Source organism: Acomys minous (assembly GCF_964271855.1).
Source record: "Acomys minous genome assembly, chromosome: 9".
NCBI classification, from domain to species: Eukaryota; Metazoa; Chordata; class Mammalia; order Rodentia; family Muridae; genus Acomys; species Acomys minous.
The window spans coordinates 38,731,842-38,802,592 of record NC_140490.1 but is presented as its reverse complement, the minus strand read 5'-3'; the positions used below and the strand labels follow the sequence as shown (position 1 = coordinate 38,802,592).

At 49.1% G+C, this 70,751-nt stretch overlaps 2 protein-coding genes across 2 annotated transcripts; one reads left to right on the top strand and one right to left on the bottom strand.

Moving 5' to 3' along the window:
• Positions 1-15,957: 15,957 nt before the first annotated feature.
• Positions 15,958-45,912, top strand: TGFBI (transforming growth factor beta induced). The gene is made up of 17 exons (XM_084796894.1): positions 15,958-16,177; positions 20,654-20,752; positions 28,697-28,761; positions 30,109-30,269; positions 30,556-30,720; positions 30,977-31,123; positions 33,649-33,790; positions 36,400-36,612; positions 37,333-37,470; positions 38,011-38,156; positions 38,800-38,936; positions 39,633-39,763; positions 41,996-42,120; positions 43,091-43,193; positions 43,550-43,629; positions 44,484-44,508; positions 45,260-45,912. The coding sequence occupies exons 1-17, from the start codon at positions 16,044-16,046 to the stop codon at positions 45,298-45,300; spliced, it is 2,052 nt and encodes a 683-aa protein (XP_084653020.1). The 5' UTR covers positions 15,958-16,043; the 3' UTR covers positions 45,301-45,912.
• An 11,134-nt stretch (positions 45,913-57,046) lies between these two features.
• Positions 57,047-57,283, bottom strand: LOC311605064 (protein crumbs homolog 3-like; the record flags this gene model as incomplete). The annotated part of the gene is made up of 1 exon (XM_084795354.1): positions 57,047-57,283. The coding sequence occupies one exon, from the start codon at positions 57,281-57,283 to the stop codon at positions 57,047-57,049; it is 237 nt and encodes a 78-aa protein (XP_084651480.1).
• Between the last annotated feature and the right edge of the window lie 13,468 nt (positions 57,284-70,751).

The window sequence follows — 70,751 nt, the reverse complement described above, 5'->3', positions numbered from 1 at the left end:
TAAATATATAGTTAGGACTAAGTTTTACCTGTTTCTTTTTTATTTTGTTATGTGGCTGCTAAGAGTACTAGGGTGGAGATGGAGTTCTGAATGTGTGGTGCGCAAGACCCTATCCCCAGCACCACAGAGCAGGGGAGGGGAAAAGAGAAGGGAGGAGAGGAGAAGAGGGTAGGGGGAGGAAAGGAGAGAGAGGAAGAGAGGAGGGAAGGAAAAGGGAGTGGAGAACAAGGGAAAGGAGAGAGAAGGAAGGGTAGGATCAGAGAAGAGGGAGAGCAGGGAAGGGTAAGAGAAGGAAGGAGAAAGGAGGGGTGGGGACCAAGGGGAGGGGAGAGGAGAGGGAGAGGAGAGAAGAGGGAGGAGGGAAGGGGAGAGGAAGCAGGGGAGGGGCGAGACAGGAAAACTTTCTTTCACACAGAGCTCACATTATAGTTCTAAGCTGCAATGCTGGTCAGGTCAGTGAAGTCTCTCTAACGTTTTCTCCTTCGCTCCTTCCTCTGCAATTTTCCTAACCTCACTATTTTCCTTCAGAAAGATAGACACTCCATTCACTGGCCTTGCAGAAATGAGACTCCTCAGGTGGGGGGACATCAGTGGCAAAGGCCCCTGTCCCTTTAGTCTCCTCACACGTGTGGAGCGGCATTTGGTTTAACGTAGATCAATAATAACTGACACCGTCTAAGTTGAGATCACCATCATAAAGTTTTCCTACACAGAGAACAGTATGGAATGGGGGGAAGGAGCATCCTCTTCTTCCCTCTGGAACTCTGGCAGGTCCGCATTTCACTGATGAGGAAGCCCACGCTTGTGACTTAGTGGGCCCAGCTCATACAAGACCCTAGTAGCAAGCAGTGATTTCCTACTGTGTTTTCTTTACCTTGATAAATTATTTTCTAATCCACCGTCACCAGCAACCTAGGGTACTGTTTTCCTCTCTCCTCCAAGAAGCTCTCCTGAACTGTAAAAGCAAAGTCACCAGGCTTCACACTCTCCATAAATATGCCTGGGAGTTTGAGAAACCCAGCCAAGGCGCTTGACAAATCCTTCTGATAAGGTAGTTTGGGAGTACAATAAGAGGATTTGTTCTAAGCTTTGAAATATTTCTTATCTGATAATCTTTTAAATCTGCTTTTGTCGGGGACTGGAAAGCAATGCACACTGCTAGCTAATGGGAGGTGAGTGTCTAAGTGTTCACATGTGTGGACTTGGTGTGTGCGTTGGAGACGTTCTGTGGTTAACGGGGGAAGCGGGCATGGGCATGGTGGTCATCTTCTAAAACTCTGGGTGTTTTGTAGTCAAAGGTTTAAAAGCAAACTACCCATTGTTATTAACCTGTGGGCTAATTATTTATTAACCAGAAACAAACTTGAGAAGTGGCTTCCTCCAATCTCTAATGGAATTGGGGGGGGGTGAGGGTGGGGGTGGCGGCTGGGGTGGCTGAGGTGGGGTAGCAGCCCTCACTCACTGTGTGGGCTCTCTGTCTGTAATGCTGTGTGCCTTTCACTGCACGTGGGAGCACACGCTTATATTTAAGGGTGTATTAGTCTTTGCTGCAGTTTTCATAAAGCCGGTGTTTCAGACAATTGCTTGCTCATGTTCAGAGGAAGAGGAAGAGGAAGTAGAATGTTGTGTAATTGGACGAAACCTCTGGAATTAATGCTGATATTTGGTAAGTTGTTTCCTCTTCTCAGTGTGTCTAATTCATAGTTTTCTGGATAAATGTCGAAACTGCAGCTCTCATCAGAAACGTGTGTGCGTGTGCATGTACACATGTTCATTTGTGTGCCCTCCCGTGTGCTTGTGCCTGTAGATGCCAGAGGGCAGTGCCTGGTGCCTTTATTTTTGATATAGAGTCTCTCACTGAATTTGGAGCTCACCGACTGGATAGACTAGCTGGCCGGCAAGCTCCAGGGTCCTCTGCTCTGTGTACCTGACGACCACCAGGGATGGGATTACAGGCGCATTTTGCCACACTCAGCATTTTACCTGCATGCCGGGGACCTGAACTCAGGTCCTCATGCTTGCAGACTCTGCACCATGCTGGCTGAGCCATCTCCTTAGCCTTCCTCATCAGAAATTTGAACTCAAAACACAAACTTCTAAGTTATTGGTCAACTTTTGGGTGTAATTCTCTTAGAAGCCTATTTTTGAGTGAGGGACATTCTTAGCGTGGATGCTTCACTCCGGCTTCATCTCTGTGGAGGTGAGTGTTTAGGCGCGTCCAAACGGATTTCTCTGCTTGGCTCAGAAAGCCTCACTTCCTTTTCTTCTTTGGGCTGAAGTTTCTGTGGGAGATTTAGGTATGAATGGAGTGGGTACTGCCCAGCTCACTTGAAGCTTCTCTTGAGATATATAGACACTTAAGCCAAAGTTAGAGACAGTCTATAAGGCCACCTGGCTCCAGCCTGAGGCCCAGCTGCACTTGCTACAGAGATCCAGGCATAGCCTTCGGAGCCCTAGTCATCAGCCAAGTAAGACACATGTGCATATTCCTAAAGGTCTCCTTGGGGTGCCTCCCAGCAGCTTCTGCAGCCTGTTCCAAGCCTAACGCTTGGGCGGAATCTCTTAACACTTTAGATAAGCTGGTCCGGTTGTAAGGGGAGCCTGTGGAGCCGTGGCCACACACTGCACACCCAGGAGAGAAGCAGAGAGGCCAACTCTGTGTTAGAGATTTGCTGTCTGTTGGCTACTGTGCTCCAGAGGGGAGCACTTCCTTACTCTTCTCCTGTGCCTAAGAGTCGGGGTTGAGATGCCAATCAGCGGTTGAATCCTACCATTCCCCCTACAACCTGAAAGTCTCAAGTCTGGTCTTCAAAAAGAGTTATGTCTTGAACACGATCTTTGTGGATTCGTGTCTTTACCCTGTCCTGTCTGTGATGAGGCCCAGCACAGCAGTGTCAGAAGTGGTTATCTGTTGAACGAACAGGGATGCATTGATGGTCGGGTGAGGTCCCCTCTCTGTGCTGCTTCCAATCATAAATGTCTGCATGGTGCCTGCCCTTTTATAAGGGCAGGCTGTGTGACGATCTCCATACTGCAATAGAAAAGAGGCAGACTCCAAGCCCAGATGCGAGTCTCTGCAGTAAAAGAACTTTTATCATGAGTTTGTCTCAAAGCCAGAAACAGGCTGCCAGGGTGAGTTGCAGGCGGTGAGTGGAGGATGTTTCCTTTGAAGTCTGGTGGTCAGTTTCTGCCGCTTGTGGTAACAAACCCATCTTGCCCCACTGAAGGGTAAAGCTATTATTTAGAAGGGAGAGGCCCACTTTAAAATTCTGTGTCAACTGATACATATGACAGAAACTTTTATGTTGCAGGAAGGAGAGAGCAATTTGCTTAATGTCTGGTTTGCCTACTCCCTTTAGAACAGTAACTTTAAAAGAGCTGTTTCCCCCTGTTAGTGCCGGGAATTGAACCCAGGGCCAGGAGCATGTAGACAAGCACTCTACCATAACAGCTTTTCATGAGACAAGTTAGGAGGGCCATGAGGAGAAAGGATTGAAAAGGGATAGCTAATAGGTCCAGAGGTGGAGCTGGGTGGGCTACGTGGCTTCTAATACTACGTGGCATGGCAGGGTGACTATGATCAACAATTAAGTAGAATCTCAAAGTAGCTAGCTAGCTCGCAGGGCAGATCTTCCTTAGTGTTACAAACTGGCCTCGTCAGATTTTCGTTGTCACAGAATGATCTGGTATACACAACAAGGGAGCGAGGATTTATTTGGCTCCCGTTTTCAGAGGTCTCATCCCAGCGCCCTTGACTGGTGACTCTGAGCCCACAGTAAGGCAGAGCATAGCATGTGCCAGTGCCTGACAGGAGCAGGTGACAGTGGCTACCCGCCTCTAGGAGGACAGCACTCAGAGAACGGGCAGGGGGCTGGAGACAAAGGTATAACTTTAAAAGCTTGTTTCTTGGGACCTGCTTCCTCCAGCTTGTCCCCACCTCCTGAATTCCCACTGCCAACTGGGGACCAACTGTTCCATGCACGAGCCTCTGGGGGGAAGGGGCTCATAGTCAACCCGCAATACCTACAGCAAGAAGTGACTCACGTCCCAGGTTATAGACAAGCTAGCAGCCTCTTCTGATAACGCACTCTGTACATGTCCTGAAATATCACGCTGCATCCAGTAAGTGTACACAACTCTGCATGGTTCTCATGGATTCTGGTTCAGTCGGTCTGGGGTATGTCCCAGGGTACCAGGTATCTAAAAGCTGCCGACGATCAGTGACTCTGACATTGAGCCCCAGTTGAGCACTGCAGGCTGATTCCGATTCAAAGGCTGGATGACTCCAGAATGTACACAAGATGCTAGTGTTCTGGGACGTGGAGCCCCTCGAGATAGCAAGAGTCTGTGGCCCTGAAGCTGCTGGCTGCAAGCTAACTGATGTAGGAAGGACACAACGAGAAGGCCTTTGACCTCTTTCCCTGGGCTTGTCTTGGGATGCTGGCCTCAGCCGAGAGAGGGCTGCTTCTGTCACCTGTGGTTTCAGTACTTCAAGGACAAATGGGGACTCTAAAATAGTGTACCATCCCCTGAAGGGCTACAGGAAAACCTTTCGGGGGATGTGTGTAGACCTTACCAGAACCAATTTTCAGATCCTCACAGACACGTGCTTAAAGCACCCCTTCTCTGCACTGCTTCTTTCCCCGTTTCTCTTCCCATCTTAACGAAAGCAAGACTTCTCTGTAAGCACCAGGCCATAGCAGTTGTTCCAGAACCCCCGGCAAAGGCAGTGAGACAGCACAGGCCCCGAGACCCAACGCAAGAAGCAGGCAAAGTGTGCACCTGGTTGCGCACAGCTGGTCTCTAGCAAGACACATAGACTTGTCTTTCTCCCTAGATCTGGACTAAGGCAGGTAGTAGTAACATGTTCATTTGGATTACACTGAAGTAATGCCGCTCTCACCCAGAGAAGTGTGGGCCAGTGTGACAGCGTGGGCTGGTGTGACAGTGTGGGGGCCAGTGTGACAGCGTGGGCTGGTGGCACAACAAGATCGCTGAGGAGTGGCTCACACATACCCAGCTGTGTGGACCAGTCCTGATGCCAAGCCCTGCACAGTGGCTTATCCAATCCGCCCAATAGCCTATAGGTTCCATTATTACTTCCAGTTATAGAGAACACTCATGCATAAGAGAGTAGTAATGTGCACAGGCCCGGGAACAGATGGAATTAAAATAGGGCAGAGATCTTTTTAAAATATAAATTATATGAACTAAATTTACATCTCCAGTGCTTTTGACAAAAAAATAAAGTATGTACATATCCATTATAATGCTCTAGCCTTTTAGGCAATTATTTAAATATATAATAAAATCTTTATATATAAGCTTTAAAATGTACAAGAAGATCAATTCTTTGAGGAGGTTTATAAGCAGTGTATTTGAAGAGCACTGATTTTGAGCCAAGCAGCCTTGGCTAAGACTTTCTTGGCTCAGTCCCTGAGCAGAGCTTGCCAAATCCCACCCTTTCTGAGGCTCCGGCCCTCCCCCCCCCCCCCAATCTGTTAAAATGAAGACAAGTGTCTTTTCAGTAAGGTTGTTAGATCAGATGAGATATTCCAAGAAGTGGCCTGGCCTGTAGCCCACTCTACGGAATAGCAAGGATCATTAGCATAGTTGGCATCTTGGAAACCTTCTTGGCCTGGGGGAAGGGGGCTCCACTTAAGTGAACACCTCTCCCTCTTTTCTAAGAGTGGTGGCTCCCAGATTTGTTCCCATGGAAATCTGTTCTCACTGGGAGGGGGAACAAGATGCGTCTAGGCCCCATGTCTCCCACTGTCTTCCCTTTTTAAACATCCTCAAGGAAAATCACAAGACATACTTTGTCCAAGAAGCTTCCCTGGAAGACTGTAGGGCCACAGTGGCCTTCTAGCCCCATCATAAACAATGCGCTGGTGATGAGTTCTGGGAATGGGTTAATGAACGAGGCAGGCATTTTCTCCCACCCTCACCAAAGTGGTGGTCTAGTATGGAGGGGAAGTGTGCCACTGGTTGGCATGGTGACGGTAGACCAACAGGGCCAATGGGAGAAGCCCAGTAAAGGGTACCTACCAGCTTAAGATCCCCAACAAGAGCATCCTGGAGAAAGAGTTGTATAAACTAAATTGTAGTGGGCAAGTGGAAGCCATGCTGGATTCTGAAAATGGAGATTTTCCTAACATACACTTTGAAGATGAATGTTACTGGTCTTGAACATGATGTCACCCATTTCCTTGCCCTCCTGGACAACGGCGTGCATCCAGCAAACATGGAGACCCTTCTATAAGCTTTGTATTTACCGTTCTAGTTGCTCGGTTACACAACACCACGGCTAACATGTCAGCTAGTCTTTGCTGGTTGTTACGCTCTAAAGGGAAGCCTCTTGGACACTCTTGCATGTTCTGTGTGTCTTCTCTGAGCCCGGGCAGTGCTGCATGGAACCCAGTCTGGCCAGACATGAGCTACCAGAATCCATCCCACCTGTTGGTTCCTCAGGCATGAACCTGTAGGTAGCAATATTCTGAAATTTATGTTCACATGTGGCCCCAAAATCAGGATTTATCTGGGAGCGCGTGGCCGGCCAGATGCATGTATGCCCAGCCCTGGGCTGGGGCGCTGGGCTGTTAATGGTGGATGGTGGTGGCATGTCTCGGCCTGCATCTGCTGTCCCAGACGAGAGAAGAGCAGAGTCATCAGTGAGGATGAGAGAGGAGGGTTGTCTGTCAGATCCAGTCACTCAGCTGACAGACTCAGCTTTTCTTGCTGCCCCAAAGTGACCTTTGACTTTTGCCAACCCCTCCCCCATTTCTCATTAGCTCACACCTTTCAGTGTATTTTGTTCAAGCCTACAAAATTCACAGACTCGGGGAAACAGCTCTATTTACCAACAAATCAAAGCCAACTGGGACTGAATATTCCTTGTGAGACCCCAAATGAAGGCCTTCTGTGATCTTCCAGAACCTTTTACTTGTGGGATGTTCTTGGAAACCCACAAGCCAGGACTTCTTGTGTTCCCGAGAGCATAAAGCTGATTCTCACACTACCAAACCATCTGAATTTCACGATTGGATCCAGAGGGTTGGTGGTACCATCCTGGCCACCTAACCCCTATCCCTCTGCCGAAGAAGGTCACACTTAAGTCAAACCAATCTGTGTGGTTTTTTTGTTCCTGACCTTCAGTGCTGATTTTCCCTGTGGTTACGGCAAAAGTTGCTCAGTGAATCCAGAGGACACTGTGAAATCCAGGGAGAACCGAAAGTGCAGTGTGGGAAGCCGGTCTCAGTCGACTTGGGTTTAAGACTTTGAGCCACAGGTGACGAGTTTGGGCCACAGATCAACATGCTCGAGGCTGACCTTGCCTCAGAGAGGAAGGTCAGCCACTTGGGTCAATCCAGATACAACCACTTCCAGGGGAACTCTTTTGTGAAAGCGGGCCTAACTGTTCCTACTGGTCCTTTTGCATGCCTGTCTGTGGCCCCAGGCACTTGACTCTGTCTCATGCATGTGGTTTAGCTCCTGTGAGCATCCACAGTTGGGAATAACCCTCTCTTGCTTCCTCACTCCTGGACCACAGGACAAGCATTTCATCTACAGCAAGGAAGGGGCCCCGAGTTAATGGTTTCCAGGGTGCAATTTCTACAATGATAAGAGGTTTCTACCCCAAACTCTGCCCCTGCTGTGACCCTGCCCCATGCACTGTTCTACAGCCGTCTTTTGGAGAAGACATCTTGGGCTATGGTCTTCATGGCTTGCTATCATACACTCTGAGGGCTGTGCCAGGTAAACAGTCAACATGGGCCAATGCCTCCAGCCAAGTGAGGGCTCTGAAAGAAAAACACACGGACCACGCTGCTGGGACCAGTAGCCGCTTGCTGTTAGCCTAGGAAAGGACTTCCATCCGTTATTGTCTCAGAGCTGACGCTATGCCAGCCCTCACATCTGGAGTCAGTTAGGAGGGAGGAGGAGCACGAAAGCATGTGTCTCGTGACCCTGCTGTCTTCCTTTTTGTGGCTCCAGTTAATGCACTGGTTAGAAGCGATAACTTGGGTCTCCAGCATAAGTACAGAGACTAAAGGAAAAAAAACTCTCAATGGCACGACAGAATTATTTCAGGGGGGCTTCAGGAAGCTCTGTGTCTAAATAAACTCTTGCTTGAAGTTGCACATCACACTGTACTTTAATCGCCACGCCAAGCCTTTGTGAGCCCAGCCTCGAGGTCTGTGTCCTTCCTAAACTTGGCAGACTCTGCCACATCATCGCAGGGTCTCAGGAGAACTTGCACTCGTTGGATTTGGTCACACGGAGAATCTGGTGTTTGCCGGCCACAGAGACACACACACGTGTTGCTCTTCTTTGTCTCCCTGGAACTTCAAGCAACCAGAAAGTTCAGCAGAAGCCTGGATAGCACCAGCAGGTGACACCAGCTGGTGGCCTAGCAGATGACATGAGGGGCCACAGTCCTCAGGGCCTACTTGAGGGCTTCCTGCTCTGAGAGATATGGGCCAAAGATGAATGATCTCTGACTTTGAAAAGACTGAATGCATCAGGCCTTAGGGTATTATGTATAGGCTATTCCATGGAGAAGAGGGAAAGCATTGATTTAATGTAAGAGGTCGGGATGGCATTGTTTGTCCAGTCAGCATTAGTGCATATAAATGTGACTTCTTCGGGCTCCCCAGAATCTCCCAAATTATCAAGTACTAACAAGACCCAGAGAGCCAGCCCAGCAGCCTTGTCTGCAGTCTCTGAGGAGTCGCAGACTACCTTGCTGACATGGCTTCTCTCTCACCCAGAAGATGACTCACCTCTTCTGGGAAGAGTCTGGGACCCCCTTCCCCCACTCCCTGCCCACACCAGCTGCGTGGCGTGGTGTGTGGCTGGCACTTCCCTTAGGAGTTGCTTTTGCGTAGAGCCTTGTATTAGGCACTGATTTCACCGTGTGTGCGTCTGGCTCCCTATGGGCTGAGTGGCTCCCGCCTGCCTGCAGCCATGACTCACTCCTGTCTGGAAGTGGTGTGCAGCCCAGTACAGGCCAGCTATAGAGAGCTCAGGCAGACGGGAAGACCCCGTGAAAACTCACTTTCTGGAGTGTGCTGGTTTCTGAAAACTATCAGGACATTTTTTTTTTGACATTTTTTTTTAATGGACTGACTAGCAGCATCTGTTCAGCCCCTACACGGCTGCTGTGTTATGAGCGAAGTAACTTTTGTTATCTGACAACTTTGACATCCTAAATGTTAAACAGTGCCACTAGCTTAACTAATTCTCACACACACAGCTTACATTCGATCAGTCATGAAACGAAGTAGTTAATGCTTTTTCTTTCAGTATATCTGGCACAGTGTTTCATGAGCTCGCGGCCTGTGCCGAGCCACCCGCTTCACCGGGACCTTTCACTTCTTACTTCACATGATTTTTCTGGTCCTTTAGAGCAGTGGTGTGGCAAACGCATTCCCAGTGCAAGGCCTTCTCCAGAGTGAGCTGTAGTAGGAACAGCACCTCTGCCTGGCCAGAGTCAGACAGAGGTTATTGCTTCGAGTGTAGAAGGCTAAAGATGGGTCTAGAAAGTCTAAGCAGAGTGATGGAAGCTGGGTGGCTTCTGCCAACATGTGCTTACGAATCCCCAAGGGCTGGTGAAGTCACTCGCTGGGGAGAGGCAGTGGCTGCCACGCCCAAAGGCCTGAGTTTCACCTGATTTCCATTCTTGGAACCAACATGGTAGAAAGAATGAACTTCTCAGTGCTTCCTCAGAGTTAGCACCTGAAGCAGGCTTGTCTGGAGAGAGGCGAGAGTCCCAACCAGGGGACAAGCAGTGTAGCTGCCTGACTAGAATCCCCTCTGTGAGCCTGGGAAGCCCCAGGCCATGGAGTCTCACCAAGTCATAGATTAAAAAGTGCTCCTGTGTGCTGGGAGTGGAGGCAGTGTGCTGGTGAGTTTTGTCATTTGAGACAGGGCCTCACTGTTTAGCCTTGGCTGGTCTGGAACTTACTCTGTGAGGTCCACCTGCCTCTGCGCACTGGTAAGTAATGCTAATTCAAAGGACCTTGACTTTGAGGTGACTCAGATCCATGAGAAAATGGCAAAGCCCCTGCCTCCCAGGGATGAGGATAGAAAGGCTTCCCTTGAGGATCCAAGTGTGAATGTTGACAGTGTGTGCAGAAAATGGCCAAAAAAAAAAAAAATAGCTCTGGGCCCTCCTTGATGCTGGAGAACTCTTGGCTACCACTCTCTTTACCAAAGCTGCCACTTTTACCCAAAAGGATTTGGGAAGCTGGGAGGGTTTGCTCAATGAACCTCTATGCAAAGAAAGCAGTAGGGGTTCAGAAGTTCCACAGCTGCCTGTCCTCTGGAGTGGAACATCTTTGACCAACTCCTCCACGCATAGGCCTGACTGGGGCACTGAGAGAAAGAAGAGCAAACAGATGCCCAGGAAAGCTGACATCAGGCAGATGGGGCTCCGATGGGCAGACGACAGTGTCCTGGGATCTCAGTGTGTTTATTATATACAGTGGACCAGGTAGCCAGGGTTACTGCATACAGCTGAACTCAGAGGCAGGGTTAGCTAATGGCTGTAGGCAAGCAGTCTTCAGGCATAAACATCCAGGAGAGAAGGCTCTGGTGGGCATTCTCCGCACACGCTGTCCACATTCACACTTGGACCCCCCAAGGAAGGCTTTTCTGTGCTTCTGTGCCTTGTGAGGAGGGAGGGATTTTGCCATTTTCCCATAGATCTGACACCCTTGACATAGGCACCTGTCATAATCTACTCAAGGTTTCCTACCCTTGGGGTTTCCTCTACTCCCTACAGGGCACAGCATGCATGGTGGTTTTGGGGGGGGGGCAACAGGCCAGGGGTGGGGGGGCTGCTCTCTTCATATGCTGACTCTGCTTTACTAGCTTTGTGGCCACTCCAGTGGATTCCTTTGACTCTCCCAGCCTTGACTTGTTTGTCTGTGGAGTAGTGAGCAGGGCAGTGCTCAACACCTAGGATTCGCTCACGGATGGGGCGGACGTCTGAATGCGTGACTTTGACAACCCATTGACAGATCAGCATTCTGTGTGTGCACATGCATGCTCGTTCCTGAAGTTCCTTTTCTGGTTCCTCCTGTCTCTACTTAACACAGCTTTGGATCCTGTCTTCCTAGCTGGGCCTAGAGCTTACCGGACTGTTAGAGTGAACTACTAGTGTAGTCCTAGACATGCCAGAGGGTGGCCTCCTAAAGCAGCCCCACAGAAGGCTCTCTCTAGTCCAGACCTCTCAACTGGAAAAAACAAGAATGGACCACTAATACCAAGTTATTTCCATGCTGTCTTATTATGGGATATAGAAAATGACCATAGGGCAAACACACAGGCTGCCTGTCAGGACCGACTTTCACCCTCAAAATGAGAGGCTTCCTCAACTGAAGCTAGGTGAAATGGCCCAGTGCAGAAAAATTAAATAATTTGCCTGAGTAAAACTTTTTAATGGTCAGATTGGTATTGAAAGTGTTAATATGTGTGTACAAGGCAAAGGGGAGCATGAGGAAGCTGGGGGCTACGAAGCTGTGTGAGGGGAGGGGAAAGTGTGCCCAGCAGGAGTTGCCTGACCACGGTGCACATGGGCAAGCCTACAAGGAGAATCAAGAGGAGTAATTCTGAAGGGGACTTGGGTGTCAGGTGCGTAGGACGGAAATATGCCATGAGGTCTTTTTCTATAGGTCATATGGATGGATTCTCCACTGGTCTAATCTTTTCCCCACATTTCCCAAGCTTTCTGTAATAAACCTTGTTCCTTTCTTTGTACATTGAAGAAAAAAATCAACAGAGCAGTCTGAATTTTCTTCCATGAATAGTAGCTGCCATGTGTCCAGGAGAGCAGTGTTTTGTGGGTAGGTATAGATAGAGGTGCCTGGAAAGGTGGATGAGGGAGTAGGGTAGAGGATGGTGTTCAGGAGCTGGCTGTGGGTCGGGCAACAGGAGTCTGGTGTTCAAGGGTTGGAGAAGGCTCAGAAACTTTGAAGGGAGATGTGGAAAGAACGTTTGTCTTGGTAATGGAAGACATACAGGGATCAGAAAGAGAGGAGAGGCCAAGCCACATGGCAGGGTGTCCAACCTTGAATGGTGTCATCAGCGAGAGTCTCAAAATGATGCGTGGGCCCAGAGAGCTGTGTGGGTTCCTGGACTTGAGAATACATAGCCACCTGGTGCTCCCTGGCTCTCTGGGCCTCTGCCTGCCTTGGAGAAAAAGAAACATATCCAGGGAGGCAGCAGAACGCTGTGGTTAGGCTTAGTCCCATATGCCAGCCAACCACCATCCTTGGGCATCCCTCTGCAAAAGTATTTGAGGTTAGGCAATTAAAGCAAACCCAAGAACGCCTCTGGGTGCTTTTCAGAGGTTTCAGCTGTGCCAAATCAATGAAGCTCTCTTATGAAAAAAAAAATCAGTTTCCCTGGAAAACAAATTTGGGTTCTGACCAGCAAGTAGCATTTGGCAAACTCTCATGAAGGAAGCCAGTGTTTGGAGAAGCGAGGAAAACAGCAAGCCATTGAGCAGAGCAAACCTGGGAGCCTGGTGCCATTTCGGAGCTGTGACAGCTGTTGGTTCCATCAGCTGGGAAGTCCAAAGCCATGGCTTTGTTTAAGATCTAACTGTCACAAACCCTGGTCTGTCCTAGCTTCCCTCGAAGCCTTGAGGGACGGTGGAAGGGCAACAGCGGATGCCTTGGAGCCCAATTTCCTGGCCCTGTTTAGCGTGTAGAGGACACTGACTGCCAACACGGAGACTCAGAGGAAAAGCCACTTGGTGGTCATACCTTGATGGTCATCTACAATGAGAGCTAACCTCAGCACGAGCTGAGATTTCCTGGGGCAAATATTCCACTATATTCCTCTTGGATCAATCATTTGACTCCCACCTTATGCTAACCTGAATGTTACCTATCTAACATGACCCCACAGGGAGGGGCTTCTAGACAGCACCCCAGACGGACCCTGTCAAAATGTGAAGTCCGGCTCTGTAGGTATGCAGAGGGCCTTAGATTCTGCATTTCTAATAAATTCTCCCACAGTGTGGATGCCACTTCCTGCACACCACACCTAGAGTGGCAAAACTGTGGGGTAGCTCTGGAAAGTCAGCTCCCACCCTGCACCGCAGTCAGTCCATAACCATAGTAAACAGGGCTGTTTCTTGTCCATGGTCCTCACGTAAATAAAAACACTGCACTGTGTGACACAAGAAACAGGCTCATGTGACACGGACATCTTGTGCAAAGTGTGCCTACCTATTCTTCCCAGGTTGTCCATGGGGCAGGCTGGAGGGGTTTAGTTCTTCTGGAAAAGCTTTGACCATTTCCCTTGATGCTCCAGCATCACCAGGAAGTCAGGGGTTGGGGGAGCACAGGCTGAGCTGGCCTGCTACCCTCCTATCGCTCACAGACACGGGAGCCCATGCCAAAAAGCTCAGTGGAAACACTGGTTTGCCTTCTGCTGCTGAAGGTCCACTGCTGAACCATCTGAAGTTGTTTTCAACTAGCTTTTGGTGAGTTCGTGTGGGCCCCCAAACACAAAAGCAGTCATTTTTCCTAAAGTACCTGGAAAAATTCTAGTAATTATAGTTCCAAACAAGCCTCATTTTTTCTTGTTTAGATTTTCTAATATGGAAAGGGGAGTGGGAAAAAAGCTTCTCAAATGAAAGGCCTGTGTTTTGCCCTGGCAGCACCAGGTCATGGGCCCGGAGGGCCTCCCCACCCAGCACCGTCACCCACTTTGAAGCAGCAGTCACTGCTATGGGGGATATGTTTACATTACTGCCTTTTATGGCTTGGGGCGGTGTGGAGCTTGTGGTGGAATTTTTAAAAATATCTAAACAGTAACTGAAGCATTACTGTGATCTCCTCAGTGAGCTCATGGAAAAACTCAAGTCATCGAATGTTAGTTTTATAGCGAGGGGAGCGGGGATGGGTGAGGTCACTAGCCTTGCTCAGACCCCCTCCATCTCTCTGGAGACTGGGGTGGGGGGTGGGGGCAGAGGGGGTGGTGCTGGACTGGAAGGTGGAAAGCAAGCATGCTTCCCAGACTCTTCCCCCAAGTTAACACAGCCGCTTTTCCTAGCCTCAGGCGAGGATCAGGGCTTGCACTTGACTCTCAGCGGGTGTCTTCCAGCAGCCTAGACGAGGTAGTCACTGAATTCAGTGAGGCATTGTACAGTCTAGCAGAGCAGATGTTTGGATCTGCAGCTGTTCTCTCTGTCAAGAGTGCCTCCGTCAAGGCTACCATCCTCCTGCTGCATCTTCATCTCCACCCACTCAGTGATCAGCATCCTTTTATGGACCACTCCCTGCTTGTGCCTCCCCTCCGGCAAATCACTGAATGCCTCTTGCTCCATGTCCCCTCACTGCAGAATGGCTTCCAAGGCCAAATCTCTACCTTTTACCCCTCCCTCAAGCCCTGGTTTGGACTGTTTGTGGACATTCCTCTAAGATGAATCATGCGTACCTCAAGCTCCTCCGGTCCCAAGCTACTCATCCTTCCCTGGCAAAGTGTACCCATCTCCGTGCCCGTCATATGAAAAGCAGCGGCGACAGCCACCATGACGCCCAGACCTCACACACCTTACTCATTCATCCCTGATGCCCCTTGGCCTCCAGTACATGGTATGTTAGTTACTTTGCTCACTGCTGGCACCAAATACTTAACAAGAAGCAGTTTATGAGAAAAGGGTTTGTTTTTGGCTCACAGTTCTGAGGGCCCATTGTTCAGAGGGTGCAGACCACCGTGGCTGGGAAGGCAGGTAGCGGGAGGCTGCTGCTTGCTCACATTGTTGTGGAGCACGAGGCAGAGCATGGGGATGCTCTTGCTCACCTTACCTTCTCTTTTCCTCCTTTTTATTCAACCCAGGACCCCATCCCGTGGTATGATGGCACCCCTATATAAAACAGGCCTTTACCTTCGGGCTACTCTTCTTTGGAAAGAACATTGTAGATGCATGATGCCCCTGGGCATTTGTCAGTCCAAGCCAGTGGGTAATCAAGGCTAACCCTGTTAGCTTTTATGCCCCCTGGAGACCATTATCTCCCAGGTATACCTCCATCGCTTCTCCCTCCATCTCCACCTTTATCACAGTAGCTCAAGCTCCTGTGTGGTCCCCTCCTGCTCACCTGACCCTCCTGCCTCCTATTTTGCCTTATTTTTAACTGGTCTTCTCAAAGCCTGCTCCTGACACTGACAGTGCCGTTTGCTTGCCCCTAACACTGGCAGGCTTCTTAGCTTGGATCCTTGCTGCACTCCTGTCTTCTGCCCTACTCTTGTCTCTCTACCCAGCATGCTTTGGTCAACCGGATAGCTTGCTTCCCCTTAATCCATCCTCTTTTTGCCTAGCTAAATGCAGTTCAGACTTCAGATCTGAAAGCAGATGCGGTCAGACTTTGCCTGGGCCAGGTGCCTACTCCGGACTCCCCAAGGCATTGTCTTTGCTAGGTCCATGTTCTCTCACAACTGGGAGCTCATCCCTGGAGCTAGTAGTTCCAGTTAAGTGGAGGGTGACTAATAGGTGCTTGCTTTGAGCTCATCTTTGAGGGATTCCTTAATGCTAAGGTGTGAGCCCCACCCTGCCCCTGTATCTATGTCTGTCAACAGGAAGATTTGCTCTTCATCTGTAGTGTATCCTGTATCTCCTGTATCGGCATGGCTGATGCTGCTGGCCTGGGCTGCAGAGGCCAGTGTGACAGGTCAAAGTTTGTGGGAGTCCGCACAGACCCTCTCTAGCTTCCTGCAGTTTGCTATAGCGGTAACTTTGGGCTCCAGGCACTGAAAACCTAAAGAAAGAGTGAAACTTGAGGGCGCTTTCCTTCAGACGCGCACTTTGTGCGAAGTGGGAGGAGGGTACTTGAGCGGGCTGGGCTGTGCAGGAGGGCGCGGGTGCTTAGTAGTGGCTTGGCTAGGAGGCGCTGCAGGCAGCCCTTCCCCTCCCACGGCCGCTCCCTCCCTCTCACTACTAAACCCAGCGCTCGCTACCCTGTGCCTCTCACTTCGCCAAGTGCCTCTGCGGGCGCCAGCTTCCTTCGTGGGTCTGCGGGTGCTCCAGCTCCATGGCGCTCCTTGTGCGGCTGCTGACCCTGGCTCTGGCACTAGCTCTGGGCCCCGCTGGGACCCTGGCGGGCCCCTCCAAGTCCCCCTACCAGTTGGTGCTGCAGCACAGCCGGCTACGGGGCCGCCAACACGGGTAAGTCCCAGACATTCTGTGGTGCATGGTGCAAGGACAGGTCTCTGAGATGCCAGTGCACTCCGCTGGGGATGTCATCGTAGCCGGCCAGGGGTTCAGGGGACAAAGTCTGAGGGAAAATCAGCCAGTGCACAAAGGGACTAACCTTGCATGGAGGGAAGGACTGTAGGATGACGAGGATGCTGGGATCCAATGGACCGCTCTGTGGTGAAAGGGTTGGGGGCACTGGCCAGTGACCGCAGAGCCGGACCAAAGTACACGAAACAGCCTAGGGGGGTTTCAGCCTCCTCTCCTGACTCTAGTAGAAGGGGGCATTGGCAGCTCAGCGTAGAATCACCATCACTCTGAGGTGTCCGCTGCAGAGGGGGAGCCCAGGCAGGTCACTGTCCAGGGATTCCTGGAATGAGACTGGACTTACCAGGTGGCAGGACCCTAGGTGCCAACAGTTCCTGTGCACGTGGCATTGCTCTGCACCTAAACACTAACCACCAGCAGTGCTTTCTGGCAACAAATGAAGAGCAGAACTCACCGTCCTTTATACGTGTTGGAAGATCAGGGAAACAGAGTCCTAAGAAGATACCAGCCTGCCGTGCAGTATGCCCTGGAGTCAGGAGTGGAATCTGTCTTAAAGCGACAGCCAGCTTTGTAAACCATGCACCAGTGGTGCTTCGGGTATTCCTCCAAGACACTGCAGATGTGTGGGCTTTAGGAGACACGCTCTGGCGAGGGTTTGCCCTGCTGAAGAGACTGGCACAGACAGTCTACACCGTGTTTCTTCTACACAAAATCAGGTCACGCGGGCTTCAAACACAGCCCGGCTTTCTTGCATTTTGAGCCTACGGGGGTGGGGGGGGGGTGCACCAGCATCGTCTGTACTAGGGGAAACTATGGAAAGAGTGGAGTAATGACTGGAAGGGAGGCCAGGATGCCTCTGTGCTCAGTCATTCACACCCCAGGCTGTGCTCGACTCTCAGATCTAAAGATAAAACAAACCACGTGGTTAGTGAGAGTTGTCTCTGTAGACCCAGACAAAACTACAGCCGCCAACACTGGGTATGCTCTGAACTTGGGTAAAGGCTGTCACTTTTACGGAGCAGTTACCCTTTTTTTCTGCATGTGGCTTTCAGGTCTCTTATAGCCTCTCTGGTGCTCAGTGGTTGGGGGAAACAAGCTGCTAGGTGCAGGACTGGCCACAGGCAGAATGGGACCAGGCCTCAACAACACATCCTCCTGAAAAGGGAAAGCAATGGAAATGTCCTGGGGTCATTTTTTTTTAAAACTTAGGCTGTGCGCATGGAAGGTTGAGAGGGCAGATTTGATGCCTCAAAGCCAAACAGTGACCCCTGAAGCTTCTACCATCCCTGCCTGGGTCACCTTTGGTCCTGGTGCCTTTTTTGCCTATTGGATTTAGTTTCGAATGTTCTGTCCATCCTTAAAAAGGTCTCCAGAGCTCACACTGAAGTGTTGTCACCCAGAGCAGTAATGCCACAGCAACAGTGAAAGGTCTCTAAAGAATACCATGTAAGATCTATCTCTGACGCCAACCTCCTTCCCTTCAGAGTCCAGGACATTGATTATCAAGAAAACGGGAGCCTTTAAAAAACTCAGATATGGGCCGGTGAGGTGGCTCAGCTAAGGGCCTTGCTGGCAAGCCTGATGACCCACATGAAATAAGAGAACCAGTCTCCAAAAAGTCATCTCACAACTCACTGTGGCATGTGTTCCCAGCCAAGCACAAAAATGAGCAAATGATTTAGAGGTGTCCCCTGTGCTTCTCACACTGTGTTGGAAAACCTGCACTAAGTCATCTACAATAGGCTGAGCAGGGTCATGCATATCTTTAATCCCAGCTACTCCTGAGGCTAGGGGCAAAAGGTGGGCAAACTTAAAGAGACCCTATCTCAAAATCAAATATAAGAAAGACCACAACAGCACCCCTCCCCAAGGGAACTCTGGATGCCCAGACACACAAGCCATGGCAAATGGCTACAGGCATAGTTGCATTTACTCTGATCTAACTGTCCTTGAAAAAAAAACAAAACAAAACACGGGACTGCCTGGCCTTGCACGCATGGGTGTGGCGCCCTGTGCAGATGGATAACCTTGTTCCAGCTCCAGCCCTTTTATTCAAAGTGAGAGCTGGAGAAAGGGGAAGTTTAAGGAAGTGCAGGGTGTCCCACAAGGGAGGGAAATGACACTGTACCTAGCCCCTGGGCAGCAGTGCAGTCACCCACCACCCTGCTGCACTCTCCTCCCCCCACCCCCAGCACAGTGAAAGCTGCTGCAAAGTTCCTGTTTTACGGGATGGTGGTGGTGGTGGTGGGGGGGGGTGAAGCAGATGCTTAAGGTCGAAAACCAGGAAAACTGGTAGGAGAGAGTAGGGGTTGCTGGGTGGTCTGTTGGCTCCCAGCTGGATCTGTGTTACTATTGGAGGGGGGAGTACTAGAGCAAAAAAGGCAAAAGTGAAGCCACAATTTTGAGCAGCATTAAGAGAAACTGGATGGACGTTTCAAAAGCCCTTGGTTTTCAGATTCAAGTCAAATAGCAGAGTCTCTGGTCTTAAGACAGAAGCCCAGAAATGGCCTGCTCGTTTTGATTACATTTCAGCATAGATTTCCTGTGGCCACAGCTTATCCCTACCCCCAGATGCTGCTCCTGACACAGGGGCAGGAACAGTGGAAACTCACTCTGCGTGGGAGAGGGCTGTTGGAGCCAAATCCACAGAGACTCACTGAAGAGCCGCCGGCCGCCCGTGGAGAGCTGCGGGGAATTCATCCACAGTAATTATTTCCTACTCAGTTGGACAGGAGAACTTCTGGGATTGTACAGCAGCAGTAAGGATGATTTGGGGCTGGAGTGTGGCCCATGGTATGTGTGTGTGTGTGTGTGTGTGTGTGTGTGTGTGTGTGTGTGTGTGTGTGTGTCGGTGGAAGGTGTTGTATTCAAGGACAGTGAAATGCATGGATCGATGGCTGCACAGCCTCTAAGCACCTGGTGAGACCCAGCGACAGTCAGCTGACATCTGTCATCTGTCAAGTTTGGCCTTTCTCATCTGTATCACTTCCCTGATCTCACGCCTGCTCTGCTCACTTACTGTTGTCTGTTGTACAACTATAGAAAACAGGCATATTCTTCATATGTAAAAGAAATATCCAAGCACCCAACTGCGGACACTGTCCAAATGATGAGGTGGTCGCCACGGACCCCCAAATACCACGCTCGTCAAAGGATGCTATGGAATCCTTAGTTAGTTAGTTAGTTAGTTAGTTAGTTAGATAGATAGATAGTTGAAGCAAAGTTGAGATGACCCTCAAACTTGCTGTGTAGCCCAGGTTCGACTTGAACTCAGAGCAGTTCCCCTGCCTCTCCATTGCCTTTTTAAAGTGTTGAGGATTGCTATTGAAGAAGCTGCCCACATTTGAATGCACTTGAAGCTGTTTGAGCATGGAAATCTTGTGAACACACTCAGTCTGTTTTCTCTGTTCTCCTGACTTATGATTCAGTCAGATGCCTCCTGCTGCCTGCTCAGGAAAAGCCGCACCATCATCACCATGCAAGATGGCTGCTCCCTTGCCTCAGGATCTGCAAAGAAAGCACCACCATCACCTGGCCTGAGCGCCATTCTGGTTGCTCAGGAGAAGGAAATAGATTCAAACAGCATTCTCCAACTCCAGAAAAGCCTTCTCAGCAGAAATGCAGGGCGTTTGCTTCCGCTTTTCCCAAGTTATTGAAGATGTTTTTAAACCAAATTGTTATGGACTGTTTCCAATGAGCCTGTTTCACCATTGATTCTATCCAGACCAAGAACTCTTTATGGTTCTTTTGAGGGTAGATGGAGAGAGGGAACATCCGTGATGTATCAGTCACAGGTCTTCTTGGTACCCAGCACAAAGTAAGACCTGCGCTCCAAGTTAGAATAGGGAAGAAAGTTTTGGGGGGCAGTGGGGGAGCAGCTCTGAGCAATGGGCAATGGAGAGTTAAGTGGCAGAGCACTCCTTGTCAGCCCTGACAGCAGCTGGCCCTGCACCCTAGTTTACAGGGTGGATACTCACAGTGTGTTGTCCCAGGAGCCAGGCAGCTGGTCTAGACACGCAGAGCATGTCATTGGGGCTGGCTGAGAAGCACTGGGAGCCTTCCCTTCTTGACAAGAAGACCCGTGACACACACTGGGATGCCAAGTCTGTGCTCAGGGCAGGTACAGAGAGAGGAAGGCTGGCATGTCTCAGCAATAGCACTTAGATTTTGCTCGTTTTCTCAGTCTGTAACCTGTAACCTAAACCTCTAAGGTGCTTTCACTGACACTTAATAAGACTTGAAGAATTTATTTGAGGAAAAGTTTTTATGGGGAGGGAGGAGGGAGGATGTGCAAAGCCCGTACCTAAGTTAACTCCAAACCACCAAAATGGCTGTCTCTCTAGACCTTGGTGTGGGCTGACTTTCTGACCATCTCATTGACACGGTTGCTTTTGTTTCCAGCCCCAATGTGTGTGCTGTACAGAAGGTCATTGGTACCAACAAGAAATATTTCACCAACTGCAAGCAGTGGTATCAGAGAAAGATCTGTGGCAAGTCAACGTGAGTATCTCAAGCCATGCAAGACCAAGGAGGTCAGTGTGTGTGTGTGTGTGTGTGTGTGTGTGTGTGTGTGAGAGAGAGAGAGAGAGAGAGAGAGAGAGAGAGAGAGAGAGAGAGAGTCAGTCTCAGGTGCCCTGGTCTGGCTAGCTCCAGAAAAGGCCAGACTGACTAAGAAGATGAGAAGACACAAGGACAGACATGTCAGGGAATGTATGCGGGCCTTGACATTTTGAGAAGCTGATCAACTGTATTTTAGATTTTTAGGGGTGCTGACAAGACATAGTAGTAATGGTTATTAGGGCAGTTTGGGGTTTCAAGAAGCGTGAATGGGTTGAGTGTGTGTGCGGGCTTGGCATGTGACTGTTTCAGTCTTCACTAAATGACACAATTATTCAAAGGAGCTATGTGACTCTGGGAATGAAAAGCTGTTGGTGAATTCATCCCAAGGGTCAACCTTGCTCAACAAGTGTCAAGGTAAGCACCTCAAAAAGTCTGAGTGGCTAGAAAATTTCACACCAGGAAGCAGCATAGCAAATTAAGACACAGGCTCGGATGGCAGCTCAGATCCTGACTCTGCCACTTACTTACCTGGGGATGGTTCATCTTTTGTATCCTCAGTTACCTTGTGTGCAAAATGGACACAGCGGAAGGACCCGCTATTCTAATGAGGGTTGAGTTGAGTAACACACACAAGGGGAGGAATATGGTCCTGCTTATCGGAACTACAACCCCAGAATATGCAAATGCAGACCACACGTGTGGAAGGAAGGGCAAACCCACAGAGTGCAGTAGTCACAGTAGGCCTTGTGGGCGCCTCTCTTTGTTGATGGGAGTGGCCTTCGCCCTCACTGCCTGGCTGCCTGGTGGAAGCAGTTGAATGCATGTTCTGACAGAACTCCTGGAAACCTAATCGACATTGGCACTGACAGTCAACACATCTCAGAGCTAAGAAGGGAAGATGTGCCAGGCAAGACCTCCTGAGTCACTCGTGGGGGCCTCACCCTCCTCTTTTCTGTGAAATGGGAAGGTTTCCCTGCACTTACCCCAGTGTGAGAGGTTGTCTAAAATGTGTTCGGCCTGCTTTCAAGCAACTGTCTGCAGCTGGGAGGAGGAGACTGCTCTTCCCTAGACACCACAGCGTGTGGGGCTCCCACTGTATAATGTAGTTACTGATCCTGGTCTCACAGGGCAGAACAGGAGCGAGACCATCGCTCTCTGTGAGACTCTGCACAGTCCACGGCTGCAGCTCCCACCTGATGGACAGTTTAGCCTCTGAGAGTTTCATGACTGGCTCAGTGAACAGATACTCACCAGAAATTTCTGCTCTTTAGAACAAAAACTGATTGTGCAAATTCAATGGAGCTTCCTTGCTGGACACCCAGGTTTTAAAAACCAATACCGTTTGTGCGGACCAGTGCTCTCATGTATGCGTGATCTACTCAAACACTAATTGCTTAATTAAACTTGAAGTTGGGCCCTATGTAATTGTTTCTTGGAAGGTGACCAATGTGCTGGTGTTAAGCAACAAATCTTCATGTCAGAGCCTCAGGTTTTACAGAGCTGCTGTAAGCAAGCTGGCCCCCAGGGTGGCATTACCGTGCTGTTTCAGATGGCCCTGTGTGATAGCATTTCACTGAGGAATTCACGGTAACTTGACACAGTTCCCTGACACACAGTGAGTTGTGTTGGCTTATTGACCCCTCCTACCTTTTTTCTGTGTGCTAGGATGAGGCACAAGGCACAGGGTGTGCGCCGACAGACCGCTCCTGATAAAGTGCTCTCCTTTAGCCTGAGCTTGTGAGTAAGATAGCCCTCTCACCCCAGCGAGTGCAGGGGGGCAGGGTGACCACCAGCTCCAGTAAGAGGAAGATGTGTGGGGCTGTGGATGTGAGAATGATGTTTTCAGTGGGCTCAGTCAAGGCCCAAGGCCAGCCGGACTTTCATGTAAGCTCACGAAGCTAAAAGGAAAAAAGATAATCACATCCAACTCCTGGATGTGCTGCTGCTTCGGGAAAGCCTCAGAAAAAGAGGAAGTGAGTAGAAGAAAACATGAACTGATAAAAAAAAAAAACTTTACGATCCCAGATGGAACATCACGTGCGGCCTTGGCCTCAGGAAGGTGGAGCTGGCTTGGAAGAGACCCAGGGGACAGAGGGAGGGGAAGAGGGAGAGATGGAACGCATCTGCATTGTCCTTAAGGACTGAGAGCTTCACAGGACATCTGTGTGCACAGGAGGGAAGCCTCCAGGGGACGTGCCTTCTCACCATCATAGGACCACAATTAAGAGCTCGGTGGGGGCCGTACTGGCTCAAATTGATGTCATCCTGGGAGAGTGAGTCCCTAGAGGTGCCTAGGGTGCCTTGGATGTTGACTGGGAACCAGAAGTGGGGTGGTAGGAGCAGAGGTCTGTCTTGACCAGCCAGCATGGGCACTGGCATTTCCTCAGCACGAGGTCCCGGGGCTGTATCAGAAGTGCGTTCTGAGATGAGATGTCCAGGTCCTCAAGGGGCCTGAGGCCAGAAGGAAATGGTGCCGCTGGAAATAGGTGATGAGCGCCAAGTATGGAGGTAAAGATCTTGTCATGTGAGGTCACCAGAGATATGGGAACAGGCCTAGTGTGTCTGGAGCCTGGAACCCCTTGTCTTTGTGTGTGAGGCTCTGGATGCTGTTCTGGAGGGTAGGGATGACCCTACCACACTCAGCATGGTTCTCAGCAATGAAGGCTCTGGGTCTCCTAACAGTCGCTGTCTGTGTTTCCAGGGAGAAAAGAACCTGAGACTCTGGTGCTGTGTATCAAAGCACCAAAATGTGTCTTGCAGTTTTACTGTGGAACATAGTTGGCAGGGGGTACCTGGGGGATGGCCTGAGTGGATTCTGTCTGAACTTAGACATTCAGTTCAGCTTTTACTTTACAGCGGTAGAGTACCCAAGTGGCACAATAGCTCATCAGACAAAGGTATTTGTAGGTGACAGACAGCAGCCTACTCTTGTGATTTCAAGGCCTGGTTTGACAGGGAACCATAAAGTTTGTATGTGTGGCTCTAGAAAGAAGCCTGGCTACTTCTCCGCAGGCCTCTTATGTGAGGATGGGGTGGAGGGGAGGTGGAGGTCTGCTCAACAGACAGATTGAAGCCGACATCAGTGGGATGTCACAGCCATGGCTGGAGCTACAGCATCCTCAAGGTGGTACAGAGGGCCAGTGTGGCAGCTAGCAGATAGGGCGATAGTAGGCTATCCCAAAGTCTTTAAGTTATTCCCCTGGCAGCACGAAGCCATTTTCTGGAGCCGAGATGAACTAGCAAGGCACTCCCATGTCTCCAGCAGCTGGTATTGTTTGCCCTTCAGTGTTGCATTTGCAGGGATCAGACATTGGAAGCCAGCGGGGGCATCCCAGCACCGTCCCATCAGCTAGGTCGACTTCTTGCCGATGCCATTCTGGCACAAAAGTGGAATCCGCCCTTTTTCTCCCTCCCATGCATCTCTTCACCTTGGTCCCAGAAGAGGGTGGTCAGAGCTGACTGCACTGTCCCCGGCCCCGGACCACACTTGTGCGTAGATCCTGCTCCATCCATAACCTGCTGTAAGACAACAGAGACTGAGCTTCCACACCATGAGGCAGCGCTTTTGAAAAACTGTAGATCCGGACCATTCTGTAACCTAGGGGTCTGCTTAGCTGGTGTGGAGTTTTGCTCTGTTGTACAGTGTGGGGTAATGACCCTCCCAAAGATGCCCACATCCTAATCTGGAACCTGTAAATACATCCCCTTACATGGGAAAGGCAACATCACAGAAGTGACTGGGGTGCCAACTTGAAGTGGGTCCCTGTAAAAGGGGGGCAGCCGAGTCAGAGAAAAAGAGGGTGTGCTGCAGGAATCCAAAGCTAGAGTGATGCCATCACAGGCTGAGGAATAAGACAGCAGCCTCCAGAAGCTAGAGGGCAGGGAGAAGATTATCCTGACAGCTTCTGAAAGGATCATGGCCTTTGACATTAGGCTCTCGAGGCTGATTTCTGACTCTAAACTTTGGGATTGTAACACAATAAATTTGTAATATTTTAAGCCACCGAGTTTGTGGCAATTTGTCACAGCAAGTGCCAGGAAGCTAAGAACAGCCCTTGCTGCTGTGTTTATAGTTGTCACAGTGGGATCTGATCAGCAGCCTCATGGAGGGTTTTACTTTTGAGGGGGCTCTGTTTGTTATACTAGATTATAAGTGAGCTTCAATTTCAACCTTTCTTGGGGATGGTGTGTTTTTGTTCTCGCCTGTTTGCTTTAGAAGATCCATACCGAGTACTTAGAATACAGCTCACACTGATGTGTTGTGTGTATGTTTGCCAGTTCAGTCCCCAAAGTCATTCCCTGACCAAGCAGTATGTGGAATTATCAAATAATAAATAAAATCTCATTTACAAATGGGAATGCTGAGGCTCCAAAAACTTACATATCCCATTGAACATTGTCCATTGAGAAATGGGGAGGCCTGGCTACTCTGTGCCATCCCCAGGGAGAACCAAGCCTGGCAGGTAGGGTCAGCAATGCCACAGGTACCCAAGGGAGCAAGTAGATTGTCCCAGGTCTCTCTTTACAGTCCAGATCTGTAGCCAGGGTCCCAGAAACAAATCCTCTTGGAGTCAGAGACACCCTTGGGTCCAGCGTCACCAGTCACCTCCTGGTGGCTTCCTTCACGTCTGGTGGTCATTGTGACAACTGGTGTGAGGGTAAGCACCAAAACCTGTCATCAGACAATGGACCCAGGATCTGGGACACACAGTCTGCATCCAGCAGCCACCAGAATGCAGTCCCATCCATATGGAAAATGCCATAACTCCGTGTTCTTAACTCAACTCATGCCTCAATAGGCTCTGGAGGCTTCAGTGGCAGAGTCGGCTGGGAAAATCCCTGATTTCCAACTGGAAACTTCCAGAACCACCTTTGCCCCTGTATTCAGAAAATGAGCCACTGAGTGTAGTTCACCTCAGGCAGAGTGGCATTTTGAGAGTCTCCCATCACAGGAGATGGGCTCTGTGTCCACTCCTTACTCCACAACCTTGTTAGTCTCCTGTCTCTTGCAGCTAGAACAGCATCCAGACCATGCTGCACATCTGGGAGAGTGAGCGAATGTTTTCCGTTTATATTAACTATAGAGGAAAATACATCTGGAGGGAAATAGACTTCTCCCCCATCGCGATCCGAGTGAAAACACCAGATATATGTGGGGAAGAGCATCCCAGCACCCCTACACCTTGACCTTGTGCTGACATTATCTTTTTACGTCTCTCCTTCATCTAAAATAAAAACGAGGCACCGCCCTCATTTTCATTCTATCCTGAGAATCTGGAACAAGGTAATTAGTAACTCATTGCCTTGGAGTGTGTGCTTGTTCCCGCCTGAGGTTTTTATGTACTGCACTGTGCGTGGCCAAACCAAAGCCTGCTGGACGCCTTTAATCAGAATCTAGCTGATGAGACAAGATGCAGAGGCCAGTGTTCTGGTCCTTTCTGTGAAGGGGCATCTGGGAACTGGGGACATGCCAGGAGAGGCACCCGTAGATTCCATCCTTCCCTGCTGGGCCCTAGGGAGGTGGTGCCAGGCTTAAGCTCCGTGCTTACAAAGCCTGCATGTTCTCCAAGAGGAGCCTCCTATGTGTAATGGAGCCTGGCACAGGAAAGATAGGGCAGCCCAATGTGGAGATTGCCAGCTCAAAGAGTCCCAGGCAAGATTGCCCCATAAGCTGCTTTATAGCCTTGGAGAACAAACCTCTGCTAAGGCCTGTGGTACAGAAGCCTTCTCTGCATGACAGCAGAGTACTGTCCAGGTGCTGTGAGGGCCAGGTGCAGGGAGCCTACCAGAAACACTTTGCCTTGAACACTCCAAAGACAACACCTAATTCCACCTCCCCAACTCCAGTCATAGAACCCTGGTATTGTTTTTACATATATTTGTTTGTTTGTTTGTTTGGTGTGTGTGTGTGTGTGTGTGTGTGTGTGTGTGTGTGTGTGTGTGTGTGTAGGTGCTCATTCAGAGGTCAGAGGACAGCCCCCAGGCATCTGCTCTTTCTTCCATGTAGGCTCTAAGGATTGAACTCAGGTCGTCAGGCTTGACAGCATACGCCTGCTGAGCCATCTTGCCATAAAGCCTTGGTATTTATCCGAGAAACCTAGCATCCTGGGGTGCAGGTGGTGGGCAGGGTCCTGGTGCTATAGCTCGGGCTTGGGGAGGCCCCTGCCTGGGTTGAGCTAGGAAGTTGACAGTCACTGCTTTCCTTTGAACACGTTTCTTAAATTCTGTGAGATGTCCCTCGGCTTATTGACATGATTGCATTGGGGCTGAAGGAACTTAGATCAGCTGGCTTAATTATGTTTTACTCTGTGGGCCAGAAAACAGACCACAGAAAGAGGTGGGTTCCCAAGGTTACCCCAGTGGCCACTAAAGGGAGCCTCCTCGGATGGACGGCTTCTCCTGAGCACTCTTGCCCCTGCAAGTCCTTCAGCAGCAGAGGTGACATAGGCACGCAGGTGCAGAGGTTAGCAATTGTGGGTTGGTCAGTGTCGGCCCTGACGTCACAGTCTATTTAGTCCTTTAAGTACAGGAGTCAAGGTAAGAAGGAACAGATGGGAGGTAGGCTGTGGAAGAGAAGGCTGGAGGGTGGAGAGAGCAGGGCACAGGGAAGTGTATAGCCTTTGGTGGGAGGGCATGTCTAGCCAAGTGACACCTGTAGTTCCCTGGCAGTCTGAGAACCTGAAACATTCCCCAAGTAGCAGCCTTCATCTTCACTTAACTGAGTCTTTCCTAAATGGACTCCAAATGAATTCACAAGAGCCAGCTGCTGCCTCCCGCTGGCACAGTAGAACCAGAGGCCTCCTCAGCACGCAGCCCTACCCCAGCGCCACATTTCTTCCCCAGCGGGCCTGACTCTTTTCTGATGATGTCATCCCAGCAAGAACAAGATTGACAAATCTCTTGTATGGAAAAGAAAGTGGGGGTGGGGGTGGGGTGGGGCAGGGGACTGGGTTGTTTGCATTTGGCTCCAGGCCTTGGGGGAAAGGGATGGGGGAGGGGAGGCAGTTGGAGCCTGAGCCTCTGTGGGCTCAGCACAGGGCTTCCGGCTCCTTTCCTGGCAATGCTATTTGAGAGGCTTCCACAGAGCACCAGGTTGACTGAAGCTTGTTTTGTGACATCCAGACAGTGTCCCATGATGAGTTTCTTGGGGGCAAGGAGAACAGACATCTGTAATTTTCTGAACAAATGATTTTAAAGTGCCCTGCACACCTTGTCCCCATCCAAATGCAGAGGCTCTTGCAAATTGTTGACATTGGGAAGGTTGAAGATGAGTGTGCAGGTGGAGGGGGGTAGCTTGTAAATAACCACTGATATATTTTCAATGTGAAACCATAAACATGCATTAAATAAGATTTTAATGTAAATAAATAGCAAAACAGGTGTCTCTATTAGGAGGCCCTCTGTTTTCATTTGAAATCTGATTTGTAAAACCTGAGAGAACACAACGATCACCCATGCCCTGACTTTGGGGTTATTAAACCAAGCACTGAAGTAGCAGGAGCGAAGACAATAGAGACTCCCCCCTGCACACATGCATTTTACACATGATGTTGCAGAGACCCAGAGAAGAAGTGGGACTGCAGCTGTAAGGTAAGTTCAGAACTAGAAGCAACACTGGACTGCGTAGTGCTCCTGGCTCCTTCACAGGGTTTTCCAGTTGTTGGCTGAGGTGCTGGCAACCATCAGAAACATTCTACAAGGCTGAGAAGTGAGAGGGTCCTGACCACTGAGCAGTACAATCGCAGCAGAGCACTCTCTGTCTTGGGGGAAAGATGCTATGCTATACCTGTTGCCAGCATTCCGTCGTCCCTGTGGCATCCACCTGGAGAGCATCCAAAGGAGAGAGTGGTGTGCAGCCTGACATGCTCGTGTCTCTCTTTACAGAGTCATCAGCTACGAGTGCTGCCCTGGATATGAGAAGGTCCCAGGAGAGAAAGGCTGCCCAGCAGGTGAATGAGCCGGGCACTGCCTGGGGGTGGGTAGGGCAGAAGGGCAAGATACAAGGAAGATGTACCATGCAAAGGCAATAGAGTCACAACCGGGTGGGGAGCATGACTTTGAGTTATCTTTCCCGTGTGCTCACTGGGGCCTTGGTGGAAGGTGAGAACAGCACCTCTCTGATGCTGCTCCTGACTCACCCAGCAGGTGGAGAAAAGCCCGCTCTAGTCTGCCCAGCCTCTTCCCAGTGGTCTTAGGCTCTGGCCTTGTCATCAGTGCTGGCAGTGTTCTCAGAGCATCCAACAAGGCTAGCCTATTAGCCCATCCAGTTCCCATGAGCCCTGCTGGGGATAAGACAGGATAGCATGGTCCCTGGCCTCTGCAGTACAGCAGAAGAAGAGCAGCAGGCTATGTGGGCTTGCCTATAGGCAGCAAAGGGCCCCCCCCCCCAAATGGCTACATTGGGCCAAAGCTAGCCTGATGCCTGTGAATTTTATCAGCACGTTTAGTGCAATCATGTAGGGTTTGTGTTTTGTTCTAGCTTTGAAATCTGAGGCAGTTTTACAATCAAGGTATGAACAGAGATTTAAAAGAGAAAGCAATTTGGCTTAGTGTCAACATTACAATGATATAGTTACTGTTGCCAGGGCCATCACATTGATGATGACCCAAGGAGAAGAGCAGTTGAAGAAATAAGATGGGATGAAGATGCTGGCCTATGCATGGGGTGCGGGAGGTGACTTAACTTCAAGGTGATGGTTTCAGGCTTCAGGCCATTTAAATACGAACATCTGGCTATGAATGGTGGCACACATCTGTCACCCCAGCTCTCAGAGAGCTGAGTCAGGAGGATCGCCGTGACTTGAAGGCCAGCCTGGGGCTACATAGTGGATCTGTCTTGGAAAGCCAATAACTAAACATCCAGTTGCCATCTATGAGGGCCCTTTGCAACCGCGGGCAGCTCTGAAAACTACGCCAGAGACCTGGAAGATTAATAGTTCTTTCTCACTCTCGCAAAGCTGTTAGAAAACAAGTGGCAATAACTAGGGAAATCTTAAAACAGGCTTTAATCCCCCATCTGTTTCTGCCTGCTTTAGCTAAATGCATAGGAGCAAAAGCTTTACTCTGCTGCGCTTAAAACAATCAGAAATTTAGAAATCACCCATTAGGCTGCTCCACACAGGGGGCCGGTTGACTTGCTGAGTGGTTCTGAGCAGGTGAGCTTTGAAGACCTCCATCAGCAGGCTTCCCCACCCACTTCTGCAGTTGCACCCACTGTCCTTACTGACAAAGAAGCAAGGGCAGGTGTGTGCCCAGGATGGACTCACACCTGTCCCTCTGCCCTCTGCCCTCTACAGCTCTTCCACTCTCGAACCTATATGACACCATGGGAGTTGTGGGATCGACCACCACACAGCTCTACACGGACCGCACAGAGAAGCTGAGGCCTGAGATGGAGGGACCCGGCAGCTTCACCATCTTTGCCCCTAGCAACGAGGCCTGGGCTTCCTTGCCTGCAGTAAGAGGAGCCTTCTGCCCAGGGGATTCCTCTCTCCTGAGCCTGGGCACACAGTGGGATTCTGTAGTGCCCTCCTCTGTGTCAGACATCCTTTCCCTTAACCCCCCCACCCCCAGGGAAAGCTAAAGCAGGCCTGCCCAAGTGCCTCCCAGTGCTCTCACCCTCCCATGGATGCTCACTAAAGGAGGCTCCTTGGTAGAAGGGGTGTCTGGGTCCACTGAGAGCAGGGCCTTCTCCCTTGAGCACAGGGCTGCCACTTCTTAACTGTCACGCCCTTTCTTTCTAGGAAGTGCTGGACTCCCTAGTGAGCAACGTCAACATCGAACTGCTCAATGCCCTCCGATACCACATGGTGGACAGGCGGGTCCTGACAGATGAGCTGAAGCACGGCACGGCCCTCACCTCCATGTACCAGAATTCCAACATCCAGATCCATCACTATCCCAACGGGGTAGGGGCATCCGCAGTTACCAGGGCTGTCTTCTGTCCACAGCGAGCCTACCTCTAGCCCAGCTGGGGGGCTGCTTTCCAGGGTTCTGTCCCGTGGTGTGAGACAACCCCTTGCTTCCTGGGTCTTCTCTACAGAGTAAATCAGCTGCCCCCCACTACCACCACCACACACATTCTGCTTCTAGCTGTGGACGCCCTGTTTTCCCTTCCTGGGAACCTCTTGAATTACCCACTCGTCCCCGTTTCTTCTCTGGCAGATTGTAACGGTTAACTGCGCCCGGCTGCTGAAAGCTGACCACCATGCGACCAACGGCGTGGTGCATCTCATTGATAAGGTCATCTCCACCGTTACCAACAATATCCAGCAGATCATTGAGATTGAGGACACCTTTGAGACCCTTCGGGTAAGGGACTACTTTGAGTAGAGGCCCAGGCTGGGGACACATGGCTTCCCCAAAGGTGCATGTAAGGGTGCCTTCTGCGGGAGGAACTAAGGATGTTCCAAGTGTGGTCAGATGGAGGCACTGGGCCTGCGTCGCTCTGAGAAATGCCCCTGTTGTAGAGTTTTTCCTTTCCTTGGCTCTTCAGGATAACCCAGAGGTCTGTTTCAGTAGCAGAGTCCTCTGAGCCCTGGGGTCGAACTGTAAAGTCCAGAAGTGTGAGGACCCTCTTTCCTCATCTTCCTTCCCGCACAGGGCACCATTACAAATGGCTGGTCGGCCAACGTGCTGCTTCTTGACCGGAGATCCCAGCTTGATGTCTCATGTATGGACTCAGGAGTGTAGGCTCTGACTCCAGGGCTGGATCCTGACTGTCCTCGGGCCAAAGCATATGGCTAATAACTGGAAAGGCAGGCGGTTCCCCTTAGCACTAGCCATACAGGAGGAAGTGAGCACAGGCTGCCCCGTCAGGAGTTTTGCCTAATTCAAGAACTTCCTAATCACAAAGTGCACACACGGAAGTGGGGCAACTCCTCCCTGGGGATCTCCAAAACAGAGAAGAACACACTCCAGCATGGGCACTGAGGGGATTTGGCATTTGGAGAGCAGTCTTAGCTGGTTCAGGGGACCCTAAGGAGTCTGGGCAGAAGAAGGATGTCTCCTTGCCTTTCTTCTGTGTCTATAAGGGATTGCAAACCCTATGCTGACAACACAAACTTTCATTATCAGCACTGAGTCCTATTGAGTTGCTTCCCCTTGCTGTTGAAATTGACAGAAAAAAAATTTCCTCTTTCTTAGTCCTCTTTGTGACCCCGCCCCCACTGCACCATACCCATTTTTCTTTCCAGCAAATGCTTCTTAAACCCTGTCACTCCTCAGATCTAGATGCCAGGGGCCAGAGTTAACAAAGTGGCTAGCATTCTTTCTAGGGAGACAGATGAGACTGGAACAAGCTTGACCAGCTTGGGGGAGTCAGTAAATGAATGATGGCCAGTGTAGCCCAGGAGAGAAGGCCAGTGTAGCCCAGGAGAGAAGGCCAGTGTAGCCCAGGAGAGAAGGCCAGTGTAGCCCAGGAGGGATGGCCAGTGTAGCCCAGGAGAGAAGGCCGGTGTAGCCCAGGAGAGAAGGCCAGTGTAGCCCAGGAGGGATGGCCAGTGTAGCCCAGGAGAGAAGGCCAGTGTAGCCCAGGTAGGGTGGCCAGTGTAGCCCAGGAGAGAAGGCCAGTGTAGCCCAGGAGAGAAGGCCAGTGTAGCCCAGGAGAGAAGGCCAGTGTAGCCCAGGAGAGAAGGCCAGTGTAGCCCAGGTAGGGTGGCCAGTGTAGCCCAGGAGAGAAGGCCAGTGTAGCCCAGGAGAGAAGGCCAGTGTAGCCCAGGAGAGATGGCCAGTGTAGCCCAGGAGGGAAGGCCAGTGTAGCCCAGGAGAGAAGGCCAGTGTAGCCCAGGAGAGAAGGCCAGTGTAGCCCAGGAGAGAAGGCCAGTGTAGCCCAGGAGAGATGGCCAGTGTAGCCCAGGAGGGAAGGCCAGTGTAGCCCAGGAGAGAAGGCCAGTGTAGCCCAGGAGAGAAGGCCAGTGTAGCCCAGGAGAGAAGGCCAGTGAAGCCCAGGAGAGAAGGCCAGTGTAGCCCAGGAGAGAAGGCCAGTGTAGCCCAGGAGAGAAGGCCAGTGTAGCCCAGGAGAGAAGGCCAGTGTAGCCCAGGAGAGATGGCCAGTATAGCCCAGGAGAGAAGGCCAGTGTAGCCCAGGAGAGAAGGCCAGTGTAGCCCAGGAGAGAAGGCCAGTGTAGCCCAGGAGAGAAGGCCAGTGTAGCCCAGGAGAGGTGGCCTGTGTAGCCTGGGAAGGATGGACAGGAAAAGCTTCTTTGGAGAGATGTTTTGAGTAGTAAAGCCTGAAAGATGAGAACAGCCTACGCTGCTCAGCCCCACTCAGAAGCTCCACTATGGCAGGGAAGCATGGAGGGGGCCTGTGGGCTGAAGATCCTGTGGGCCTCGCTGTCCAGGAGGAGGTCCTTTATCAGGGAGCAGTGAGAAGCACCTTGGGCTATTAGGATGCTATTCTACATGCTGTGTTACCCTGAGTCATGTGCTCGTTGCACTGCGTAATCACTGATATGATAAGGGATCCCTACTAACCTGGGACATGACAACCGGGCTGACTTTCATCTGGGGACCTGTGCCAAGAGGAATGGCATTTTGGTCAAATTTTGAAGGAATGGAATCCAAGAAGCAAAGAAAGAGGAAGAGAGACAGGGGGAACAATGAGGATAAAGGCCCAGGGCTGGGAAGGAATAAAATTATCAACACTTGCAAGATGGCCAACACAGCTAGAGCACAGGCCAAGGCCCGTGGGGTCCATGGTATGACAGAACTTCAGCCAGGCTTCTCTCTCACTTGGCACTGCCCTAAGTGTCTCTGATCCTCAGGGGAGGGATAGCCAGGGTGTGTGCATCTTGCCAGGTGAGTCTAAGAAGCACTATCCTCCCTCCCCAAAACAGGCCGCTGTGGCTGCATCAGGACTCAACACCCTGCTGGAGGGTGACGGCCAGTTCACACTCTTAGCACCAACCAATGAGGCCTTTGAGAAGATCCCTTCTGAGACCTTGAACCGGATCCTGGGGGACCCAGAGGCCCTGAGAGGTGAGCACCTTCAGCTAGCTCTCTGCTGCCTCCTTGGAGCAGCCCACCTGAGCACAGGCCTATACTAATGAAACAACTCTCAGGATGATGACCACTGCAACCCTGGTTTGTGTTGCCCCTGGTGGCTGTATGTCTCTGTGGAAAGCCAAGCAGAGGCAGTTGTGGGAGTGCCCAGCTGACCCTGGCCAAGTAAAGGAAACAACTGGAGTGGCCAAACTGTCAGGTGGATGGGTGAAGCTTTAAAAGGATTCAAGTGTGTGGTGGGTGGTGACGGCATCCTTCAAGTGGAATCATTATAGTGACCTTTTATGTCTTCCTATGTCTGGCCAGAGGCCTTATGGGTAACCAAAAATAATAGGTAGGACTCTGTAGTCAGTTGATTTCCATTGCTGGTTCCATCTTTCAGCTCCTAAGTTAGGCATGGGAAGTAGATTAGGAGGAGGCCCACTCTCCTTTCTCCTGATCCCTTCAATTCTAGGACCTCTGAAGGATCACTGGTACTAAGCTACCTAATGAACCCTTAGACCCTGTAAAAATGCACCCCACTTATGTTCTTTGTCCCAAATGTCACTAGGCATGACTTCATTTAAACCTACCTTGGCGGTGTACCACGTAAGATGCCTGATGCGTTACAGACACCCGGTAAATTTAAACTCTTCAGGCCAGACACGGGAGGAAAGGGACACTTGAGAAAACACAGATGACTCTGTGGCTAGATGGGTGCGGTTCTCCAAAATACCTGTTCTGGGCTGGGAACTGGGGCCCCACAGTGAATACAGTCCAAAGTGTGTCCCCAAGGAAGTAAAAGCAGCAGGCCTCAAAACAGGCTGTTGAGATGGTCTGGTGAGTTCAGTGAGGGAAAGGGCGTGGCTGGGGTCTGTAGGTCTCAGGGGCTGGGGGGGGTGTGTCTTCCTGGAGAAGGGTGAGTTGCATCTCAGCACACATACCTGAGATAACCAGATTACAATGAGAAAAGATTTCCTTTGGCTCACGGTCTTGGGTGTGTTATTTCATAATCACTTGGCCCCATGGCTGACAAACCTGTGGCTTTGGGGGTGGCCACTAAGTGACCTAAAGGCCCCACACTTGCTCTACTCTTTAAAGTTGTCCCCACCTCCCTATAGTACTGCCATGGGGCCAAACATTTAACATACAGCCTTTGGGGAGGAGCATTCAGTGTCCAGACTATAACATGCATTAAAAGAGCATTTGTACAGAGCACTTTTTTTTTATTCATTGATATCAGAACTCATTTTAGACCCCAATAGAAGCCTTTTGCTTATCTGCTTCTTCTAAGCAATGACCAGTTTGCTCACAGCAGGGTCCTGCCCTCTGATGCTATAACTACAGACCTGAAGGAAGCAGGTTGGGGTCAACATCAAAAGTGTCCTGTTTTGTCTCAAGGCGGTTGGCAGGCAGACAGGAAGCTGCCCTGGGCTGCCATATCTCGCTTGAAGCCTGGCTTCTGTTTCTGGCCTTGTCACCCCTTCGTGGCCCCTATGTCACCCCCAGGAGTTCATATTACTTTTCTAAGAATTGCGATCCCCCAAAGGCCTCATTCCTATGGGGTCTTTTTGTTGTTTTAAGACAGGGCCCACTATGTAACTGAGGCTAGCCTCGAATTCAAGGCAACCTTGCCTCTGAGTGCTGGGATTCCTAGCATTCCATGCTTGGCCCTACACAGTCTTGTCCCTTCTTTAATGAGTTGGGTCAGGACTGGCTTTCAGAGTCTATCTCCAGCATCCTGAGGCCAACCTCAGAGCTTCCTCCTAGCTGTGACAGGACAGTTTTGGTCCCCACACTCAAATATGGTGATGCTCAGACAAAGGGATTTGGTGTCACTGGAGAGCAGCAGTCTGGGAACCTGGGGTAGGTGTGAGGGTGGGGCATGTCCTGGACTGGACCTTCCTCTGCACAGGGGTCGTGAATGCCTGAGAGCCTGCTTGGGTGTGGGGTGGGGAGGCTTGGGCTTCGGAGTGGCCCAACACATGCCTCCAAAGTAGCACCCAGACAGATGTGTGGGCCACCCACATCCTCTAAGATACACCCGACACAACATCTGAATCTGTTGATGTAGACCCCAACCTTCTTCCTTCAGGTCTGTAGCTTTAGCAGCAGAGGGCAGACCCCTGCTTTGAACAGACTGGCTATTGCATAGCTATCCTTTGGGGCAGTGTGCATCATTTTCTGCTTCATCCTGTGACTAATAAAGGTCCAAGACTTAAAAGACCCATGGTGGGCCTACTGGAGGTGAGCCCATCAGGAGAATTCACCCTGATGCCCAGTGCTCATGAGTGAATGCCTGATGTTTCTCTGTTGAGGAGAGGTTTGCATTTCAGGTCCAGGAGAAAATGCTAGTCCCATCTGTTTACTCATGAGGAGCCTAAGTGGCTGGCCCAGGATCCCACAGCTGGTCAGCAGCCAGGAGATTCAAACTCAGGTGGTCTGACTGCAAAGTCCCAGTGGTTTTACCTAGTGGTAGGCAAGAGATGGGGATGTGGGCCCTGTGGTACTTCAGCAAAATCCTTAGCCATGGGCACAGTGGGTGGGAGCTGGCCCCTGCAGACAGGCCACAGCAGGCTCTAGACCTGTGTCTTGTTCTGCCACAGACCTGCTAAACAACCACATCCTGAAGTCAGCCATGTGTGCCGAGGCCATTGTTGCTGGACTGTCCATGGAGACCCTGGAGGGCACCACACTGGAGGTTGGCTGCAGTGGGGACATGCTCACCATCAACGGGAAGGCTGTCATCTCCAACAAAGATGTCCTGGCCACCAACGGTGTCATCCATTTCATTGATGAGCTGCTCATTCCAGATTCAGGTAGGTAGGCCTCAGGGGCCTCTGTCCATCCCAGCTTCCTCTCCCTTCTGACACTCCTGGTGACAGGGCCGGGGTACTCAGCAATCTTTCGGGCCATTTCCCACCCTTGGTGCAGCATACAGCCCTGACCCTTCTGTGAACCTGAGGCCTGTGGGAAATGTGAAATCTCCTGCTCCCAACCCATATAGAGGTCTAGACACTGTCTTGAGGCAATAGGGACCGTTTTAAGGTACCTAAGGAGGGAGGGAGCCACCATCTTGGGGCCCTTTCTGGTCCACATGCTGTGGTTGGGCACCAAGGGCCATTTGCTGACATTGGCATCTGCTCTCTGTAGAGAAGTGGAGGTCACTGATCCAGGGAAGATGCCAGGATGGACATCCAGCCTGAAAGTAGGAATCTCCCAGGAAAGAAAGCAGTCTCTTCCTATGGGAGCATCCTTAGAAGCAGCTGTACAGGCCAGGTTGCCTCCTCCCCAGAGTCAAACAGGTCCTGGCCAAACCACTCTGGGGCCTGGGACAGTGCTGCCTGGGGCCAAGATGACTCCCACCTTATTTCCCTGTAAATTAAGTTTTCTGATGACGCAAGCATGCTGGGCCCTGCTGTGTTTAGAAGGCTGGTGACTCACCAGACGAGGTTCCTGCCCATGTCTGTCCCACTCTGGGGTGGACCAAGGTCTACACACATGGCCCTGTTACCTTTTCATCTCCGTTCTTCTTGTAGCCAAGACATTGCTTGAGCTGGCTGCAGAATCTGACGTCTCCACAGCCATCGACCTCCTCAGACAAGCTGGCCTCAGCTCACATCTCTCTGGAAAAGAGCAGTTGACCTTCCTGGCCCCTCTGAACTCTGTTTTCAAAGGTAACATGGGGAAACGCTCCGCTGTTCTGTTGTCTCGGGGATAGCTGCCCCATCCTTGCAGTCCTGCCCTGATTTACAGCCTTGGAGCCTTCCACTCACCAGAGTCCAAAGCAGATGTGACTGTATCAGAAACTTTGGACTACCCCTTGTTTATCTGAAACAGCCAAGAATGTATTGGGGCTCTTTTCCCTCAGAACTCAATACTTCGCATCTGTTGGGAGAGCGGAGCAGGTCTAAGGTTTTCGTCTGCAGGGTCAACACCAGTGTACATGGGCAGAGGTCAGCTGAGCCGCTGTCACGGGGATAGCGAAAAAGACCCTCTCCTCCCTCTGGGGGCAAAATGACAAACATCCTCGATAGCTGCACCTATTTTTTTAAATATAATAGATGTGAATGTTAAGGGATTTTGGCAGCCACCTGTACATTCTGTCTTCATTTCCAAATGAAGGAGGGATGGATTTTCTGGTATATGTGTCTCCCCATCACCCCCTTCATCTCAGGGATCCATCTCTCTGGATCTGACCACCCCATTGCTTGCAGATGGTGCCCCTCACATTGATTCCCAAATGAAGACTTTGCTTCTGAACCACATGGTCAAAGAACAGCTGGCCTCCAAGTATTTGTACCACGGACAGACACTGGACACACTGGGAGGCAAAAAACTGCGAGTTTTTGTTTATCGAAATGTGAGTCCTAGGTCCTAACCTCACACCCCCTTCTTTGGCTTTAGCTCAACAAAATGTGTTTTTAAAAAGCCCTCAGCAGCCAGGAGCTTATGTAAGAGCTGGCTTCTAACAAAGGGGAAGCAGTTTCTGGAAAGTATGCATGCTGCTTGATGGCACTTCCTGTCCTGCAGGCTTGGAGAATAAGGCTCAGACCTAACTGAATTGCTGAGCAGTGAGGCTACCTGGGAGGGACTAAGCAGGGGGGAGGGGTGGAGACTGAGAGTCTTCACAGGCTTATGTGAAGAGAAGCCCAGGGAAGCTCAGCTCTTCTTGGTCCAAGACCTTCCCAGATCAAATAGGAAGCTCAACATGGTGTTGTTCCTAGCCTGGGATTAAACAGAATCACTTCGCCAAAGATGTCCACTAGCAGGTGAAATCAACCAAGCAGTCAACCGCCTCTAGCCTATCTATTTGACCTTTGTCAATGGGCCTCTTGTGAGACTGACATTGTCATGGAGTCCCTGTGCACAATCTTATCAGAACCCCTATGCCCATCTTTGAGGAACACCTCTGTGTGATGTCATCACCGCTGGCTTTGAACAAATCTCAAGGCCCCTGCCTGAGAGGATAGCCATCTCCCTCTCTTTGCTCCTCTTCTGTGCAGAGCCTCTGCATTGAAAACAGCTGCATCGCTGCCCATGACAAGAAGGGACGGTATGGGACCCTGTTCACCATGGACCGGATGCTGACACCCCCAATGGGGACTGTTATGGATGTCCTGAAGGGAGACAATCGTTTTAGGTAACCAGTCTCATGCCAGAGCCAAGCTTCTGCCAAGTGGGCATGCTGGACCTCAACTCCCAGAGGGTGACCAAATGCTAATGACACACTGGTGTGACATCCATGGTTGACATTCATGGTGTGACACATGGTGTGACACACAAAGATTAAGGGCCTCCTTGAAACCTTGGGTTGGGAAGCAGGGCTCCTGCTAGTGGTATAACCCTCATACCCATGGCAAAGGGGAGGGGGCATCTTCATTACTAAAACAAGGATATCATTCACACCAGGAAGTCTCCAGGGAGCTAAGGTGCTTTAAGGGCCTGTCGAATCTTTCTCCTTCTGCATTCTATTTATAGGCAACTGAAGCCACCATGTCACTTTGCTCTCTTGCCCTGATCCCTCTGTTTCTGACTTGCTGCTTCTCCAGTAAGTGTTGTCAAGCCAAGTGTTCCCCTGGCACCGACTTTAGCCAGCTGCCCACAGACTGGGAGACTGGACCTCCGCCTCCTAGGACCACCCTCAGCAGATGCTGGCTCAGCCAGTCTCTGGGTTGGCCAGACCAATTCTTACCTTTCTTCTCCCTTCATCCCCTCTGGCCATTTTTCCTACATATGGACATTTGTGCTCACTGAAAAGATGTAAATTACAACAATCCCCTTCCTGTGAAGAGGAGGCATGAAAAACAAATGTAATTTTCTCTGTGTTTGTCCACAGCATGCTGGTGGCTGCCATCCAGTCTGCAGGACTGATGGAGACCCTCAACCGGGAAGGGGTCTACACTGTTTTTGCTCCCACAAATGAAGCTTTCCAAGCCATGCCTCCAGAAGAACTGAACAAACTTTTGGGTAAGGAACAGCTGAAAGCAGATATTCCTACTTTTCTGGCATAGCAGTCTATCCAAGCCACCCACCAAGCAAGTGATGCTTACAACGAGATTCAATGATGCAGGCATACTGTAGACATGTGGGCAGGATTAAGGGGATACCAAATGGTGATGGTGGTGGAAAATGGGATAGAGTGAGGGCAGGCACCTTTGGACAAAGGACGCAGAAAACAGCCAGAGCCATTTACAGTCATAGTAGGGCCATGGCAAAGGGGAACCCTAATTATTACACCTTCCTTCCCTGCCTGGGGCCAGTTGGTTATAGGAGGGCAGAGGTGATACCACTCAGCTTCCTTGGGCACAGTGCCAGCTAAAAGGAAATTAGGCAGATGGAAATGGGTCCAGGCCCTGAGGGGTGCTTGCCATTGGGGATCTGTTATACATGAAACCAGTCACCTGCATTAAATGTCCTTAGAGACAAAAAGCTTTCCCTGGGGAGCTTAACTGAGGGTGGTGGCTAAGACTCTGAGGGAGCTCGGGTTGATCCGTTGAGCCTCTCTGCGCCTCAGTTTCCCCATTAGAAAATTGAGGTTGGTAAGAGTCCCTGGCTCCCTATGAGGCAGACTGCATGTGGCACGCAGGACAAGCCACACGTGTTCCATAATAGGTGGTGATGGCAGTAAAGTGGGACGGGGAGACGGGCAGAGCTCTGATGCTTGGCCACCCTCGCAGCAAGGTGAGGCAGGACAGGAGGAAAAGAGCCAGCCAGCAAGGAAGCAGCTTCGCCAGCGGGGGACCCAACATGGTTTATGGGCCTCTTCCTGCAGGAGAACAGAAGGCTCAGGTTGCGGTCAGCAAGGAGCTAAATTTGTGTCCTGTTTAATTCTCTTTATTGCCAAGCAAATGCCTGTGTCTGTGCTGACGCAGGCTCCTGCGAAGAGGGAGACGCTCACCCAGAACATAAATTTCCTGTCCTCTCTCTGCCCTAAAGAAATACGATAGTCCCCAGGTGGCCTGTGCCTGCTCAAAGGCCCTCATTTTCAGTTGTATGAGAGTGGAGGAGGGGGGAAAAGAAAAACCAACTCAGTTGAAAGGACAGAATGGGGGAGGGGTGGAGAGAGTTTCCCAAAAGGCCCCCAAGTCCTGTGGGTAGAGTAAATGGCATCTGGGGGAAGAAGAACCAGACAGGAGGCTCTGGCTCCAGGAGATTGGCTTGATTTTGCACATCTGGGCCATATTTTTGTGGGAGGACTCTTATCAGCTTCAGTGTAGATGCCTGGGAGTCCCTTGGTACAGGTGGCTCTGTCCCCTAGCACTATATAGATGTGCTGATTAACCAACAGAACTCTCTCAAACGCTTTAGAATTTCCTCTGACTTTCATGGTCCTGGGAATTGCTACTCATAAGCCTTGGGGAAATAAGCCACTGGCTGGCAGTGGGAGGGAGGGCCAGAGAACAAGGGTGGCTGGCAGGTTTAGGTGCCACCTCTCACAGAACCTAACTGGCCACAGGCATCCAGGCATCGGATGCCTGCCCCAGTTGGCAGAGAAAGGATGTGGGCTGGAAGGACCGATGTGCTGTGCTGAAGGTGTGCCGAGGAAGGACGCTGTGGAGGGAACAACTGTCTCGGCCTGACCTCATCGGCTCCATGGCTCCTCCACAGCACAGCTGTTCAGTCTTCAAGTTCTCCCTACAGGAAATAGCTATCTCCAGCAGAAAATGCACTTGAGGGCATAATGTGTAAATATTTCACTACTGTGTTATAGTCAGCAGGGGCCACGTCAAATGATGAAGCATCCCAGATGCCGATGCTAGAAAGGTCCCTGGCTTTCCAGGCAAATATTTAGCTCATGGAAACATGAGTCATACCCATACACGAGTATGGATTAACTCCTTCTTAGCTGCCATGGAGCCCTGCTTAACCCAGCTGCCTGCTGGCTACAGGGCCAGGTCACAGCCACAATGGTGGGTCATGGGCTGTGCATACAGTGGGTTGTGCACACAGTGGGTTGTACACACAGTGGGTTGTGCATGTAGTGGGCTGTGCACACAGTGGGTTGTACATACAGTGAGTTGTACATGTAGTGGGCTGTGCATACAGTGGGTTGTGCACATAGTGGGTACTAGGTGAGCACTTCTGTTTGTTCAGTGAATTGTCCTGCTCTGGAGAAACCATGATATCTTCTCTTGTTCCTTAACCTCATCAGTCACCATTCTTGTGCTTAAAGTGTCCCCTCCTTCCACAATCTTACAGCAAATGCCAAGGAACTTACCAACATCCTGAAATATCACATTGGCGATGAAATCCTGGTTAGTGGAGGCATTGGGGCCCTGGTGCGGCTGAAGTCTCTCCAAGGGGACAAGCTGGAAGTCAGCTCGGTGAGTGAGTGTGTCAAGGGGGTTGGCTATGTGCAGCTGTGAAGGGCCTAAGGCACACCTCACCATGCACCCCACTTTTAAGATGCTAATGGAACCTTTGAGTATGGTTTGTCCAAAGAAAGAGAGAAAAGAGAAAAGGTACTTGCCCAAGGAATACCAAGAGAGATTATAGTTAGACGCAAATAGGAACTTCCAGCTCTTCAGGGCAATAGGACATCTGATGTGGGTTGTGAAGAAGCCCTTTAGAAAGCAGGAAGTAGTCGCTCATCTGAAGAGATTGGTCCCCATCTTCTCCCCCAGCTCCAGTCCCTAAACCCAGGCACTCATTGGCTGTTCCACAAGCTGTATCTTAGGAAGAGTCCCTTCTTTTCTGATGCTGCCCTGGCTGGGGAGCATCTCTCACTGTGTGTTGATGGTGCAGCTCAGCTTTGGAGCTATGTTCACAGTGTCCCTACCCTGGAAAGGGCCAGCCTGGTTCAGCTCCCACCCCATGGATGGGAGCCTGCCATGGCTCTCTGTTCCTTTCTCGGGATCTTCGGCATCCCTTCTCCTTTCTCGGGGTCTTCAGCATCCTTTGCTCACCAGTTCCCTGGGGAGCATGGGAAGAAGACTGGGAGAGATCAGTTCGGTCACTGAGCGTTTCTCAGGACTGAGGTTCAGGTGTTGGGATGCTGTCTGTCACAGGCACATGGGCTGTGCAAGAAAGCCTTTTTTTTTTTTTTTTGTACCTCAGCTCCCATGTCTATTAAGAAGCAGTCCCCCCTCCTTGACCTCCATTACAGAGAAGCCAAGAATTTTGCTGATTGCCCCGAGCTGAGGCTACATTAGGCAGTGGAAGTCTGCAGAGGGCAAGGGCAACCCAGGGAAGTCCTGCCACTTATGCACAGAGTGGGTGTGTGGTCATCGGATGCCTGCAGAACAAACAGAGCCAACAGGCTCCGCATTTAACACCTGTTGTCTCTTCTCTTAGAAAGACAATGTAGTGAGCGTCAATAAGGAACCTGTTGCTGAAGCTGACATCATGGCCACAAATGGTGTGGTCTATGCCATCAGTAGTATTCTGCAACCGCCAGGTGAGGTCCTGATATGTGGTCCTAACCTAATGGTGTCTGTGAGTATGTCTCCCTGTCACTGACTAAAATGTGAAGCCATAGCCACTATGGCTTCAAGATGACACACTACAGAACTTCAAGGCATGTTTCTTACTGAGTTGCTGCTATCTTACCCAAACTCTGACATTACCCAGTAGGGCTATTTATGCAGAGGCTGGTGGCAGACAAGGCCCAGATGTTATGTGTGTACAAGGGGACACGTGTGGCAGAGGGGGCCCAGCTGTGTGTGTGCATGGGGACACTGGTAGCAGGCACAGCCTGGCTGTGCATCCATTGAAATGCTGGTGGAAGACTGTTGGCTATTCCTTCCTCTCTAGCTAACCGACCCCAAGAACGAGGAGATGAACTGGCGGATTCTGCGCTTGAAATCTTCAAACAGGCATCAGCATTTTCCAGGGTACGTGTTTGTGTTCTCCCCGCCAGTAAGCCACGGATGAGGACAGCAGCCCTGGGATCTCCCTTGCCTAAAGGGACAGCCCACCCTGACTTCATGCTGTAGCACCCAGGCTGCCAAGCCTCTGAACCTGTCTTCTGTTTTCCAAGGCTTACCTATCCCCTGCAGTGTGTGGGGAGCTGGCCTTAGCCCTGCCTGCTGCCCCCTCAGAGTCTCTCCCCTCCTGAGTTCCCTTGCTGGGTCCCCAGCCAGCTCAGGGCATGATGAGGTGTCCCTCTGAGTCAGGTGAACCCCTTTACAACTTACTAAAGCTTTGGTTTCAAGAGAAAGGCTTTGGAGGCTGGAGCTGTTACATGTCCCCCCCCACCTTTTGAGCAAAGATCTCCCCCAGAAGGGCTGAACTCATACTCTTGGGAGATGCTTCAGCTGACTCCCTGGCTCTATGCTCTGGTCTCAGTAGAGAAACCTAGCTCGGGGTCCCCCGGGAATGTCTACCTTCTGTGTAAGACCCCACTGAAAGGGGCTTGTACAGCCAAGGGCCACCAAGGCTAACGGGGGGGGGGGGTCTTTGGGGTCCATGGGCTCAACTTTCCCTCCACTTTCCCATCTCAAGATTTATTTTAAATGAGGGTGACAAAGTGACGATATGTCCAGGAAGCCTGACACCTCAGGTATACAACTATAGCCCCACTCCGGATGATTGCCACAGAGCCCAGGAAAGCTTGGTCTATCTGTCAAGTTCCAGACCAGCTGGGGAAGAGAAGGAGGGAAAGAGAGACAGAGAAGGGAAGGAAAAAAAACACACAAAGCAAAACAAAAGAAAGCCTGACCTGTTTTTATGGGTTTTGTTCTTGCAGGCTGCCCAGAGGTCTGTGCGACTCGGTAAGTGTCTGGGTTTTCAGTCCCAACTGGGGTAGTGAACCAATTAGTCCCTAACAGACCCAAGCCTGCAATCTGTTGTGTACAGATCGCCACAAGCCTGGCCTCCAGGGTCAGAGTAGCAGGGTGAGCTTGGGTCGGACAGAGATAATCTAGTTTCTTCTCTCTGTAACATGAAGAGACTAGAGTAACAGCCCATGGGGTGGATGAGACTTTGGGCTCAGGGAGCCTGGGAAAACTGCACAGGGCTTGGCAGGCTCCCACACTGAGGATATCATTCCAAGCTGATAGATGAAGGAAAAACCTAAAAACATCAAATATTGAACAAGACATGATGTTCCATAAACCCTAAAGCCCCGGCTACGTACATGAACAGAAAGAGGTCACATGCCTTTTGCTCGTGAGATTCTGAAGCTGGGCCTAATGGTACATTACTCCAATTTCCTGGTAATCTGAAGCAGGCTTCAGGATGAGTTTAAAGCTGTCTAATCAATCTAGTGAGACTTTGTCTCAAAATATAACAAGTGAAAAGAGGGCGTGGACAGTGTATTGGCCCGGCACACATGCAGTCTATGGTTATTGGCCAGGCACGCATGTGCTCTAGTCATTGAACCAACACGCATGCGCTCTATGGTCATTGGCTCAGCATGCATTATACTCTAGGTGCATTGGCCTAGCACGCTTGCGCTCTAGGCTCATTCCCACCCAGACGGTGGACCGCCTGCATCTTACTGGCTTTCTTTCTTGTTTCCAGCCCCTGTCTATCAGCGGTTACTGGAGCGAATGAAGCACTAGCAGGAAGGACCAAGGAAGAGTGTGCTGCAGCAGCTTCCTGCCAGTTTCTCTCAGTTTGCCAAAGAGACCATTGAATGTTTTTGAAACCAAATATCACACTTCAACATACATGGGCTGCACCATATTAAGACCCGAGCCTGCCTTGGACGGGTAGGGAAGGGGTAAAGGAGAGACAGGTTTCTTTTTAGTTTTGGATCCCTCTAATCATGGTAGTTGACCCACAAGTGCACAGATCTGGCAGTAATTACCTGGTGCTGACTTCCAGAAGGGACCTCTCCAAAGCATGGAGTTTCCTGGCTGTGCCAAGGGCCTGGGAACGGGAGCTGCAGCATTTCGGAGCTCACAATGTGAATCAGGCATTCTGGAAAGCCCTGGCTTGGTTCTGTAAAGCTCTTGGGCAGCTGGAGAAATGGCATCATTATAAGCTATGAGTTGAACTGTTTCTGTCAAATATGTCTTCTATCTCCACATGGCTTGGACATTTCTCTATGTCCCTGCCCAGGTAAAAAGAAAGGGTATGTGGAACACGTAGAATCCAGATTTCCTGAGTGTGATGGAGCCATGTATATTTGTGATAATAAAACCAAAAAATATATTTGCCTGTGTGCTGGCTGGGTGTGAGGTGAGGTTCTGTTCCTTGGAACTTGCAAGCTGCTTCGGTCATGAAGTCTTCCCAAGAGCTGTTCAGCAAGGAACCCTAAGGGTGGTAATCTGGAACAGTTCCAGCAACTGGCCCTTGGATGTCCACATAGCTTTTCAGCATGTGAGCATAAGCCTTGGCTGGGCTTGTTTTCACCTCTTCCTGTGTCCTTGGTTTTCATATCACCCAGCACTATACCCCCTTATTACTCTGAAACTTCACCCTTCCAGGGGTGAGATACCATCTTTGTGTTGGGCTTTTGTTTTCTTTTGAGACAAGAGTTTCTCTGTGTAGCCCTGGCTGTCCTGGAAATCATTCTGTAGACCAGGATGGCCTCAGACTCAGAGATCTGCCTGCCTCTGCCTTCTGAGTGTTGGGATTAAGGGCGTGTATTACCACTGCCCAGCTGTATTAGGCTTTTGACAACGTAGTTTTGCCAACACAGACCATCATACAGGATAAGCTTACACTTAAGGAAGGGACAATATTGGTAACAACAACAAGAACAACAACAACAAAATAGCCAAACTGGGATGGAGCCATCCCAGACCCAGAGACTCTATCCTCAACAAGAGAGTTAGTCCATGTTTCCCAGGCTCTGTCCTCCTGCCTATGCCATCTAGCCTGCTCAGCACTCTATGGTCATTACTATGTGGCTGTGGGACTGGTGTGCTCATGTTGGGTGTCCTGCAGTTGCGTTTCTTTTAGTACACACAACACCCAAGACTCCAGAGAACTCCCAGGGATGGCAAACCTAACTCTTAAAAAATCCTTACATTGTAAATAAAAGTCTGTACTGAAGAGATGGCTCAACAGTGAAGAGCCATGGTGCTCTCACAGAAGACCTTGTTTTGGTTTCCAGCTCCTATGTGGTGGCTCACGACCCTCTGTAACGTGAGGTCCATGGGGCTCTGATGTCCTCTTCTGACCTCCCTGGGCACCAGGAAGATGCGTGGTACACATACATACATACATTCAGGCAAAAAAAACATACAATAGTAAAAACAAATCTTTTTTAAAATACTTAAAACCTCCCACAGGATTCCTTGAAAATGCCAAATGCCAACCTGGGCTTCAGCCTTCTGCCACCTTTTCTCCATTTGTCTTTTCCACATCCTTGCCTCAACCCTTCCAACAAGGGGTCCCAGTCTTCTCTAGCTTTCCCTGGAGCCTCCCCAAGCTAAAAACCACAGGCTCCTACCTGCTGTGGGAGTCTTAGATGGTGCCCTTTCAGCCATGGTTCTCCTAAAGGCTCAGGCCAAGGTTTAAACATGTGCTGCCATCTGGAGGCCAGCCCCGTAAGGCTGAGAAATCCACCTCTGGGTCTTTCCTGGGCTTGTGTCCCATCCAAGGCCAAGAGCAGCCCAGGCTACAGGATAAAGGTTGCCCAGGCCTCCCCTGAGTTCCAGCTCCTGGGGAGCCCCAGGATGAAGAATGCTGTCTTCTGGGAGAACAGGGCCTTCTGGAATTACAGAGAGGGATGCAAAGGCTCTCAGCTTCCAGGGGGGGGGGGCGGGGGGGCGGGGAGGCCAGAAACCCTCCAATGGTCAGGGACCACCTAACCCTCATTGCGCAAAGGAGAGCAAGTTGAACAGGGTCACAGCGCTGAGGTGCGGAGCAGCCAGCATGAACTAGCTTTTCTCCCCAGTGCTGTGTGTAGGGCGCTGCCATGGGAATTTTCACTCAGTGCTACAGAAATGGAAAAATGGGGGGGGGGGGGGGGAGAAAGGAAAAGCAATGTGCACATCACCCCGGGCAGGAGCTGGCTCCACAGCGCACGCTCTGGCTCTGGACCTCTCTGCTCTCTCTGCCTACTGTACGAGGGCCAAGAGAAGCATGGGAGTCAGCCCTGAGCAAGCAGGGCACAGGCTAAAGTGACCCCATTCTCCTGAAAGCACCCTTCCCCAGAAGGCGGGGGGGGGGGGGGTCTCTGCCACACACTCTTGACTACAATTCGCTACCACACCAAGGAGGGAGCAGTCATGGCTGCTTCTGGGGTGCAGCAACAAACCAAATCCACGAAAAACAGGGAGACACCTCTGTGCTGGAACATAATCAGGACTGGGCTCTGAAGAGCTGCATGGAACATTGCACTCAAAATTGTGTCAAAGCCAGGAAAGAAGGCCCTGGAATGAAGGGTGGGCCCAGTGCCCCACCCGCATAAGTCAAATGGGGCCACTTCAGACCATCCGTGCCTGGCAAGGACAGAAAGTTGCTCACTCCAGAGAGCCAATATGGAAGATCAAATTGGGATCCCCTACACAAGCAAGCAAGCAAGCATGCACGCACACTCACTCTCCTCTCACACCCACACCACACTAGGGCCCAAGAGGCCTGAGACAGAACTTCAGACATGAACAACTGCGCTTCTCTTTGGTGGAGTAAATTGCGAACATTGTGAAGAAGAAATGAACAAAACAAAGACCTGACCGCAGCTCTATGGTAATGAACCTATTAACACTCCATAGAAGGAAGAGAGAAGTTCACAGGACCTTCACCTGGCATTCCCCGCCTCCTGCCTCAGCTTCAGCTGCAGATGCTTCTGAGAGGCGCCTGTGTATAGAAGAGACGCAAGGTGAACTGAAAGCGGGACTCCATGCGCACTGCTCAGAGAAACCACTGTGGTTTTATTCTACCCCGCCCCCTTCGTCTCTTGTAAGTAAATCCAACACCTACCCTGCTGGCCTGAGGTGATTTGGCTTTCTAACCCTTTGGAGGAAGTGGTTACCTACTTAAAGGGTTTTCACACATTCCCAGAAATCTCCCTGTTGTATTCCACCCTCGCATCCCGCACCGCAGCCCTCGTCCCCCGCCCCGAGTTTTATTTTCCGGAAGTTCTGAGATTTGCGAGTAGGAGAGGGGGGAGGGCTTCTGAATAAATGCCGTCATTTGAGCAGAAATGAGATTTTGCGTGAGCAGATGGGAAACTAGTCTTCCTCCCTGTCAAGGGCACCTGTGGGTCCTCAAGGCTTCTTGAGAGCTGTGCTGAATTAATTGAAGTTCAAGTGTGCGCCCAGCGCCCCTGAGCTTTCAGGACCTTGGGGTGTAGGATAAGGGCAAAGCCTACTGTTTCCAGCTGAGCAGAGGCGCGGCAGGGCTACTGCCCTGGTGGATGCTGGGTAAATTCCCTTGGCGCTGATGCCAGCAAAGTAGAAGACCTTGACTGTAAACTCAGGACTAATGCGACCTTGGAGATCATACAGCGATAGGAACTTCTGGGCAATAGATGATGTGAGGTCACGTGGTGTTTATCTATTATTTTCCCGCCAGAGAGTACGTTTATCAATAGCAGTTCATGGAGGTCACAGAATTTATACCAGTGAATGATTTAAAGTAACATCCCATTTGTCATCTTTCTAAATCAGATGTTTAACTTCAGAAAAAATCCTTTGGGGGCTGAGAAAATGGCGTGAAAAACAATGATTCTCCCTTTATAATAAGAGTGCTGGAGGCTTCGCATAGCGGAAGCGAGGCAGACCTATTGTCATTTGTGCAGAAGACAAGAGGCCAAAATGTTCATTACCATGATTTGGTGCGAAATAGAGGTTTGTTTTTTTTTTTTAAATCTATTCCTAATTGCGTTTTTCCTGTCCTCAAATTCTTCATTGGCTAACTTCTTCAAGGGGGTCTGATCTTTCCCTCTTGTCTAGCGTAGTCCCCACGCCAAATTCTCGGTGCTATTGCCTCAAGTCACGTAGCTGATGGTCTGTAACTTTTTTTTTTTTTTTTTTTTTTTTTTTTGGTTTTTAGAGACAGAGTTTCTTGTATATCCTTGGAACTCTCTTTGTGGACTAGGCTGGCCTCAAACTCACAGCAATCCACCTGCCTCTGCCACTAGAGTGCTGGGATTAAAGGTGTGTGCCACCACATAGGGCTGGTCTATAACTTTTCAACCCTAAAATAAACTAAAGAGTGTCCCAGCTAGCAAGCACCAGCTGCCAGCTAACGAAGACAGGAGCCCAGTGCCTCCTGCTCATCTGTAATTCATCCCTGAGCTGTAAATGCCCCTCAGACTGAAAATGAATAATAACGAGTTGGTTTTTTACAATAGCTCAGTGGGCAAAATATTTGTTGTCCAATTATGAGGACTTGAGTTTGAATCCCCAGAACCCACATTAAAGTTGTGATACAGATGTCTCTGTCACAATGTTACAGTATCACAGTGCTCCTATGGGCAGAGGGAGGGTGAAAACAATCTTGCATGCTAGTTAACCTGGCATACACAGACAGAAAAAAACAACTAAACAACAATAACTAACACACACACACACACACACACACACACACACACACACCAACACAGAAGCCCTGTCTCCAAGAAGATGGAGAGTGAGAACCAACCCCCAAGGCTGTACGCTGACCCCTTAGCCCATGCACTGTGGCCCATGTGGCACATTCAAATGGGAATGTGTGCTCAAACATGCATACACATTGTGTGTGTGTGTGTGTGTGTGTGTGTGTGTGTGTATGAGAGAGAGAGAGAGAGAGAGAGAGAGAGAGAGAGAGAGAGAGAGAGACTTTTAGTTATGGAAATATATAAAATAACGTGCCCAATGTTTGCTTGTTAATTTGACTTTCACCTGAGTTTTTTTCTGCTATGGGAGGCTCAGAGTCTCAGGCAGTTAATTCCATCTCTGAATTGTTTTCCTTCACCATAAAGTCAGTCACCGGCTCCTCTGCTGTCTCACCTCTCACTAGCAGCCTGTCTCCTCATCCATTTGATCTGCGTAACTGTGGGTACATCTATAGCACACCACTCAAATTGGTGTTAATTTTGTATTTTTGAAAACATCTTATACAGTTAGATCTCACTGGAGCTCTTTCTTTTTGAAGATGAGTTGGTTTTTTTTTTCTCTCTTTTTCACCAAATTTACACTTTCTTCTTGTAAAAGTGTTAGAAAATATATGAAGCAGAAAGAAAAAGTAAAGTTATCTATTATTCTACCAGTGGCAGCCATTGTTAAATGATGTTAGGATCTCCTTCTAAATTTGAGTTTGAGAAAAAATATATTTACCCCGTACTGCGTGTGTCCCCATGATAGAAATCAAACCCATGCCCCTGTGCTCAACAACAACAACAACAACAACAACAACAAAACCCAGCTATCACCAACTGTATCCCCAGCTGTCATCTTCTGTTATTGTGCTCAACTATGCTTCAAAATAAAAATAAAAGTCATCAGAGATGGAAGAACTTGAAGGCAGCTTTGGTGACTCTGGGCTGCTAGTGGTGTCCCCCTGATAGCATCAGCGGGGCTAGATAGCAAATCCACAGATGGACATCTGCTCCCATTGGTGGCAGAGCTGAGCATCAGAACTCTGAAAAAGGCTCCATGCCAAGCTGCTGCTTTGGCTATACATAAGTGAGGGACCAAGAGAGAAGAGACACAGGCAGCCTGGAGTGACAGTAAGCAGCCCATAGCTGACAGCCATTGAGAACACTGACCTCTCTGACCTACAGCTAAAGGAATTAGTTCTACCACCAAGGCCAGTGACCTTTCCCAGGAACTGTTCAATCTCCGAGCCCTGTTGACGCCGGGATCTGTCTGAGAGATGGACCTTAAGGAGAGAAGCTACCCACCCTGTCTGTGGGAATTCCCACTTTACCGAGGATAAGGAACGGGTGGTCTGTGAAGCAACTAGTACAACTCTCCCCCAGTGTGGAGAAGCCTAAGAATTAGGGGAGGAAAAACCTGGTGGTGATGCTGCAGGACTTTAATTCCAGCACTCTGGGAGGCAGAGGCAGGCAGATCTCTATGAGTTCGAAGCCAGCCTGGTCTACAGAGCGAGTTCCAGGACAGCTACACAGAGAAATCTTGTCTTGAAAAAAAAAAAAAAAACCCAAGCAAACAAAAAGGAAGCCAAAACAAAAACAATAAAACCAGAGCCTTGTGTTTCATGTAAATTGGCCAAGCTGGCCTTGAACTCCCTTTGATCACCCCCATCTTTATTTTACATTCTGGAATTACAGACATGTGCCACTGACCAAGGAGGAGAGGGGAGGGGATCCTAAAGAGAAACAGAAGTTTTCTGGCTCCTGTTGGGCAATAGCTTAGGGTCTAGAGTTCGAGAAAAGTGATGATGGCTGCTGAAGCCACAGAAGGCTGCAGGGCCCTTTTCCTCATGAATATGAAGAATGCATTTCACAAAGGGTGAGCCTGCTACATAGTTTATACTGTCATGTTGACACACCTAGAGTCGCCTTGGAAGACAGACCCTCAGCTGAAGAATTGCCTCAACCACTCTGCCTATCGATGAGACTTGTCTGATGCTGATGTGGGAGGGGCCAGCTCACTATGTGTGCTACCATCCCTAGGTACCTGTGCCTGGGCTGTATATGAAAGCTAGCTGAGCATGGATCATAGGAGAGCAAGGCAAAAGCAGGGTTCCTCCATGGTTCCTGCCTCTTGGTTCTTGACTCAGTGACTGACTAACCTAGAAGTGTAAGCTGAAACAAAACCCTGTCCTCTCCAAGTTGGTTTTGGGCATGGTGTTTGACATAGTTAGGGAAAAGCAAACTGGAACCAGAAGCTTTGTTGCAAGTGTTTTGTAGGTTCAGGGGTCAGCGCTTCGGCTGTAGCGCTGACCCCTACAGCCATCTTGGATCAGAAATTCCCCATAGTTTCCGGAAAACCACAAAGAGCTATATACAGGAAACCTAGGAACCACTACCAGGATTGGAAAACCACGTTTGCTGGGAGTGCAGCAAGGCCTGCAGAGAGGCCATGCCTGGTTCTTTCTAGCCCTTGTTCCCCAGGAGCCTAGCCCCAAGGAGGAGGAAACAGACTAAGGTCTGGCAGCCATCTGGAAAGCCATGGGGAATTCTGCTTCCTGGCAAGGTCAGGGGCGTGGGCATCATTATGTAAATATGCAAAAAGCACTATTCTGGGAGGGAAATCCTTCACGCTGTGATTTTAATGAGCTGCTGCGCAGGCCAAGCCCCAGATGTTTATTCCACCAACAGCTGCCAGGGAGATAAAAACACATCTGATTTGTTTGGTTTTCTCTCAATCTAATGTATCCGTTTCTAGAGTCTAAACACTCATTTCTGGAACACTATGGGCTTTCCCCAGGCTTCGGAAACAGGAAGGCATGTCTCTGAAAGGAAGGGGCAGTATTCTCATCCTGAACCCGCATGCACCCATTCTTCTCACCTGCAAGGTGCAGAATGCCTGCAGAGTGGCAGCCTCTGTGCGAAGAACCCAGGGCCAGGCCAGTGTACCGTGAGAGGACATGATGCCTTTACGGTTACTGTCTCATGGTAACCAGCTTGCCTGGCCAGAGGTTACTGTCTCATGGTAACCAGCTTGCCTGGCCAGAAGGAAGATTCTCAGGGGAAACAGTTGTATTCGTCAGTTTGAATGGCTGGACCCCAAGAAATTGGAATTACCCCCAGGGATTTCATGTTGGCAGAGAAAAAGCAAAAAGCCTGAAATCTGGTGCCAGCCAGAAGAGGGAAGCTTGTCTTCCAGAAAGAGACTATAACACATCGTGCCACCTTGTGGGAGATTCTGTAGGTAAGCATGGGGCGGTGATGGACAGAACCATGCCTTGAACAGGATGGCTGCTTAGTTATGCACACCTCTTGCCCTCTGTTTGAACCTGAGCCTTGGACCAGAGATGGCTCAGCTGGTAGAGACATCCACTACTATGTCCGTCAGACTTGAATTTCATCCATGGAACCCAGATGATAGGAAAGAACCAATCCTCCAAGTTGTGCACACACACACACACACACACACACACACACACACACACACATACACATTATACACACCATATACACACTGCACACACCACACACACTACATACATCATATATATATACACATACACTATACACACCACACACACCACACACACTACACATACATACACAGACACAATCCACACACTACACATACTACACATACACATATACACACACCACACATACACAAACCACACATAAATACACATACACACACACTATATACACCACACATGCACCACAATATACTACATACCACACACGCTACAAACACCACACACACATACACATTTATACACCACATACATAATACATACATACATACATACATACATACATAATAACTTTAAACTCTTTAAATCTTATACCAGGATCCTGGAGATGGATGTCTTGGTTAGTTTTACTGTCAAGTTGACACAACCTAGAGCCGCTTGGGCAGAGGGAACCTCAACTGAAGAATTGCCTTAATCAGATTGGCCATGTCTATAAGAGATCATCTTGATTGATGGTTGATGGAGAAAGGCTCATCCCACTGTGTTCAGCCATCCTTGGGTCTGGGCTGTGTAGGTAAAGCTAGCTGATCATGAGGCATCTTTCCCTGGTTTCTGTCTCCAGATTCCTGTCTTGAGTTCTTGTCCTGACTTCCCCCAGTGATAGATGTGACCTAGAGGTATAAGTCGCTTTTGGCCAGAATGTTGTTTTAAAGAAAGAAAATCCCGATTATTCAATTTTAGCAATAAAGACTCAGGAGTCAGATGCTGGGGTGAAAACCTGCTAGCTCAGAGAAGCAGGGAAAGCACCCAGCCGACCTTCCTACTCAGCTGATGTCCCAGAAGGAAAAAGCCAAAAGCCCTTTCTGCTTCTCCACGCTGTCTTGCATACCTTTCTCTCAATGTCCCTCCTTTCTGTTTCATCCCTGTCAGCTAGTTTCTTGCTTTGAATCTTCACCTAGGGTTAACTCTATTTAATCTTGTGTACAGATAGCTCTTGGATTAAAGGCATGTGCTAGGGCTGAGCCACACCATAACTACCTGTTTACAATAAACAGAAAGTTCTTGGCTTAAAGGTGTGTGTTAGGGTTGAGCCACACCAAACAAGAAATAGGTTTTTACAGTTCACAATCTTGGGGTTCACAATGAGATCAAGTCTCCTGCAACACCAGAGTGTTTTTTCATTTTTTAAATTTATTATAATTGTAGGCTCTGTTTCTTAAGAATTAAACTTTATTATACAACCCAACTAGCTTACACAAGAGGGAAAAAAGGTTAAAGGGAAAAAAGAGTGAACCTTCCAGTATCCATTCCACGGGATGGGTCCCTAGGTGTCTCTCTGACCTGTGTGTTGGTCCAGCCTGTTCGCTGATCCATGTGCGCTCAAGCCCGGTCTGAACCTGCTGCTGCTCTCTCCTCTCTGCCTGTCTGTGTCACGTGAGGTATCCTTCTCCCATTGAGGGTTGATTAGAAAAACAATAGTCCAGCTGGAGTCCCCAGGTCTGTTTTCTGAATTCCAGGCCCAGGATGGCTCCACCCAGTCTATCTCAAGGTATCCATGGGGTGTCCAAGTGTAAAGCCTGCCAAGACTGCTTTCACCTGTGACAAAACTTACAGTCTTTCTCACATATAATTTATTCACATTACATCCCAATTGTTATTCCCCTTGCTTGTATCTTCCCGTTCCTGCTCTTCCACCGTATTCCCCTTCCCTAGACCTCTGGTGGGGGTGCCCCTCCTTACCCACTGTCTGACGATAGCCTCTCAGGTCTCATCAGGATAGCTTGCATCCTCTTCTTCTGTGTGGCCACAGGGCCTCCCTGCCAAGGGAAAGTGGTCAAATCTCAGGCACCAGAGTTCATGTCAGAGGCAGTCCTGACACCCCACATGCCAGCCAGCCTTGGAGAATGAGCTGCCCATTGGCTATATCTGAACAGGAGTCTAGGCTCTCTGCATGCATTGTCCTTGGTTGGTGCATCAGTTTGTGCAGCCCCCCTGGGTCCATATCTGCTGGCCTTGATGGTCTTCTTGTGGAGATCCTGACCCTCTGAGTCTTCCATCTTCCAACTCTTCCGTATGACTCTCAGTGCTCTGCCCAGTGTCTGGCTTTGAGTCCCAGCATTTGTCCCAGTGCCCTGCTGGGTGGAGTTTCTCAAAGGATATCTATGTTCGGATAGTATCCACTTATAAATGAGTACATACCATGCCTGTCTTTCTGGGTCTGGGTTACCGCACTTGGGATGATCTTTTCTAGTTCCATCCGTTTGCCTGCAAATTTCAAGATTTCCTTGTTTTTAATAGCTGAGTAGTAGTACACTGTGTAAATGTACCATAGTTTCTTTGTCCATTCTTTGCTTGAGGGACGTCTAGGTTGTTTACAGATTCTGGCTATTACAAATAAAGCTGCTATGAACATAGTTGAGCAAATGTCCTTGTTGTGTGGTGGAGCATCTTTTTGGGGGGGGGGCTCTTGAGGTAGCATGATTCTCAAATTTCTGAGAAAGCACCAGATTGATTTCCAAAGTGGTTGTACAAGTTTGCACTCCCACCAGCAATGGAAGTATGTCCCCTTTCTCCACGTCCTTCCCAGCATGTGCTGTCACTTTAGTTTTTGATCTTAGCCATTCTGATAGGTGTAAGAAGGAATCTTGGGGTCGTTTTGATTTGCATTTCCCTGATAACTAAGGACTTTGAGCATTTCTTTAAATGTTTCTCGGTCATTGGATATGTCTTTGTTGAGAATTCTCTGTTTACCTCTGTCCCCCAATTAAAAAAAAAACACCACCTTACTCTCAATTTCATATAAATATATAAAAAGTGAGCAGCCCCCATCCTCCCTTGGCCTCAAAGTCAAAGTCTTTGAAGAACTTTCTTCCCTTCTGTTCTTAAGCATTGGGTGGGTCTAACTGCCCAGGGAGGGCGCTGCCTTCCCCTAAGCTCACACAGCACATAAGGGAATATGGGTGACAAGAAGGGGGGGAGGAGTTAGATGGGCAGGCAGCCTTGCATTGGCTCTTTGGAGTCCTGTGGGGCCACGACTCAGCTGCTGCATGGGAAAACTGAAAGAAAGGACAAGAGGTTTGTTGGGCCTGCAGTCACGGAAGAAGACACAGCAAAGGCAAGATCATATGAGGTAAATGGTGAGGAGGTGAGGGCCCTGGGCCCCAGCACCCACAGCTTCATGCAGAGCCAAGCAGAGGCAGCATGCTGCATAGCCCACTAGCCGAGTGGCCTAAGTTTCCCCACCCCAAGTCCTCCTGAGCCATCAGAGGCTGGCGTGTCTCCCAGGTGGCTGTTGTGTGCCAGGGTGTGCCGAGGCAATCCTGGACGGTGGTGGTGGACGGCATGTGGCTGGCGCCCCAGCATTCAGATGAGCCACTCCTCTAGGGGCAGCTTGAGGTTGGCGGGTGGTGGAGCACGGGCACCCACCTGCTTCTCACTGCTGGGCTGGTAGGTGCCCCCATTGGAACCGGAGTCTGGGGTTTGAGTCGAGTTATTTGTGAAAAAGTCTGTTGTGAAAGGGTCCAGTGTTGCTTGACTCAAGCCAGCAAGGACCATCGGCAGGCCAAACACCAAGAGCAGCCCCAGGCCTGGGGTCGCCATGAGCTTGGGTGATGAGTTGGTGCTGCCAAAGACAGAACTTCCTTAAGGCGCCAATTCCTCAAGGCATCTTGGGTCGAGGAGGACACCTGCAACCCGAGACCTGGCCTAAGAGTCTGAGAGGGAATTCATGCAGGTTCCCAATCCTGGGTCTCCACCTGGAACCCGGAGTCGCTGTCCTTCACCCCGTCACTCTGGATCCCACCTGCTGTACCCCGTTTTTAAATTGGGTTATTTGGTTTGGTGGTGTTTAGTTTCTTGAGCTCTTTATATATTTTGGATATTAGCCCTTTGTCAGATGTAGGGTTGGTGAAGATCTTTTCCCAGTCTGTAGGCTGCCATTTTGTTCTGTTGACAGTGTTCTTTGCCTTACAGAAGCTTCTCAGCCTCATGAGGTCCCATTTATTAATTGTTGACCTTAGAGCCTGGGCTATTGGTGTTCTGTTCAGGAAGTTGTCTTCTGTGCCAATGAATTCAAGGCTCTTCCCCACTTTTTCTTCTAATAGATTTATTGTGTCTGGTTTTATGTTGAAGTCTTTAATCCACTTGGACTTCAGTTTTATGCATGGTGATAAATATGAATATACTTGCATTTTTATACATGTAGATATCCAGTTATACCAGCACCATTTGTTGAAGATGCGATCCTTTTTCCAGTGTATGGTTTTAGCTTCTTTGTCAAAAATCAAATGTCCATAGGTCTGTGGGTTTATTTCTGGGTCTTCTATTCAATTTCATTGATCAACCAGCCTATTACAATGCCAGTATCATGCTGTTTTTATTACTGTTCTCTATGGTACAGCTTGAGATCCGGGATGGAGATTCCTCTGGAGGATCTTTTATTGTACAGGATCGTTTTAGCTATTCTGGGTTTTTTGTTTTTCCGTATGAAGTTGAGAATTGATCTTTCAAGGTCAGTAAAAAAAAATTATGTGGGTATTTGATAGGAATTGCATTGAATCTAGTCAGATGGCCATTTTTACTATGTTGATTCTCTCGATCCATGAACAAGGAAGATCTTTCCATCTTCTCATGTCATCTTTGATTTCCTTCTTCAGAGATTTGAGTTTTTTTTTCATTCAAGTCTTTCACTTCCTTGGTTAGAGTTACACCTAGATACTTAATATTACTTGTGGCTATTATGAAGGATGTAGTTTCCCTAATTTCTTTCTCAGCATGATTGTCATTTGTATACAGGAAGGCTACTGACTTGCTGAGTTAATTTTGTATCCAGCCACTTTGATGAAGGTGTTTATCAGCTGTAGGAGTTCTCTGGTGGAATTTAGGGGGGTCACTTATGTATACTATCATATCATCTGTGAATAGAGATAATTTGACTTCCTCTTTTCCCATTTGGATCCCTTTGATATCTTTTTGTTGTCTTATTGCTCTAGCTAGAACTCCAAGAACTATATTGAAGAGATATGGAGAGAGTGGGCAGATTTGTCTAGTTCCTGATTTTAGTGGAATTTCCTTGAATTTCTCTCCATTTAATTTGATGTTGGCTATTGGCTTGCTGTATATAGCCTTTATTATGTTTAGGTATGTGCCTTATATCCCTGATCTCTCCAAAACTTTAAACATGAATGGGTGTTGGATTTTGTCAAATGCTTTTTCTGTATCTAAGGAGATGATCATGTGGGTTTTTTTCTTTTTGTTTGTTTATATGGTAGATTACATTGATGGATTTCTGTATACTGAACCATTCCTACATGCCTAGAATGAAGCCTACTTGGTTATGGTGAATGATATCTTTGATGTGTTCTTGGATTTAGTTTGCAAGTATTTTATTATTTTTGCAGTGATGTTCATAAGAGAAATTGGTCTGAAATTCTTTCTTTGTTGAGTTTTTGTGAGGCTTAGGTATCAAAATGACTGTGGCCTCATAGAATGAGTTTGGTAATGTTCTATCTATTTCTATTTTGTGGAGTAGCTTGAAGAGTATCAGTATTAGCTCTTATTTGAAGGTCTAGTAGAATTCTGCACTGAAACCATCTGGCTCTGGGCTTTTTTTGGTTGGGAGACTTGATGATTGCTTCTTTAGGAGAAATAGGACTATTTACTTTGTTTATCTGATCTTGATTCAAATTTGGCAAGTGGAATCCTTCAAGAAAAGTGTTCATTTCCTTTAGATTTTCTAATTTTATGGTGTATAAGCCTTTAAGTAGGACCTAATAATTCTTTGTATTTCTTCAGTGTCTGTTGTTATATCTCCTTTTTCATTTCTGATTTTGTCTATCTGAATATGTCTTTAGTTAGTTTGGTTTGTCTGTTGATTTTTCTCAAAGAACCAGGTCTTGGTTTTGTTGGTTCTTTGAACTCTTCTCTTTGTTTCTGATTTGTCCTGAGTTTTATTCTTTCCAGCCATCCACTCCTCTTGGGTGTTTCTGCTTCTTTTTTTAAAATAAAGCTTTCAAATGTGTCATTAAGCTGCCTATATGAGATGTTTCCGATTCCTTTATGAAGGTACTTAGTGCTATGATTTTCCTCTTAGCAGTGCTTTCAATGTGTCCCATAAATTCGGGTATGTTGTACCTTCATTTTCATTGAATTTTAGGAAGTCCTTAATTTCTTTCTTTATTTCTTCCCTGACCTAGTTGTCATTGAGTAGGGAGTTATTTAGTTTCCAGATGTGTGTAGGCATTTTGTTATTTCTGTTGTTGTTGAAGTCCAGCTTTAGCCCATGGTGATCTGATAGGATACAAGGTATTATTTCAATCTTCTTGTATCTGTTGAGGCTTGCTTTGTGACCTACTATATGATCAATTTTGGAGAAGTTTCCATAAGGTGATGAGAAGAAGATATAATCTCTTGTGTTTGGGTGAAAAATTCTGTAGATATTTGTTAGATCCATTTGATTCATGACATCAGTTAGTGTCATTATTTCTCAGTTTAGTGTCTGTTTCATTGACTTATCCTTTGGTGAAAGTGGGGTGTTGAAGTCTTCTACTATTAATGTGTAGTTTAAGCTTTGTTAATATTTCTTTTACAAATGTGAGTGCCCTTGTATTGGGGGCATAGATGTTCAAAATTGTTATGTCATCTTGGTTGTGTTTTCCTTTGATGAGTATAAAGTGTCCTTCCTCATCTCTTGTGATTAATTTTGGTTGAAAGTCTATTTTATGAGGTATTAAAATGGCTACACCAGCTTGTTTCTTGTGTCCATTTGCTTGGAATACGTTTTTCCAGGCTTTTGCCCTGAGGTAATGTCTATCATTGTGGCTGAGATGTGTTTCTTGAATGCAGATGATAATAGAGGAATGTTGGGTCTTGTTTATGCATCCATTCACTTAGTCTGTGTCTTTTTACTGGAGAATTGAGACCATTGATGTTGAGAGATATTAATGACCAGTAACCATTAAGTCCCTTGATTTTGATGTTGGTTGCAGTAGTGCTTGTGGGGTTATGTTTTGGAACAGTGAAGTTATCTATTTCCTGTGTTGTCTTTGTTGTAGTTTGTCACTTTGAGTTGGGGTTTTCCTTCTGGTAAATTCTGTAGGGCCAGATTTATGGATAGATGCTGTTTGAAAAAAAATTTTTTTTGTCATGGAATATTTTGTTTTCTCCATCAATGGTTAGTGAAAGTTTCACTGGGTATACTAGAGAGGAAATTCAGGAAAATACAAGCAACTGTTTTAATTGGTTTATTAAGCACTGGCAGCCAAGTATGGCTGATTGTGGCTGTCATGGCCCAGGCTCTGACATAGTAATACTGGTAACATCACCTCTATGGTATAAGTCACAGTATCAATCTCCCTTCAGTTTTTCAGATTAGTAAACCGAAGCTCAAGAAATGATTACGTGGTCAGATGACGTAGTCAGCCAGGTGAGGAGTCCTTTGGGGGTAGTCAGAAAGGTAAAGAACAGGAATGCTTTATTCTGTGTTCCTAAAATATTTAAACGCGATCCTCAAGTGAGTGGCTACTTATGATGTTGAAGCAGGATGAAAAAGTATTGGGACGCATGGAGGGAAAAGAAGCCCTAACCCTGGAGTCTGGCTGCAGTCCCTCCCCAGCTAAGAGTCAAGGATTTTAGTGCACTTACGTTTACTGTGTGTGCTGGCTAGTTGTATGTCAACTTGACCCAAGCTAGAGTCATCTGAGAAGAGAAAGCCTCGATTGAGGAAATGCATCCATAAGCTCAGGCTATAGGCAAACTAGCAGGGCATTTTTCTAATTAGTGGTTGATAGGGGAGGCCCAGCCCATTGTGGGTGATGCCATCCCTGGGCTGGTGGTTCCGGCCTCTATAAGAAAGAAAGCAGTACAAGCCATGTGGAGCAAGTCAGTATGCTGCACCTCTCCATGACCTCTGCTTTAGCTCCTGCCCCAGGTACCTGCCCTGTGAGCTCCTGCCTGACTTCCTTCATTGATGAACAGTGCTGTGGAGGTGTAAGGCTGAGAAACCCTCTCCTCCCCAATTTAACTTTGGTCACAGTGCTTCATCCCAGCAATGGTAACCATAACTAGGATACCATGGAAGTTACCGACATAGCGATAGTATATCTTTTATGTAGAAATACTTCAAATAAGAATGCTCAGGAACCATAAGCTAGGCTTGGGCCTGCATTTGACTTCAGGCAGGGCCTCAATCCTCTCCTGGTGATTTTTGTGGGCATCTCACAAACAGGATGGTTAGCTTCGCTTACAGTGAAGATAGCTACTGTTCTGTACTCTAGTAACCTAGAGCTCTGCAGAAGTCACTGTAACTGTCCCAACGCACTCACTCACACACACACACACACACACACACACACACACACACACACACACACACACACGCCCTTCCTGTGACCAGCTATATCTTTATCCACCTGGTTCTTAAATGTCTTCAACGTGTCTTTTAATGAAGTCCAACTTGGAGCCACACTGGTTTGTCCTGATAGTGCTTGCTGAAGCAATGTCAAAGATCCAGTTTTACCTGAATGGAGGTCTCTGAAAAGAATTCCTGAGCCTGCTATGGATAACAGTGTGCAGTTGACCTTGCTTTGCCCTTGCTGATCACATGAGGCATTAGCCAGTGTCTTTGAAATCTTACCATGCTGACTCCATGTGTCCCCCAATTGAATGTGTCCATGGAGGCGGGTAGGTGTTGGGGAGAGGGAGGATAGGGTTAAAGAAAGGGAAGAACTTTGGGCCTCTAAGTGTCCTCCTGTCAGCAGGAGCAGAAATATTGCCAAAATTGTTGGGTCAGAGCCTGCGCCCTGGCAGAACAAACAGGCTAGGCTGTCACCTATGCTCGATAAGCTAATAGTGACAAACAGAAAAAGGGGACTTATGCAATGTGACCACATTGGCAAGAAGAATGATGAAGCCCAAGTGACTGCCCCCTCTGAAACCCATCTTCAGGGTTCTTCAGCACGGAGTTTAAGTTTAAATGGAGGCCAGGAGGTTCACAGAGGAGCACTCTGGGCAAGGTGTGTTGGAACATCCTTCTTCTCTTGGTTCTGAGCCTCTTGCAAGGTTGTTTGATAAATTACACACCTCTCTCAGATAGCATCTCTATGCCCAGCTGGCACCAGACTCCAAGTTTTTTCCTAATCTCAGCACAATATTCCTGAGGAAATTCCAATTTCTTGTGATGCCTTGCTTCAGCTCTCTGTTAGAGAGGCACAGATATGTCCTTGGAAGGTCCTCATTCCTGCCAGGAAGCTCACAGGAACAAGCCCAGAAGATACAGTGTCACACTGCTGGAACCCGAGAGCCTGTGAAACCAGGATTTTAAAAAATTAATTAATATTTTTGTTAATTTTGATAAGTTCACAAGTACATATAATGTATTTTGATCATATCCATTCCTAATTCCTCCCAGATCCACCCTGACCCCAGCTTCATGTCCCTTCTTTTATGCTTTTGGCAAACTGATTCCAAATTTGTGCTGCCCCTGTCCTCATGGCTGGGTGCCTACCCACGAAGGGTGCTGGACCTGCCAGTTGCCACACCCCTAATGAGATGCCTCTTCCTCTCCCAGATTCCATCAGCTATCCTTAGCTTCATCTCGTCATCTCATGAGAGCCACCACCCCCTCAATAATCCTGCAGCATTGTCTGGCTTGAGCTTACGGGTGTTTGGGGCAGGCAACCGGAACTGTTGTGACTCCATGAGCACACTGGGCTGTTAGGTCTAGAGGATGCTGTTTTGGTCTGGTCTTCCCCAATCCTGCCTCTTAAATCTGCCTCCTTACTCTAGATGGTCCCTGTGCCCTGAGAGGGGGACATAACACAGATGCCCCATTTGTGAAATCCACCTTTTTTTTTTTTCTTCACTATAGGAAAAAAAAAATAAAAAGTCAAAACAAGTCAGTATAAAGTAGAGTAGGAATGGATTAAAGAAAGCTTTTAGGTCTGGAAAGGTGGCTTAACAGTTATGAGGACAAGAATTTGGATTTCAGCAGCCAGCTTACAAATACCCATAACTCCAGCTTCTGGCTTCTGTGGGCCCTCACACACAAGTGCACACATAGATACACACACACACACATACACACACACACACACACACACGCGCGCGCGCGCACGCGCGCGTGCGCACATACACACACAAATAAATATGTTTTCTAAATAAGCTTTGAACAGATTTAAACTTGGATTCTGTAAGGGAGAGAGGAGCACATAGAAAAAACTATTACAGACAGCAGCGTAAACATGAGTGTCCCGAGAGAGAGAGAGAGAGAGAGAGAGAGAGAGAGAGAGAGAGAGAGAGAGAGAGAGTGCTTAAGTGTCTTAACAGCAGCTCTGTGAATGGTTCTGGTGACTGCTGAATTTACATTGTGTAAGCAGTTTTACAGAACTTGGTTTGTATTTTTCAGTAGATGAAGTCATAGGCTGATTTCCTGAAGTGCATCGGTTAGGCATTAGAACATGGGCCTGCACTTCCAGTGGGATCCCATAGCCAGGATCAGGCTACCGCTCCCGGAAGCTCTGTCACAGACAGAGAGTCACTGTCCGGACTACAGCAACGGCCCTTCACCTGTAGTCCTCAACAGCACCTGGCTCTTCCACACTCCTTGTCACACACAGTATGTTGCACTAAAACAGATGCTGTGAAACCTCCTGCCACTCCTAACGGATCAGAAGTCAGACATTTCCTTTGTTTGGGGGGAATGACCAAAGAGTCTGTGGAGACTGCTCAGGGATGTGTTGGCAGAATAAAGGCTGTTCTCTGAAGCCTCTCCTCTGGCCACTCTAGTCAACACACACACACACACACACACACACACACACACACACACACACACACCATCTATTCCTCCATCCTGTCTCCCAATGTCTCTGTCCCTGCTTCCTTCCAATCTGGATGTAGAACTCTCAGCTCCTCCTCCAGCACCATGTCTGCCTGTGTGGTGCCATGCTTCCCTCTGTGATGATAATGGGCCAAACCTCTGAACTGTAAGCCGGCCCCAGTTAAAAGTTTTCCTTTATAAGCGTTGCCTTGGTCATGCTAACTTTCTTCACAGCAATAGAAACCCTAAGGAAAACACTCACTCACTCCCTTCCTCTCCTCTCTCCCTTCCCCCTCCCTCTATCTCTATAGATCTAGATCTCACCCTCCCTCATTCTTTTTTTAAAGATTTATTTATTTATCATTATGTGTACAGTGTTCTGCCTGCGTGTACACCTGTATGCAGAGGGCATCAGATCTCACTATAGATGGTTATGAGCCACCATGTAGTTTCTGGGACCTGAACTCAGGACCTTTGGAAGAGCAGCAAGTGCTTTTAACCTCTGAGCCATCTCTCCAGCCCAGCCTCCCTCATTCTTAATGAAGCTCCTCTTGAGCCTTAAAGGAAAGCCCCTCCTTCCTTCAAGGCTTTCTCATGTTTTGAGATCTACTTATGTGGTATTGCTTCTTCCTCATGCTTTCTCTCTCTTTTTCTCCATGAGGCCCCACCATGGCCTTGAGGGCTCAGCAACACAATAAACCTCATCCCTGAAGCAACTTTCTGTGTCAGCTTCCTCTGCAGACCAATCCCTGCTCTTTCACATTCGCTGATAAGGTGGAACCCACAGGCCACAGGGCTGAAGGGAGACTCGCTGTAGCCTCTTGCAGGGGGGTCAAGCCATGCCTGACTGTTAACAAAGTTCAGAATCTTGCCTGTGAGAGTCTCAGAAGACTTTTGCGAATTGCCAGCTGGCGGAAGGAATAAGGTTAAACTCTTAAGGTCACACAGCCTGAAGCCTTCGGCAGGGTTCATTGTCACTTTAACATTTTTATTTGCAAGAGCTCTGTAAAAATGACAGCATCTCTGTGTAGACAGGCTTCACAGCAGTTAGTGCTAATTATACTGAAAGTCTTGACCTGAAGCAGCAGAGAGGCTCTGACCAGACTCTGTAGTGAGAGGCCCTTCCCTCCCCAAGCCCATTCCACTTCCATCTTTCTGTCCTGCCTTATACCCAGGATAAGTGTTAGTTGTTAAGGAATCTGTCCTTCATTTATTTGATAGCTAGTATCTTTTCATTGGCCCCCACTGCAAGCACAGTTCTTGTCACTGGGCTCACAGTGCAGGTGAGACAAACAGAAGGATGGAGAAGGTGGCTTTGACTTTCTGGCCTAGATATCAAGACTGGTGGGCACTCATAGAGACCCCTTCTCACCAACCACATCTACCCCAGGGGTCATAGGTCAGTATCCCAACCTGTACAAGGCCATTAGGTATAACCTGGAGGGAGGGGCTTATAGTTTCCAAAGGATCTCCTTTTAAAGAATATTTTATTTTATCCTATGTATATAAGTGGTATGTATGTATGTATGTATGTATGTATGTGTACCACATGTATGCATGCTGCCCACAGAAGTCAGAAGAAGGCATTGGGGTCCCTGGAACTGGAGTTACAGATGGTTATGAGCTGCAATGTGATGCTGGCACCTGAGCTCAGGTCCTCTGCTGCCAAAGTAACAATAATCTTAACTACTGGGCCATTTCTCAACCCAGCTCCACCAAAGATCCTTAAAATGCAGAGCCTAGAAGGTCTATGCCTCTCTGAGTTGGAGCTCTGCCCTGAATGTGGGGCACTCAGTTACAGTGGGATGCGGAAAGAGCTGGAGAGGACAGCGGGGTCTCTGGGCCATAGGGGTGAAGGCGACAAGGAGTGGCTTCCTGTGTTTTCCTGGAGTGCAAGGCCTGCCCTCCAGCTTCCTACCTCCTGTGACCTCTTAGGCAGCCAGTAGGAGCTGTGTCTGAGCAGAGGGAGACCCACCTCTAGTTCATCCCCCACCAAGCACATGTGGTTGTCATGATCCAGCAGTTTCCTGCCCAAAGCATGCGCACGCAGTGTGTTCCCAGCCATATATGTGGCAGGGGATCCCATTCAAGCATTCAAACTAGTTTAGTTCATCTCTCCATATCCCTCCAAGCCAGTTAGTGCCTGCATCCCAGGAGTGTTGGAGTGATGCTTGCTGTTGGACTGATGTTTTTGTGCACTATGTAAAGATTATCCTTGTATATTCAAATGCTGATTTCTGTACCCAGAGAGTTGAGTACAGGCCGGACTTTCATTATTATAAAGTATCTCCTGTCTCAGTATTTTGTACACGTTGTTCCTCGTCACCTTCTAATTGGTTACGTAAAGAGCTGACTGGCCAGTTGTTGGGCAGGAGAGGAAAAACAAGGTCTCTGTGTCATTATTCAGAGCAAGAGTGGACATAGGAAGCCGTGTGGTTACATGGGAGCTTTGAACGGTCTCCTGCCTTTTCTCTAACAGAAAGTGGAAAGGGAATAATTCTGCTGCACACTGAGCTAGCGGGTGCTAAAGGGAAGCAGGGAGCCCAGCTGCAAGGCTGCCAGTGGTCCCAGTGACCAGGGTGGCATCTGTGTTCATGCATCCCAGAGTTCAGTGGCAACAAGAAGTGACTGCATTCGGGACACATAGAGAAACAGAGGCAGCAGTTAATATACTGGCTGGGGGCAGGAGCAATGGAAGAGGATCATCACAGATAGGGTCTTGACTTCTGACATAAACAACCAAAGGTTGCCACTTCCTGAGTCAGGAGGCCAAGGAAAGGCCAGGAGGAGTGGGTGGGAGTTATAGTTTCTCCAATTTGAAATGTCACTGGAACACTTCAAGCAGAGCATTGGATGCTAAACTCTGAAGGCCAGAAAAAAATCTAGGCTATAGGGGGGTTTTATTTGCTTGCTTGCTTGCTTGCTTACATGTGTATGTCTGTGTGAAAAAATATACACTTGAGTGCAGGTGCCTGTGAAGGCAGAAAAGGGTGTTGGATGCCCCGGAGCTGGAGGTACAGGCAGTTTGAACCTCCTCTGGAGGAGGCTGGGAATGGAAGTTAGGTCCTCTGCAGGAGCAGTGCATACACGCTCACACTCTTAACCCCTGAGCCATCCCCCCACACTAGAGATTTGTGATAAAGAATGCTGTTGGGAGGACAAAGTATGGCTGAGGTTGTTAAGATGTCAAGTGGTAAGGAAGAGTTGGATTTGGCCTGAGGTCACTTTGCTGTCATCTAGAGATTTGTGGAGAAAGAAGAGCCCTTTAAAGAGGAGTAGGCGGAGAAGAATGGAAGACAGGGCATAGTCATGAGGGGACCCGAGGGCTGGATTGCTGCCTAGAGGAGACACGGATGAGGGGGACAGGGAGAGGGCAAGGGAGAGGGGGTGTTGTGTTTCATTTTTGTATGGAGGGGTAATGATCCATCTTGGTTGTCAACTTGGCTTGTAGGCGGTTCTTGGGTGCTGCCTGGTGCAGGGCCCCCTCTACATGGCAGTTAGGATCCCTGGTCTCTTTTGTTCTGCTCGGCTCTGAGTGTTCATCAAGAATAATTGGAAAATAAGGCTCTAGCAAGATGTCAAGCAGAAATCTCCTACCTGCTCACTGGGGCAGCAATGGCAGCCCGGCTATCTACTCCAAGGGTCTCTGGTAGCTTAGTCCTCTCCTTTACAAAGTTCAAGGTCGGGATGGGGGTGAGGGTGACATGGGTGCTCTTCGCTCTGCACCAGATTGGTTTCCTCCTTCAGTAGACACTTGTGTTGCTCTCAGTTCATCTTTTCCTCCCAGTTCTGCTTGATGGTTTTGTGTCTGCTCAGATAGTGAGTAGAGAACCATCTCTCGTTTACCTGTAGACCCACGGGTGACTCTAAGTGTGGTACAGCGGGGCATGGGCAGAGGCCAAAAGACTCACAATCAGGATGACCATATATGGCTGTGCTGTGACCCTGGAGACTAGGCAGCGTGCTCAGACAAGTGGCCAGCCTGATCAAGGCTTGTCAGCAAGGTTGGATAGCACGCCAGCAATTGCCAAGGGATTTAAGATGGAGAGGAAGTGGCACTTCCGATAGCTCCAAGAGGTCCTCCCTCACTATACCCCCTTGCCCCACTCTGCACCACCTCACTGGGATTTCAAGGGCTTGCCCCACCCCCCTGTGCAATAGCACCCTGGCTTTTGTCACACAGACCCAAGCTCCTGGAAACAGGCAAGTTCTGCTAGACATGTTCAGGACAAGAATTTAGTATAATAAACATATGCATCTACATGTATTAACTCAATTATCTTAGCAAATACTTAATCTTGCCTGCTAAGTCCTAGATGATGTAGCTACCATGAGGGTGGAAAGTCCCTGTCCATGAGTGGCATGTCCGTGTTACACAAGTGAAGGCAAATCTCATGGAGTGTCTGGAGAGTGTGCAGGACACTAGAAAGGAATCGAGTAAGGCTAGGAATGAGGGTGGGGAGGCCACTCTTAGCACCCCACATGTGGTCAGCATAGATGAGAGACAGGGAGGAAGGAACCTGGTTCTTTTAAAGACCTACAGAAAAATCCTGGTGGCTGCACTGAAGGGAGGGTTTCACTCCCAGGGATTGCCAAGCATGTCCTTAGTACAAACTAAATGGCAGACAGCAGGTTGGGGGCGTGGTTAATGGGTAAAGCACTTGTCTTACAACCACAGGGACCTGAGTTTGAATCGCCAGAGAATCCGTATCAGGCAGCAGGATCTAGTGGCTGTATCATGCCCCCACAGGGAGATGGAAGCCCCCCAAAGCGGGGCCGGTTAACATGGTATACAACACGGCTGCAAATGACAACAAAAGACACCTGTCTTAACCAAGGGGAAAAGCAAGGCCTGCACCTGGGGCTGCCTTCTGATCTCCACACAAGAGCTATGACAGATAGACAGACAGACACAGACACACACACACACACACACACACACACACACACACACACACACTGGGTGGAGGCTGCTGGAGCACTTGGAGGAAAATCACTAAGCAACCCTGTAGTGATTTGTATAGGAACAGTCTCCATATGTTTGAAACGTCCCTGGAACACTTCAAGTAGAACATTGGATGCTAAATTCTGAAGACCAGAGAAGACCACCATTGGTCACCATGGAGTGGCACTATTAGGAGGTGTGTCCTTGTTGGGGTAGGTGTGTCCTTGTTGAAGGAAGTGTGTCGCTGGGGGTGGCATGTGAGGTTTCAAATGCTCATCCTGCTGCCTGCAGATCCAGATGTAGAACTCTCGGCTGCCCTCCAGCACCACTATGCTTGCTGCCATGATAAAGGACTAACCCTCTAAATGTAAGGAGGCGCCATTCCAAAACTTTCTTTACTAAGAGTTCCCATGGTCATGGCGTCTCTTTACAGCAACGGAAACCCTAACTAAGACAAACACACACCAAGTTTGAAAGCCCCAGCTGTGATTTCTCCAATATCTCTGCCTTCACAGTGTTTGTTTTGTCCCCAGGTATATGGAACTGCCATCAGAGACTGTTCAGACCGAGATAGATTCCATGGGGGAGGAGAGACCAGTGCAGACCTTAGCCGGTCTCACAACCATCTGAATTATATTAGCAGGCACTGGATTAAGCAAAGAAAGAAAGAATCCCTCCCACAGCCAGCCTTCAAAATGAGAATACAGAGCTCAGGGACACCAGATGGTCAGAAAACATCAGCAGGTCTCAAGCCCAGGACAGGATGAATAGGGGGGAAGCTGACCAGGGAATCCAGCATTCAGAAGCCTTTATACCTGGTCCCCAACGGTACAGGCAGATGGCGCTGTTAGCAGTGTTGCCGGACATACTGTGGATTTTGTTAACAGCCACAGAGAGTATTGTCATTTTCCTGTTCCCCATCCTCAGTTCCCTGCCTCAACTAGTCTGGTCCTGGCCTCTGCGCTGGAAGAGCCTGAGTGAAGCCTGGCTTTAGGAATAAGAACGAGCTGGCAGGAAGGCAGAGACCAACTGTGCGTCCCAGGTGCTCCCCCTGGTGGGCAAATATCCCTGGACCAAAAGAAAAATTTCCCCCTCTTTGGGAATCGGAAACCCATGGTCTCTTTACTCGACTGTGAAGGACCGCCTTTTTCTCTTCGAAACCAATCCAAATACCACGGCTGCATGAGCTGGTGCCCACGGTGCCGAGGGGCACACTTCTCTGCCCTTGTTCTGATGCAACCACACTACTTTCCTGCGTCCTTGTGCAGGCTTCCTCCCCCTCCCACCCCCCCAACCCTGTTCCATTC

What these genes read in the sequence shown, in the direction of transcription:
- TGFBI (XM_084796894.1), top strand. Translation starts at nt 16,044, where the DNA reads ATGGCGCTCCTTGTGCGGCTGCTGACCCTGGCTCTGGCACTAGCTCTG. An exon ending in AAGATCTGTGGCAAGTCAAC is followed by an intron (nt 20,753 to 28,696) that starts GTGAGTATCTCA and finishes CTCTCTTTACAG; the next exon opens with AGTCATCAGCTACGAGTGCT. An exon ending in CCTGGGCTTCCTTGCCTGCA is followed by an intron (nt 30,270 to 30,555) that starts GTAAGAGGAGCC and finishes CTTTCTTTCTAG; the next exon opens with GAAGTGCTGGACTCCCTAGT.